Source organism: Apteryx rowi, unplaced genomic scaffold, assembly GCF_003343035.1.
Source record: "Apteryx rowi isolate R43461 unplaced genomic scaffold, aptRow1 scaffold_1243, whole genome shotgun sequence".
Taxonomy (NCBI): Eukaryota; Metazoa; Chordata; class Aves; order Apterygiformes; family Apterygidae; genus Apteryx; species Apteryx rowi.
Window position 1 is genome coordinate 22995 of NW_020447468.1, and position 70515 is coordinate 93509.

At 41.4% G+C, this 70515-nt stretch overlaps 4 protein-coding genes across 9 annotated transcripts; 1 reads left to right on the top strand and 3 right to left on the bottom strand.

The window, feature by feature from the left end:
- Positions 1 to 2826: 2826 nt before the first annotated feature.
- LOC112960931 (glycine N-acyltransferase-like protein 3) lies at positions 2827 to 11120 on the bottom strand. Of its 3 annotated transcripts, none has more exons than XM_026055628.1 (6): positions 8899 to 8967; positions 7622 to 7712; positions 7067 to 7174; positions 5661 to 5787; positions 4740 to 4866; positions 2827 to 3715 (listed from the first exon to the last, which is right to left on the bottom strand). In XM_026055628.1, the coding sequence occupies exons 2-6, from the start codon at positions 7697 to 7699 to the stop codon at positions 3289 to 3291; spliced, it is 867 nt and encodes a 288-aa protein (XP_025911413.1). In that variant the 5' UTR covers positions 7700 to 7712; positions 8899 to 8967; the 3' UTR covers positions 2827 to 3288. The 3 variants fall into 3 exon arrangements, with proteins under 3 accessions (XP_025911413.1, XP_025911412.1, XP_025911411.1); XM_026055627.1 differs by lacking the exon at positions 8899 to 8967 and adding an exon at positions 8247 to 8302; XM_026055626.1 differs by lacking the exon at positions 8899 to 8967 and adding an exon at positions 9732 to 11120 and having other exon boundaries at positions 2828 to 3715.
- A 1170-nt stretch (positions 11121 to 12290) lies between these two features.
- CENPQ (centromere protein Q) lies at positions 12291 to 17867 on the bottom strand. 3 transcript variants are annotated; one of them, XM_026055624.1, is made up of 9 exons: positions 17762 to 17867; positions 16448 to 16603; positions 15713 to 15770; positions 14883 to 14994; positions 14538 to 14606; positions 14205 to 14334; positions 13665 to 13784; positions 13323 to 13400; positions 12291 to 12858 (listed from the first exon to the last, which is right to left on the bottom strand). In XM_026055624.1, the coding sequence occupies exons 2-9, from the start codon at positions 16598 to 16600 to the stop codon at positions 12730 to 12732; spliced, it is 849 nt and encodes a 282-aa protein (XP_025911409.1). In that variant the 5' UTR covers positions 16601 to 16603; positions 17762 to 17867; the 3' UTR covers positions 12291 to 12729. The 3 variants fall into 3 exon arrangements, with proteins under 3 accessions (XP_025911409.1, XP_025911408.1, XP_025911407.1); XM_026055623.1 differs by lacking the exon at positions 17762 to 17867 and adding an exon at positions 17341 to 17581 and having other exon boundaries at positions 15713 to 15767; XM_026055622.1 differs by lacking the exon at positions 17762 to 17867 and adding an exon at positions 17341 to 17581.
- Positions 17868 to 17932: 65 nt separating this feature from the next.
- Positions 17933 to 37089, top strand: MUT (methylmalonyl-CoA mutase). 2 transcript variants are annotated; one of them, XM_026055619.1, is made up of 13 exons: positions 17933 to 17989; positions 18544 to 18956; positions 21058 to 21425; positions 22203 to 22360; positions 23777 to 23948; positions 25355 to 25603; positions 26972 to 27083; positions 28295 to 28410; positions 29110 to 29225; positions 32558 to 32689; positions 34934 to 35081; positions 35206 to 35373; positions 36661 to 37089. In XM_026055619.1, the coding sequence occupies exons 2-13, from the start codon at positions 18578 to 18580 to the stop codon at positions 36787 to 36789; spliced, it is 2247 nt and encodes a 748-aa protein (XP_025911404.1). In that variant the 5' UTR covers positions 17933 to 17989; positions 18544 to 18577; the 3' UTR covers positions 36790 to 37089. The 2 variants fall into 2 exon arrangements, with proteins under 2 accessions (XP_025911404.1, XP_025911405.1); XM_026055620.1 differs by lacking the exons at positions 17933 to 17989; positions 34934 to 35081; positions 36661 to 37089 and having other exon boundaries at positions 18262 to 18956; positions 35206 to 35363.
- Positions 37090 to 40924: 3835 nt separating this feature from the next.
- Positions 40925 to 45564, bottom strand: LOC112960932 (opsin-5-like). The gene is made up of 4 exons (XM_026055629.1): positions 45487 to 45564; positions 43826 to 44119; positions 42069 to 42400; positions 40925 to 41279 (listed from the first exon to the last, which is right to left on the bottom strand). The coding sequence occupies exons 1-4, from the start codon at positions 45557 to 45559 to the stop codon at positions 40932 to 40934; spliced, it is 1047 nt and encodes a 348-aa protein (XP_025911414.1). The 5' UTR covers positions 45560 to 45564; the 3' UTR covers positions 40925 to 40931.
- Between the last annotated feature and the right edge of the window lie 24951 nt (positions 45565 to 70515).

Sequence of the window (70515 nt, forward strand, 5' to 3'; positions counted from 1 at the left end):
CACCCGACAGATGTTTCACTGCTCTAGGGTCAGGTTCACCAGGATATGATGCATGCGGGCTGGTTTACACAGAGCTGTAGATCCAACTTAACCAATCAGCAAGCTTTACCTTCTCTTTTCTTCACAGAAAACTGGTGGGAACCACAAAGAAAATAATTTCAGACTTAGGAGGCCTTGTTAATTTATAATAAGTGAACTTCAGCACTACTGAGATAAGTGAGAATCTGCATTATACCCTAATACAGAAACCAGATGGAGGACAATTTTATTTTCCCAGAATTAGAGATTTTCAGTGGAGTCATCCCTAGATACATAAACATAAATGTCTGTCAGAGTGCTTTGTATGACAACAAACTTATTTCCTGGACACTCTAACGTGCAATGCTTGGTAGAAGCCAACATTGTGTAACCCCATTGTATTAGCTATTATCGCACCATGTAGAGAGAATGGAGTGGAACTGACTCATTACTTAATTCCCTGCTAAGGACAACATAGTATTTGGTGAGCTGGTTGTTTTTTTAAGTATTTATTTCATTATTACTTAACAAGTTCACAAAGCTAATGCATTGTTATGGTGTAACTGATCTGGAAATAAAAGCAGGACTTTGCTATTGAGCCTGTGGCTAAAGCACTAGCTTGGGTCTCAACTGACCCAGGCTCAATTTTTTACACTATGTCTGTCTTTCTGTGTGATCTTGGTTAAGCTGGTTTGGGCCAGACCTAGAGGATTCAGCATTAAGATTCAGCAAAAAAATGGTAGTACATACTCAGCTGAATCTCAGTGCAACTCATACACAGAGGGCCTTTCTTAGCTAAGGGACTACATGGAAGTAGAATTAGTGGAGGAGGACAGGGAGGCAACATAGCAGCAATGTGAAGAAAGGACAAGTAGGTTAAGGGCAAAACAAAGCTGCAACATGACATATCTGGGTGAAATAGCTCTTGCAGATGCAGGTCAGGAAACTAGTTAAAAAATTTGCTGCGTGGATACATCAGTGGCAGCTTCCCAGGTGGAAGCATATCAAACCAGGCCCCATCCCTTTTTACAGGGTTACCTGTAGCCCTTCACTGCATACTAATTTAAATCCTTGAGTCTGACACTCATGATGTTATCCACTATAATTTGCATTCTTTAGTTAAATTGTGCTTTACTTCCAGCATGTTTTCTCATCCTACATTTCTGCTAAGAAATCACAAGACTGGGATAATCACTTGATATACAAGGTCACACACCTGTCTTTCATCAAACATCTAAAACAATCACAGGTCAGCAATCAGAAGAAAAAAAATTACTTTCCCAGCAACAACTGGAGAAAATGGCCGAATGTTTCTAATGTACATTTCCCTTGATTAKCAAAAGACCGTGATCTCCAGCAAGAAAAACCTTCAGAGCTGCTCTTCCCATTATACTGACTGGTGCTGGTAGCACCTCGACAGATATATACTTAGCTAAAAAATACATGCAACTGGGCAAGATTCAGCTACAAATTTAGACAAATAAATTTTTGTGTCTGACTGTGTCTRCATGCACACTTAGGACTTCAGCTGTCTAGATCTCGAGCACTGCTTGAGATGGTTTAAGACAGCTAGTGCCCAGTGGTAACCCAGAAAAGTGTTGGTCTCCCATCTGTCCTTTGAACAACCTGAAGATGTCTCATATATACTAAGGCATTTGAAGTGGGGCTAGATGCCTATGTCTAAGCAAGTGAGTAGAGCCTAAAGTGTCTATGTTATCATTAGTCAATAGAGATCTGCTCAACAGAGTCAGTGGAAGCTTAGATAGTGGTTCAACTTACCCTAAGCAGACACTTATGTTTGTTCAGCAGTAGCTGCATCCTTCCCCAGGATCTTTTCAGACACTATGGCATATTAGAGAGATCTACATGGAGCTAGCAAATGTGACTGATGGGAGACTTGTCTTCTGGAGCAGCAGCTGCTGATCAGGAAGGATACACTTGGGCACTAGATGCCTTTGGCCAAACATATAAAGCACCTATTGTAGTTTATATGATAGGTAACCTGGCTTTTCTGGTTGTGCTCCTCAAGAAACAACCTCTCAGTCATATTTTTATTCTCCCAGTAGTCTCTTGTACAAAAGTCCTACCAGCTCTGGCAAATACAGGACTTCCGTGCATCCTCCCAGAGCCTTCTGTTATAGCATCCTTACTGTTGCTCCCAAGCACTCTCCAGACTCATGTAGTTCAGCCATAATGCAGATAGGAAATCCTCTAAGTATCAAATCAAAAAGGGTGAAAATTCAGCCCCAGGGKACCTATGTAAAACCCTCATTCATACAACTGAGACCAGGATTTCATCAACAGCATTCAGGATTTAGCAAAGGGTAGATGCCTGTGTCCCTAGAAAGTGTTGTCACTTCCCTTAAAGATACATCTCTACTTGGGCTCTCTTGACTGAGAGACAATGTAAACATCACACAGTTTTTGTCTGCCAAATTTTAGATGAGTTTTATATTGGTGTGTTTTATATTGGTCATTTACTCATAGAATTGATGGATGCCTGGATAACCTGGATGATGATTAACCCTCCTGGCTTATGATAAAACACCTATGTGTTGAAATTAAAATCTGCAAAAATTGTTTCCAGCCTTTGCTTGTTTAGCTTTTCTATGAGTAAAAGATAGATAGATAGAGAGGGAGGGAGAGAGAGACAGATAGATAGATATCCTTTTGTATAAAATGTGCTTGTATAAGACACAGATACATGACCTTGATCATAAAGGAGACACAGTGAAGAAAGGAGACAGACTTTTCCCTGTATTGGATATTGAAAGACTTCTTTACTAAAGCTTTTTTTTCTTTTAATTCAATTTTAATTTTTTAAATTATTTTTTAATTAATCTTACAGGTTTCTCTGCTTCTTAAATTCACAGATTAATCTCTTTTAAGTCATTCTCRGGAAAGGAGAGGCCTGAGGCCTGACATCAAGTGAGACAGATGGTGTTAGAGATGTCCAAGGATTCTGTTGTAGATATTCCAGAAAGTGGTTATACAAAGGTTATACAGAAGGAATAATTCTTCAGTCAGAGGCAGTACAAAGGAAATATCAAGTACAGCTGAATTACAACAAAACTATTAACCTTACATCCATTCCTAAGTCTTTTGGATTTGCCGTAAGCAGTTTGCCATAAGCAGAGAACTCGCAAGCAATTACCATGTTTGATTTTAGGCTTACRCAGGATCATCTTGTCTGATTTCTGATGTAACTCAAGTTGTTAAATGTCACCAAATAATTCCTATAGTGCACAAAGAATTGAATCGAGTGTAGAACTATAAGTGAGGTTTAGCTAAAAAATGAAAAGGTGTATGAATCATTCTGAAGAATGAGCAGGGAAGAAACTGAGCATTCATGCTTTTCAGCAAAGTTATAGATGGCAAATTCGTCTCCAAGACATTACCCTGTGCCGGAAAGCCCCGGCTATGTAATTTCTTAGCTAAAGTGGTAGTCACAAGCCTGCTATAACCCTTCCTCCGATGCTCTGGAAGAGTATAACCGTGAATCATGGTGGCAAACTGGTCTGTCAGGCTCCAGGAGATGGGAGACCCTTTGTCATCCAAGACACAGACACTGGGGAAGCAGCAAATGAGGTTAGCAAGGTACTGCTGGCACCTTGGATTGCCTCCCCGCGACCAGGTTTCATTGAGCAGGCTGGCATGGGAGATGTCCAGACAAGCCACTGTTAAATTAGGGTCCATCCTAAGAAACAGTACAGTAAATGTATTAGGCAGAAAGTTGTTCCTAATATTCTCCAAGCARCTGCACTAGATTTAAAGACACCTTCTCCAGCCAAATAGGTTTCCAGCTGCACAGCAGAAAGGGGAATCAAAGACAGCTGAGTTCATTAGGCTGGAGGTCTGGAAATCACTGAGTAGGGGAGGGTCTCTCCACATTTCCCGTGTAAGTCACTGACAAGTTATCCCAGTCCTAGCAACAACCTAATTTAAATAAGGTTTTAAACTCCTTCCTGGGATGTTTTTAAATCGCATTGTTTCTTCTGAATAAAATGTTTTCTGCACTATGCTACCCCTGACTATTTTAGGTCTTTGTAAATGTGAAATCCTAAGTACACACGGCACACTCCAGAGGGTTCTTAATCCTTGCAGGAAGAGTGGACAACATGTTAAGGAAGGCAAGTAGCCCAAGTGTCGTACTAGCTGCCACAGGAGAGTGGAAGGGATTTGATTTCTAATGTCTCAGCCTCCCAGACTGGTGGATTCTCTCTGGATTTCAAATTTACTGCTCAGAAATTCCAGGAAAAACTGAGTCTCTGGTTCACCTACTCTTCCTCTCGGATGGCAGGCCAATATCTGATAAGCAGAGGGACATTAGAAAACTTAGAAGGCCTTCAAACAGTTCAGTAAGGCCCTCTTCTGAAAAACAAACTTTGCAGGAATCCCAGATCCATCTAGGAAACCTAAGGAGCTTCAACACAGGAAACTCAAAGAAGATGGAAAGGGGACCTCTGGAAGCTGTTCATCTGCCAAGAGAGGAAGGGATGGGAACTATTCTGGAATATAAAACAGCAAAAACAATACACTGATTAAAGAAAAACCTTGAAAAATATTTAAGGTAGTAGTCCTCCTCTCCTAAGTCATTCCCCAGTCAATTTTTGGCTCAGTCACAGRGAAAGCCCGGCAGTCTTCCTATTATTTTGATGCAAAAGTACTTTATGTAAATATATTGTGATAGCAATAAGATTTATCAACATGATTACACATACCGACATCTGACATCTGGCAGTGTATCCGGGTCTGAATAGGTAACCATCCAGAAAGAAGATGTTTTCACATCTACCTGCTTAGATAAAGCCAGACTTCTAGATACTTCACATATTCCATCCTGGAGCCCTGTGTATATAAAAAATTAAACACTGAGACACTTTAAAAAGAAAACATATTTTGAAAATAAAAGCTCAAGATTACGCCTTTTATTTTCAAAATATGTTTTCTTTTTAAAGTATATGAATATATGAATATATGAGACCTCCAAAATTACTAACAAGATTCTCTCCACACTCTGGCCATAGCTTTATATAACTGAAGATCAGAAGCTGCCACACTATTCATCTAACCTGATCACCAGAACAACATGACACACACAGACCCTCTCCCAGTGACCTTCCCACCTAACTCTTACACTCAGTTAGAGCCTTAGGAAGTTACTCAGGCCTAATACAAAAATTTCAAGTCACRGAGAATTCACCTATTGCACAGGCAAGTTGTTTTACTAATTAGTAACCTTCACCATTAAAAATTTCARTCTTGTTTCCCATTTCGATCTTGTCTAGGTTTGGCTTCCAACCACTGACTTTCAAAAGACCTCTAGTTATCACATTCACAATCACTAGTGCTCAGTCTGTATGTCATCTACAGAATCCTATGACCAAAAGAATAAAAAYAATAAATATGTCTTCCAGCAAGGAAATAATTGAAAGTAGAACTTGAGATAGTAAGTAGAACTTGAGACGGTGACAGCGAATACAACATGGATGAAATTCAAAAGCAAGAGAAGCCATATCCTGGATCTCGTACTTTACATAAATACAAGAAGTAGAATGACAGGATCTACACTGCCTTAAGACTTTTCCAACCAGCTAGTTCAACTATTCTGCTTTTCTAAACAAAGCAGAGCTGTACTATACCTTGTATCTGAAAAATTTGTCCCCAGTTGATAGTGTTTGTGTTTTCCAGTAGCTCCTTGTAWGCCTGTAGCTCCTTGTAGAAAACTGCATGTGCGTTGGTGTAATGGTCAAGGTCATCCACGACATTCTGGGGAGAAAAAACATGGGGGAATTACAAATTCTCCCCCTCTCCCCTGCATCTTTCCCATTGGAATCAAAACTCACCAAAACCCAACCCCACAGATACAACAAATAGTTGGAGCTTCAGAGTGGCTTCTTTAGGATGCTTACTTTGGTATTTTCAGCAGTGACTCTCAAGCAAGAGAGCAGAAATATCTATTGCTCTCCACAGTGCCTTAAAAGCAGACAGCAGCAAAGGAAGTAGGCTCTCATGTACCCAGGGGAGTCACTAAATACAGGCATGGTAACTTAGGCCTGGCAGCAGTTTCTCGAAACTCTTGCCTAATCCTAATCAAAGCTCACCCCTTCTACTGGTCTCTCCCCAAACCAATGCTGTGTTATTTACCTCCCCAAGGTCAGGATACCTAGACTACATCTCTTCTGGTAAACAAAATAGTACCAAGGCCTGTTGTCTGTCCCCGAGCTGAAATAGCAGAGTCGGGCCATGTCAATACTATTAAAGTCTCAGTCTCCAAAACAGAGTGGCTATATCCAAACTGCCAATTGGGGATTGCCCTTGGCCTGTGCTGTCTCCTGTTTTGCTAACCTAGGAGTTGCTGGGGAGACAGCTGGTTGTCCCAGAAAGCGTGCTAAGGATTTAACAGCACAAGGAGCTGAGCTGCAGTACCTGATGTGAAACTACAGACCAACAAGAGCTTGTTTCCTTGCCTGACATGGGGAGGCATCCACCACTCCTAATACAAATCCATGCAACTTAGATTGCTTTTCAATGGTGAACAGAGAGGGCTGAAGCAATGCCCCTTCCCAGCTTCTCCTTACCATGGTCTGTCATGAAACAAAAGATCTGAAAAGACCCTTCATTCACCTTGAAGCTGTATCTGCCCTATCACAAGCTCTTCTTTCTGTCTGCCTACACAAAATCTAGAGAYACCAAAGAAACCTGGGAAAGTGCAGTCAATGGCATGAGTGCAGGTAAAACCTATCTCTGCAGAAGCTATGCAAGTTATTCTTCAGACAGTGCAATCAGRATGTTTACAATCACTTACAGCATGCACTTTATAGACAATTTTGATTAGCCTAAAATTGCTGGTCAGTATGTTTCAGTAAAAAGCAACACTCCCTAAAGTGGCCTTTGTGCTGGCATCCACCTGGGATGGTCTATTACATTTTATGGTTCCCACCCATTTCCAGCTAAAGTTAGCCCCATCCACAAAGCTCTCAAAGCTGAGAGGAAGCTTTGTCAGATCCACAGCTCAGGAACAAAGATAAAAAACACCTCAATCTACCTCCCTCTGTGGCCGGGTGATAACAGCTTTGAAGTCGGGCCATGAGTCCACCACCACTTCTTGCCTGAAGGGATTCCCTCGGTTGATATTCATCACAGCTCCATAAACCTGCAGGATAAAGAGTCAAGGGAAGAAAGACAGTTTTGAGACACACTAATGTGGCACCTGCCATCCCCCCTTATAAACCAGCGACTGAACCAGGAACACAGAGCTGAAAGCATACATTTAGATTTTCAAATACAGGCACGCATATGGCATAGATGCATACATACACACACACCAGTAAGGCATATTACCATGCAGGTAAACTGTTGCCCAATTATAGCAACTCTAGTTGCTTTGGAGAGGGGGTAGGCTGGTTTGCTTCTTTCTTTCTTAAGTATGTGAATTTGGTTTAGTAAGCCAAACCAAACAGATCTCTCCAGTGTAGTCATCTAAACAACATCAGCCAGTCCATAAGAGCCACAACCATCTTCCCACAACTTTGATTCCCTGACGAATGTCCTGATTTGTGGAGTAAAATAGCACAAAAAAGACAAGACAGCTCTGTGTTACCTTGAGGGACTCAGGGAAGCTCCACCTTAACATTTTCTCCAGTATCTGCAGTTTAATGGAACAGTTCAGCACCAGCATCTTCCCTGTAGATCTGCTTGGGAAACACAGACAAGGTGTGAAGAGTAATGTAGAAAAACAATAACGTGTGGGAACTGGGTGACATAACTGACAATTTCATAAAACACAATAACTTCTACAAGTCCTCCCTTTCAGCATTTTCCTACGGAAAGCTTTTTGGGAATAAAGATTTTTTTTTCAACAGATGGATGTGCAGAGACCAATGAGATGGGATTGTGTTTGGCAGACTAAGCTGGAGTAAGAAAGTCCTGGGCTTAATTTATTGTTCTACTACCCCAGATTTCTTGTGCAGCATTAGGCAGGTATCTTATATAGAGATTCACAAAGAGGTCTTTCTCATGTCTGCCCAAAAAATCATGTTAGCCTTTGCTGGTAAAAGCCATAAGAAGTAAATCATTACCACTAAATTCTTYAAGCCAAATATGGCTGAGCTCTCTTACTAGCTACTAATGAGCAGTTTATACTATGTTCATTCAGCCTGTAATTTATTAGGCTATGATTTGGTACAGTGCATCCTCCAGAGTAACCTCTTCAGCGGGGAAGTTACCATGAGAATGCCAGCTACAAATCCTATTGGTGAAAGAGCTGCTTCAGTAATATTTGTTTTCTTGCCACCTTTTCTGCAAATTCAAACCAAGCCCATCCAAAATAATTTAATTATGGTCTGCCAAAGAAAAGAGAAGCAATAAAAATGAATCTTTAATTAAAATGTCCAAGCAAAGAGTTCAAATCCTAAATTTCCTGGAAGTATCACATCCAATATTGTCTCTTTTACTCCTCTAATCTATATCAATCCATAAAAAAAAAAAATTCTTTTGCTACAGTTCATTATAAATCCTACCACATCTTACAGCATTTTATCTTTATAAGCTGAGTGTAACATTATCATAGCCATCAAGCACCTTCAGTCTTTGGCCTAATAAAGAGCTTGCAATCAACCACAACTCAAGACTGCAGATGGAACAACAAATCCTGTAACAAAGGGTTATGTGGTCATCCATCCTCCTATCCTATGTTTGTCTATTAGACACATCTGGCTGCTGCAAAGGGACTGATCCAACAGATAGATCACAACTAACTCGGACAAAAATCAGGGTAGGTGTTACTCAGCATGATTTTCCCATGATTTTGTAGGAAATAAGTACTAAATGTGATAAATATAGAAGGGTCTTGGCATGGATGATATAAATCAGCCATACCTATGAGCCTTACAGCAGATCTTCCACCACAAATTAATCAAGGAGTCTTTCTGAGATTGCTGGGTTGTGGCTGATCTGTAACCTATAGAAAAAGGCTTCTGTTTACTTATTTTAAATACAGATGGACTGATCTGTTTTTCTTCTAAGATTTATTACGTTCTACAGCTTATATTTTTTCCAAAGGCTTTCGCATTTCCTAGCTTGAAATTCACTTCCAGGCTGTATTTACATTTCAAACATTTAGTACAGTTTCTAAGTGACAGGGATTTGTGTAACAAGAAAAGATCCTAACAGTCAACACTAATTGGGTCACTTATTGATGTCCTCAAAAGACAAATTAAGGGCTGAATAAGCCACAGCATTAAGCAACACATTTGTACAGGCAATTTGCTCACCAGATCAGTGCTGAGGAATATTAACAGAACAATGTAGTGAAGCTGACATTGTCACACCAACACACTTGTGCCTTAGACAGGAAAAATCTTTCAGCATCAGTGTGATCTATCATCAGTATCAAACTGTCCCCTAGTTCCCTGTTTTGTTTCACCAAACACAAAAATAAATAAAAAAAATAATCCTATTCTACAATCACACGTACATATCCACCTTTCTTGAAACTTATACTCCATTTTCTCGCCATTTCCAAGGGGTAAATTGCTTCCATGTCACAAAAGTGCTATGTCAGTAGGCGTGTAACTAGATCTAAACACAATGTTGATGTGTGTTTGAGTGTACGGCTACTTTTATGGAAGGATGTTTCTTATAACTCTACGCCTAGAAATAGATTTAGATTGAAAATAAATATTGCACTGATAGACTAACTGATCGCTTACCTTATTACCTGATCAGTCTTGTAGCTCGTCCTTCCAAACTGTAATGGTGAGCTTGAAGTTAGGAGATAAGAAAATGCATCCACTTTGTGGCTTCTTCTGCATGAGGAATGACAGAGTAGTAGAAAAAAAACTGGCACTGAAAATATAGTTGTATTGATCCGAACTGGTATATCGTTCCTAAAAGCTTTATTGTTTCTTTCTTTTGGAGAAGCACGGAAATCAAAGCAAGAGCCAACCACACCTTCTGAGGAGGAGGGACTTTGTAAGCGTAGTTAATTCAGTGTTAAGCAGCTTGTTCAAAAGTACAGAGCTCCAGTAAGAACCTTTAATTTTTCATTGAGAAGTTTAATCTCTCTGGTATCAATTAATGATCTGCTTTGCACATACTTATAATTATCTTTTTTCTTCTCAGAGGTCAAATTCATGCTCAGTGCTAAGCTTCATGCCATGAGAAGTTAAGAACCTGAACTAAACTGAGACATATTCTGCCAAAGAGGAAATCAACCTACCTAAGCAGCCACAAGTACCAACTTGAGGCAGCAGAATTACAGCCCTGTTGGTCCCTTGCCTGACTTTTTGTTCATTCCTATCAGGCCAGTTTGATGATACTAAGATAAAAATCTAACCATGTAGGAATAACTGCAAAAGCGCTCCGATTACAGCCTTTTCAGTAGGAAGATAAGAAATGCTGCAAACAGCTAAACAAAAAATAATCCAGGCTCAGTATCCTGTCCTTCAGAGTATCATCACGTACAATTAAAAGTAAGTCAACAGTTCACTGACTTCCTGTATCAGTACTGCTTCCTAACCATTTAATAGTCACTGATGGATATACCCATCATAAGCTTGTCTRCTTCTTTTTCATACCCATTTGTCCTCTGCTACACATAGCAACTACAGAAAGCCTCTAATCTCTCAGACGGGAATAGAGATAATTACCTTATGCCTCATTAAGGGTACCAGCAACATGTAAACAAATGAACAAATGTTTTCTTGGTAAGTCAATATCAAAAGCACTGCTAAGTTTTCCAGATGATAATTTGGCTAGAGAAAGTGCTTTATAATAACTGGATCTTTTAATGGAGAAATTCTACCATTGGCAAATACAGAAGAGATGGAAGTCAATAGGGAAAGTGTACAGTTGACTTCATTTTCTAATGTTGAAGAATACCTGTCAATTACAGAATCACAGAAAGGTTGAGGTTGGAAGGGACCTCGGGAGATCACCCAGTCCAACCAACCTGCTCAAGCAGGGTMACCTAGAGCACAYTGTAAGGATCGCGTCCAGGCAGGTTTCGAATATCTCCAGACAAGAAGACTCTGTCACCCTCACAGTGAAGAAGTTTTTCCTCATGTTCAGATGGAAGCGTCTGTGTTTCAGTTTGTGCCCGTTGCCTYGCGTCCCATCGCTGGGCACCACTGAAAAGAGTCTRGTCCCATCCTCTTGACACCCTCCCTTCAGATAYTTGTACACRYTRATAAKATCYCCYCTSAGCCTTCTCTTCTCCARGCTAARCAGGCCAAGCTCTCTCAGCCTTTCCTCATAAGAGAGATGCTCCAGTCCCCTAATCATCTTTGTAGCCCTTCGCTGGACTCTCTCCAGTAGTGCCACATCCCTCTTGTACTGGGGAGCCCAGAACTGGATGCAGTACTCCAGATGTGGCCTCCCCAGGGCTGAGGAGAGGGGGAGSATCACCTCCCTCCACCTGCTGGCAACACTCTTCCTGATGCACACCACAGTACCATTGGCCTTCTTGGCCACAAGGGCACATGGCTGGTTGATGGTTAACTTGGTGTCCACCAGCACTCCCAGGTCCTTCTTGGCAGAGCTGCTTTCCAGCAGGTTAACCCCCAACCTGTACTGGTGCATGGGGTTATTCCTCCCTAGGTGCAGGACCCTGCACTTGCCTTTGTTGAACTTCAGGAGGTTCCTCTCCRCCCACCTCTCCAGCCTGTCCACGTCTCTCTGAATGGCAGCACAGCCCTCTGRGGTATCAGCCACTCCTCCCAGTTTTGTATCATCAGCAAACTTGCTGAGGGTGCACTCTGTGCCTTCAYCCAGGTCATTGATGAAGAAGYTGAACAAGMCTGGACCCAGTACTGACCCCTGGGGGACACCGCTAGCTACAGGCCTCCAACTAGACTCTGCGCCGCTGATCACAACTCTGAGCTCTGCCATTCAGCCAGTTCTCAATCCACCTCACTGTCCACTCATCTAACCCATGCTTCCTGAGCTTGTCTATGAGGATGTTATGGGAGACAGTGTGGAAAGCCTTGCTGAAGTCAAGGTAGACAACATCCACTGTTCTCCCCTCATCCACCCAGCCAGGCATTCCATCACAGAAGGCTACCAGATTGGTTAAACATGATTTCCCCTTGGTGAAATATGAAATACGAAGTGAGTACATAACTGAGATTAGAATTTTGCTGCATAATGTTCTCATCTGCTTTCTTCACCCATATGCATAAACCAGGTGTAAATGCCTTGTTTTAAACAGTAAATTGAAAATGTAAGAAAACCTCTACAGTTGATAAAGAAATCCTCTACAGTTGATAAAGTGACTCAATCTCCTGCAGTGTAAGTCTTTTTAATAAAAAAGATAATGAAGCTGGAAAGGGGATTTGCAACTCAGCATTAGATAGACTTATCTTTACACTAGGTGCTTCAGGTTTAAAGAGGATTTAACTCTTATATGAATGTTAGTTTCATAAGAGGCACTGCATTTACTGATTTACAGATTTGATATAAAAGTCCAAATACAATGGAAAACATTGCCCAAGTCTATAAAAATGTCCAAATAAACCCAAAAACACATTTTCCTCTCTTCCCCTAAGAAAATATACATTTTCATTAGAAGAGGTCCTCACTGGTCAAAAAAATTTCTTGACGGAGTACCTAAATCACTGTTTTCACGATCAACAACTGTTGTTCTGCATTAGTATAGAATATTGGCAGAGGTTATCTTGCTTCAAAGCAGACTCCAGGTATTCTGGTTTCTCAAATGAGGTCCACCTTCTCATAGATCTTTTCAACGAGGGTTAACAAGTTCTTCATTTCAGTTGACTGCTGAATAGTGTTCATATCCTTTAGAAGACCATTCTTATTTTTTATCTTCAAAATTTCTTCCTAAAGAAAGAAAAAAAATTAAGAATAGCAGACAATAACAGAAATAAACAGATTATTTTACTGACTCCAACAGGAATTTCACTCCATCAGGCTAATACAGCATAGCTGTTTTTAAGTTTAGAGACAGATCAAAGACACAGAATGCGACAGACTTCCTTCCGTCAGTTACATGGTGATTTATTTCAGAAATGATTACATGCTCCCTAGTACCATAGGGTCACTAGGAAGATACAGGTGATCCTTACATGGCATGCTTTCTAGACTGAAAAGAAGAAAAAACACACAGGCAAACAACCCACACAAGCATATAGTTCTGAATGAAAAACAAAGCAAAACAAAAACAAACAAAAAAACCCTTTCAGATATATTGCCCCTTCTGGCTAAAGAGGTTAAGTGATAAAAGCACTTTCTGTTGCCCTCCTTCTCACTCCCAAGGTGTCTCTGAAAATACACTCCCTGCTCACCTGCAGAGTGGGTAACTCTAAACTGTGCTTGGGGAGTTCTGGAAGGTTGAGTGCTCCACTGCAGTCTTCCTGGAATACCTAGGGGGAGAAGAAGAAATAAAAAAATAAAATAAGAGAGATGCAAGTAGGAAAAAAAAAAAAAAATGGCTGCCATTATCCAACTTCTAAAAAAAACCCTAAATTGCTTAGCTTTGCAATTGAAGTTGGAAAGATTGAAAAGGTACATTCCCAAAGGTAGATGAGGCCTCCCTTATATTAGGCTCTCTGTAGAAACAGCTTGGATGGGCTAGCACTGGAAACTCCTTCTCCTTAGCTGAATGCAGCACCATTTGTTGTAAATACCTTCCTAGCCTTTTTTTCATCTTCCTCCAACTGGTTCCTGAGCACCTGGATTTTGTACTGTAGTTGCTGTATAGTTTCATCTATGTGTTCTGCTGATCGCTCAGCTTCATTTACTTCTTCCTAAAGTAAAATAGACAGAAAAACAAAACAACAATAAAAACTGCTCTAGAGATGGTGAGCCATTGGTGTATAAAATACTGTGCAAGAGTCCCCGCACAAATTGTCCTAAAGACTGGAGGGGAGAAAAAAACAAAACAAAAAACTARAACAAGAAATTAACAGGATTAAAGAAATATCACTTTTTTCCATCTCTTGATAGTACTTTATAGAATAGTTAGGACTTCTCAACTCTTCTAAGCCCCTTCTCCAAAGCACCAGCTGAATCACTGAGAAAACAGCCAAAAAGACACACTGCTTAATAGTGAAGGTGGGTGACAATGATGAATAAGGGAGCAGCCCCCTCTGCTAAAAGGTTACAACACACTGACRAGCAGAAGACAGACAAGACACATATTTTGTTCCCATTCTTGCCTTTCATACCTGCAATTGTACCAAAGACTCTTCATTTGTCTCAAGCATTTGTTTCTCTGCCACTTGAAGACTCAGGAAACTCTTCAGGTTGCCCAGCTTCCGTGGAGGTACCTTTAAGGTCTTGAAAAATCTCAGCATCCTGTATTATGAAAATAGGAATGTATGACTTGTACTGTCAAGATGTTTCCCTCCTTGATTTTGCATCAACTCTCCCTTCCAAGACTTCTTAAAGGTGATTGCTCCCAGGAGCAATTCTACCAGCACAGTACAAAATAATGGGGTAAACCAGATTCCCTTCCCTCATCCCTGCCCCCCCCTTTTTTTTAAATTTTATTTTTTTACCTTTCTTTTAATAAATTGAGGTGTTTCTGAACATCTTCTTTCCTCTCTCTTTGCTGGCACAAAACAGATCTGGAAAGAAAATAAAGGCAGAATTTTCACCAGAGAGCCAGCAAACACAAAGATCTCAGCAAGCAAAGTAAACACAGATGAGAAATTTAAAAATTAGATGAGAATTTCCAACTTCAGATTAAAAAAAGCATTATATTATACTGGATAAAACATACACAGCCAGTACCATTGTCCAAAAAAGCTTCAACGCTTTTCCAGCTTAAGCAATATTAAGTGTTTTACTTTATTGCTTAGGGAAACAGACAAAAAAGAATCACCAGGGTACCTGACACTTACAGTATTACTGAATCCATCACAGTTTCCAGAAACTTCTTGCTGCTCTCTGACAGACTCTGCCAAGATGCTATTTCAGCACTGGTTAGCTTCATCTCTTTTGAAGAACCATTTTCTTTTGTTCGTATTAGTAGAAGGAAAAAAAAAAAAAAAGGAAAATTTTAGGACTTATCAAATGTGGACGAACAGCTTTGTAGTAAATAATTCAGTTATCTGGTGGTCGAAAATGCATCAGCTAAGATTTTTCCTTCTCACAAAAATATCAGCTCATTATCTGGCCACATTAAGTGGTACTTATTTGTACTTCACAGTTATAAATACAGTGTTATGTAGCAAGCACAAAATAGAAAAGGTTCTTTCCTATAAAAGCTTTCATTCTAAACAGGTATTTTCCCCAAATCATTGGTGATATAAGCAAAAAAACCCAGAATGAAATAAAAGTGGGAAACAATGCAGCAGGGGCCTTGTCTTTTTTTTTTTTTTTTTATGTTCAATACCACATATGCCAGTCTTAAGACAGAAGACAAAGACCTACGAAGAGAGAGTTAAATGTAAAATAATCTATCACAGGCACCCAGAACAAGAGAACACCATTTGCAAACGAAGTATACAATATCTGCATATGCAGCACATATTATATGAATGCACAGTGACTAAAACTGTAGTGCAAATAATCATTGTTACTGTTTAGAAAAAAAATCATGAAACTTATTTTAATGGCATATTTCATACATCTATCGTTTCAACATACCAGTTATTACTTCTTAATTTTAGTGTTTTTCCAAAACACTAAATTGCTGTGAGACAAACATAAGGAAAGAACATATTCCTACCTGCAGGAGAATAGTCCCTATGTTCCTTAGCTTTCCATTTGACTGTCTGAGTGGTCTGCTGAAGAGAAAAATTTACAGCAAATGTGGTAACTGGGAAACATCATCTGCTGCAGAACCACTTATTTGCTACTTCTGCTACAGAAAAGGCTGTGAAGGTATTTTAACGCTTGTCAGCAGCGTGCTACTACTGACCAGGGAAAGGCTTTCTGGACCAGRAAACAGTATTCCTCTCAAGCAGGTTAAGGAAAGCAATTCACTCTTCTTATTTCCTCCCATTGCAAAAGTAAGGTCATAAAATAACAAATGCACAAGGCAAGAAAGTGCTTAAGTTCACCTATCCAGCCACATCTTGAGATAATGTTGCTCATGACGTAAGCTGTTAAGCAAGCTTTTTCCAATAGACAGGTCTCCAGGCCAACCTTGAGATGTGCAAAGAATATTCTCCAGAACTAAATCAGCTTCACTTGAGCTGAAGGAACACAGATTTTATCCCTCTACTCAAATGCAAAGCCAGCTTGCCCTTTTGTTAATTATCAGACAGTACTTCCCTCTATTGGTCAAACACTTAACAGCACACATTGCTTCCTGGTTTCCTGATTTTGTAGCTACAGCAGCGCATCTCTAAGGAAACGTCCATACTGGTATTCTCTATGCACTCCACTAGAAAAAAGTGGGCAAAATCTCTCTTTTCTCCTGGGTTGCTTTCTAACCTGTTTGACCCAAAGCAGTGATTACCTCTCCTTTTTTACTTTGTTTTCTTCTTTCTCCATCTGTTCCCTTTTCTTTGCTGGAAGACCCTTGTTGATGTATTGATTTGCGGGATTTTTTTACTGTTCCCCCAACAGCTGTCTCCCCTGTTTTACTGGAAGAAGTGTAGCGGCGTTTCATTATCTGTAAACCAAAAGGAAGAGGAAGAAACACCCCCCCAAACACACACACAAAAAGTCAGCAATTATAATCCAGTACAAACCACACATCATCAAGGAAAAGGAAGGAAATATGCAAACATTTAGGCTTTATACAGCACAGGGTATTTGTTTAAGTGCAGGACCACTAAAAGAATGTCTCCATTTGCCTTTTAGAGAAGTCTTTGGGTGTTCTGCACCACTTTAACAGCTAGCATGTCTGCATGACAAACAAAAGTAATGACAACTTAATTGTAGTTGTGTTCAGAACCATCTAATCTGCTGATTAAAGTAAGATGAAAGTAAGCATTACATCCCACTAGTCTTCTCTTTCCTAAGCAGAATGACTCAAATGTAGTCTTTCTTCCCCAAGTTTGCTAGAGCTCTGATTATTTCCACTGTTCTTCCTGGGACTCCTACATCATTCTTGAAGTGCCGCATCCAAAATCGGGCGCCAGGATCCAGGCAAGACCTCCCCAACCGCCCCAAGGTAGCAACCCCAAGCAGAAGCTCCTCTTGTGTCACCCTGCTACTCTCAGCGTCCAGGGAGAGGCCTGACAACTCCCCCCATGACGGGTGCTGCTCGCCCTCAGCTCTTGGGGTGCTCCTGCCAAGCCCACTTCGTCCCACTGAAGCAGGAAAACCCGCACTTATTCCTACTGAACTTCAACCGTTCCCTCAAGCCGCTTCTTGCCCGCTCGGAAACAGTGGGCTCCCACTCACCGGCATACAGCAGCCCCCTGTCGCGACACGACAGGCMCTCACGCTGGCAGTAGCGACAGCCACGGCTGACACCAAGAAAACACTAAAAAACTCCGTGACAAGGAGGCCGCGGTCCTGCTTCCCAGCGCGAACCTCAACTCGCAGCACGACGCCTCACGACTCTGCGCCATATCGCCGTGGCGGCGGCTGTCGTGCCAGCAGAACCCATCACCGAGCACGGGAGAGGACTACAACTCCCAGCATGCAACGCTGCCCACCAGCCCCCGCGCTCCCCCACCCGCAGGGCGAGACGCATGCCGGGAGTTGTAGTCTCCGCCACACAGCCACCCTCTGTCCCTGCAAACCTCCGGCTCCCTGTTGCTGCCGGTAACACAGAGGAGACCTCCACAAGCCCACCGGAACCACCCGCTACGGAACTCACCACTTTCGGCGTCTCCTCCACCGCCCCGGCGTCTCCTCAACGCTCCCGCCGAGACCGACTCCGCATTAAACCGCCGAGCCGTTCGGAAACCGTTTTCCCCGCGCAGCCAGGCGCATGCGCACTGCAGCGCCCGGCCCCCTGCGCGGGGCGGGGCGGGGCGGGGCGGGCGCCTGCGCACTGCGCACTGCCGCCGGCGGCCGTTGGGGCCCGGCGGAGGGGTGGCGGCAGGTAGGGGGCAGCGGGGGGAGGCCGCCCCGGCGCCGCGTGCTGGGGCCTCGGGACGCCCCGACCTCCCTTCGCTCGGGCGGGCAGGGGCAGCGAGCCCCGGGGCCGCCCCCCTTGCCCCTATAGGCCGCCGAGGGGGCGGGCTGGGGAAGGGGGGGCTGTGGCAGCCGGGGTGCTCGGCGCTGTACGTGGGCGAGCCCGGCCCGGAGGCTGAGAGCGGCCCGGGGGCGGTGCGGAGCTGCCGTGAGGGGGTGCCGGGGGGGTGGTGGTGCCTCTCTGCTGCTCCTCTGCCCGCACTGTCTCGTATATGTATTTTAGGTAGCATATATGGTATTGAAGGGCTCGTGTGGAGCTTCTCGCCGTGGTGCCACAGCACCCTGGAAGAAAGCTCAGGGATGGGGAGCAGCAGGGGAGCTTTCAGCTTTCCCGAGTTACTGAGCTTCTCCCCTGTCTCTGTCAGGAGCCTGGTGGGACAAGTAACCTCTCACACTGGCTCTTCCCATCTTAGATTTATATAACAGTGCAAAACATGGAGTTCTGCATTTTATTTCCTTCAGCTTATCCCTTATTGGCAACCTGCTTGGGGCAAACATGCTGAGAGCCAAGGATGCCCTCTCGCGCCTCTGGCCCCACCGCCGCACGTGCCTGGCACAACTTCCAGCCTCTCGCCTGGCATGGCGTTCGCTGCACAGGCAGCCTCTGCACCCCGAGTGGGCTGCCCTTGCTGAGAAGCAGCTGAAAGGCAAGAATCCGAAGGAGTTAATTTGGCACACCCCAGAAGGCATCGACATCAAGCCCTTGTATTCCAAGAGGGACACAGAAAACCTTCCTGAGGAGCTGCCGGGGGTGCAACCTTTCACTAGAGGACCCTACCCAACCATGTACACATACAGGCCATGGACCATCCGCCAGTATGCTGGCTTCAGCACTGTGGAGGAGAGCAACAAGTTCTACAAGGACAACATTAAAGGTAAGACAGCTGGTTTGGTAGAGGACATCGCCTGGCAAAGCAATCACATGGAGAATTACATCGCAAATGTGATTATGCAGCCTTGTGAGTTCTGATTTCTGCTAGGTTCTTCTCTGTTGCACTTTTTAGATCATTTCTGTAACTGTCCTTGTTTCATTTTGCCATTGAGATGGAAAAATGAATGTGTAATTTGCTATTTTTAGATCTTCTACTTTGACGCTGACAGATACAAAATTTGGCTGCATCCCAGGGTCCAACCAGTGGAGACTGTGGAGCACTTTAGTTTTGTGATCGTGAGAGAGGTTTGCAGTGGAAAAATCTGCTGAACTTTGTCACTTAGTTAAAATTCTGGCATTAGTGCATTCTGACGTTTTGGGTTTCCCTCTCATATTGTTAAGTTTTAAATGTACTCATATAAATGTATATGAGTAGGATACTAGTAAAGCCAGCTTCCTTAAGTTTGATATTTTCCTTATTTGAGAGCAGTTTTCCTAGTATTTCTGCACAGCATTGTGCTTTGTAGCAGTTCTTTTAGATAATAGCCAGCGTATCATCATAATTTACTATTCAGATATGAATCCCAAAACCACTACTAAAAAGTGGTCTGATCTTGATAGAATGCAGCATTTGTTTTACAACAGCGCTGTTTTACAACTAGCAGCTTTTTGAAGAGTGGCTAATTATAACCTTACCAGTCAAAACAGCAGACCACTGAAATTTGCATTCTGAATAATACTTCTGGAAGCTTTTATGTCCCACTTTACTGCCCTTCCTACTCAAAATGTCAATATTTGGGGGGTGGGAGGGGTTGGTTTCCTTACCAGTGTTAGCTAGGATGAAGCAGGTTAGTATTGGCTGCTGTCGTATTCTTGCAAGTATGTCTTTTTCATTCTATCTGTTTATTAAAATCTCGGTAAATTAAGAAATCACAAATGTAGAATATTAAAGATCTGCAAACAAACATTTCAACAAAAAGACTTGTGAATATACTCTGTGTTACTGCTCAAACTTTCTGCTCAAGCAAAAGAGCTAACGTTGGAATATGTTGGCAGCACTGCTCAGTTATTCAAGAATGATTGTTGCTAGGAATTTTTCATGTTTATTCAAATGTTGACACTGTGATGTTGTCATTTGACCTATTTTTGTGTTAATGGTTGAATTGATAGTGAATTATTTAGCATAGATTGTGAATCTGGCCTAGTTGTTTGTAAAGCATTTTAAATAATTTAATTACAAATAGCTCTGTAATTAGAGGAATGCTGGAAGAGAATTCGTTATCCAGCCTCAGAATTACTGAAGTTCCTATCGATGGGCTGAGCAATGAACTGGATACAAATTTAAACTGCTGTCACTGTGCTTCAAAGCTAACACCTAGCTTTTTAGACCAAAAAGAGTATCTGGGATCCGACAAGAGTTCTGCTGATGTTGAGTAGCTGATTTGCAAAAGGAGCAGATAGAGGTTCTTCAGGAACAGCAACACTGGTGAACGTCTGTGTTTAGTGAAGTTTCAGGTACTGCTTTTAGGTCACTGCAACAAGTCTGCCAGAGCTCTAACTGCCCAGTTCCCTGCTTTGTATGAATAACTTTCTCTTACTGCGGATTTTAGTAATGTAGCACTTCACGTTAGGAAGAAACAACATTTGTGAGCAGAGCCAGGGTATCAGTCTGTGTGCATGTGTTTAATCTGTGATAAAGAGGAGGTAATGTGACCTACACTTGTTACCAGCTAAGCTAAGTACAATTAGCATATGTGAGCCGCAATACTGACCATGTATGCACATTTTTAACTTGTGGCTGAACTACTCTTCAATAATTTGTTAAGCCACATTTTGATTCTGTGGCTGAGGTTGAAGGACTACAATATTTTTTCTCAGTTAAAAGCTTTTTCATTTAAAGCTTAAATTCTGCATAGATTAGAAAACCTTGGATAAGTTTGGGGAGAGAACAGTCTGAGAGAACGTCAAAAATTGATTTATCATCCAAGCCTAGGTGATGTAAAATAAAATTAGGCCCATTTCTTAAAGCAAGCCTGTTTAGCACTTCGGAATCAATCTCTCTCTCTCTTTTTCTCTCTTCCCGTCCCCCTTTTTTTTTCATCTAGCTGGCCAGCAGGGATTGTCAGTTGCTTTTGATCTAGCCACCCATCGTGGTTACGATTCAGACAATCCACGAGTTCGAGGGGATGTTGGAATGGCTGGAGTTGCCATTGATACAGTGGAAGACACCAAAATCCTTTTTGATGGAATTCCTTTGGAGAAAATGTCGGTTTCTATGACAATGAATGGGGCAGTCATTCCAGTGTTGGCAACATTCATCGTAACTGGAGAAGAGCAGGGAGTGCCCCAAGCCAAACTGACGGGGACGATCCAAAATGACATATTGAAGGAGTTCATGGTCCGAAATACATACATTTTTCCCCCAGAACCATCCATGCGGATTATTGCTGACATCTTTCAGTACACCTCAAAGGTATTCATTGTTTAAATGTATTTAGTTCTATTATTATATCTTGTTAACTATGAGTTTGCAGAACTCTTTGCAGAACTCTTTGCAGAATAAGGCAGAAGACAGGAAGACTTCTTGTAGTGAAGAATGAAATGGTTGTGGGAAGAGGAGGGCGGAGAAGTTAAGATCCCAAATCACTTACTGTGTGCATTTTAGGATTATTAAGTTAGGCTGCCAAATGTAAGGCAGCCTTGACTCTGAGGCTGAGCCTGAAAGGAAGGAAGGAAGCTTGGAGACAAGGATTAGGGATGCTATTTTTTGCACAAAAAGTAATAAAAGAAACCACATGGTTAAGAAGTATGGTGCAGCTGTAAGTGGGAACAAAGAGATAAGAAATCTTGAAAGACTTCTGCTATGAAATGGAGCATGAGAAGGAGATAATGAAAGGAGTGAAGTCCTGATATTGTGACTGGAAGTTCGATAGTGCCAAATGTTTTCTTATTTGCAATTCCATTGGAGAGGTGGAACACAGCCTGTAATCAAGTCCAAAGAGGCTTATCATGGTGAATGATAATATAAGCACAATGAATAACGCAAAAAGGTAAAAGCATTTTTACTGTATTGGGAGAGAAGAACAATGAGACTTCATTCAGCTGAAATACACACCTGCAAACGCAACTTAATGGAGATATGTTGTATTGTCAGCCTACAAAGAATGGAATATTTGCGAACATTGATAGTACAATTGTCTGATGTTTTTCCCCTTCTGCTGTCATACACTGTTGTCTTTTATTTTTGTAGTATATGCCAAAATTTAATTCAATTTCAATTAGTGGATACCATATGCAAGAGGCAGGAGCTGATGCCATTCTGGAATTAGCTTATACTATAGCTGATGGCTTGGAGTACTGCAGAACTGGACTTAAAGCTGGCCTTACCATTGATGAATTTGCACCAAGGTGAGCAAAACAAATCTGCAAGTACAAAATTCACTTTGGAAGAGTGAATAAAACCTCTGGAATTGAATCTCAAATGTACTTCATTATTCCTGTACAAGCAACATTAGCAATGCTCATTTTGCAGGTTAATTTTTGTTGTTGTTGTTGTTATGCAATTTCAGCAGTGCAAAAATATATCTGGTTCAACAGACACTTAGATTACATCTATGCTAATAAACTGAATAAAGCTCATTCACAAGCCCAAGCATTGCCAAGGTCTGTTGGGACAGTTGGTCTCTGGTCCAGAAAGGTCCCCAAGCCTTTACATTACATCTAGTATAGATTGCAGAATCCATCAAGAGCTCTTGCAGTTGTTTTATGCTATAGTATGATTGATCTTCTGTTCACTGACACTATTTTGAAATATTTGGAAAAAATCTCCTTAGCAAAGGAAAGCTCAGGCAGTTGAAACAGAATTTACGATTACAAATTTCCTGAAAAGTCAGTTCATTCTGGCCAGCATATTCTCTCTCTGTACAGTGACTGCCAAATTGAGTGGAATCACAGTTTCAGTGGTCTGGTTGTTCTGATTTACAAATTCCCTAACTATACAGTGAGTCCAAAAAAAAGTGTGGATCATACAGCTTGACTGTGCAACAGGCTATTCAAAGCAGCTGAATTAAACTCTCTTTCCAACATTTGTGACAAGACTGAAATGAGACTTATAGAAAAAGATAAAGCTTTATTTTTAGACCTTCTGGTGAGAGAGAATCTGTAAGAGCCTTTAGCAGACTGTTTTGGTAACTAATTGACTGTTAAAAAGTGTGCAGATTTTTTTATAAGGAGTTGTACTTGCTTTAACTGTGCATATTTACATTTATAGATCAAAGAAATTATAAATGGGGAAAAAGTAGATCAATCAGTCTGTTCCTTGGTACGTTGTCCAGTTTGGAACTGATGTTTGATTTGGATTTTGATTAAAATCCTCAGGAGAAGAATGCATGCATGTTTGTAAAATGTAACATCTTCTTGTTCCAAGTAGTTCATGAGCCATACCTACTGTAGTAAATTGTGTCTAGGAGCATTCCCCATTATTGTCTATATGATTGTCTATATTAGTGACCTGCTGGAGCACTGCTTGACCTAGGGCTCCCCCAAAAAACAGTCCCTGAAGACACTTTAACAATTATTGGGGCCATTGCCACTGCTGTTTGCCTGCAGTCATCCTGTTTGGAGACTGAGACAGTTTATTAGCGCAAATATGTGCCATTCCATTACAACTGGCATCAGTGTCTGAGAACATTCCCATCATCTTATGTTAGAGTTATATATTTAAAATAAATTTACCAGGGAACTTGCCACATGACTTTTCCATTACTGAAACAGAATTATTAGAATGGTTCAATATTTTATCCTGTTTGTGTATTCTCATTGCAGACTTTCTTTCTTCTGGGGAATTGGCATGAACTTCTATATGGAAATAGCTAAGCTAAGAGCTGGGAGGCGGCTGTGGGCTCATCTAATAGAGAAAATGTTTAAGCCCAAGGATCCCAAATCTCTTCTTCTGAGAGCTCATTGTCAGACTTCAGGCTGGTCACTCACTGAGCAGGTTAGAAATTGAACTTCAACTGCTTTCTGATTTATAATGTACATGATTTAAATATGTCCTCAAGTTGCATGTATCTAAAAGGGGTTGCTGTTTTTACTAGCAAAGATGCAGCTTTCTGAATGAGACAACGCGTCTTACTCTGGCAAATGCACACACTAGTATTGGGTCCATCTTTTTGATCACGTAAGAGGAAAGCTGTTGTCAAATGCCAGCAGCGTTGCTTCCCAAATTGCTGGTTAGGAAACACTTCAATATTTTGGGCTACCCTATATTGCTCAAGTGAAAGCATTGAAGTTAAGGGCTTTAGATCGTATTCACAAAACAATTTAGGTATGGTGATATCCAGAGTCTCAGTGCCTAACTTTTCATGGTCTGGTTTCATTTCCATACTGAACTTATTGTCTTAAGCATCTGTGCTCCCACTCTAGTGGATACTGAATTGAAAATAGGATCCAAACCTGTTAAGTGGAGAGATGAATGCAGAGAGATGCTTGTGTTAATTCAGGAACGACAGATGAAGCTCTCTCCTGGATTGATTAAATAAGTTATCCCTTTGAGAACGTGGCTGAATGGAGCAGTAGGGGCACCCTTGTCTCAAGCTCACTAGATTGAAAATTCATTCTGGTAGTCAAGGAAGTCATTCACGCTGATATTTCTAACTGCTGAAGAGACCAGTGCTGGTTACAGTTCAGCTGCTTTTCTGAAACTGGGGGCACTTTCTGCTATTTCTTTTGCGTCACATCACAACAAGAAAATAACGCGTTGGACCGCATATGTAGTTACTCAAGTGACATCAGAACTGGATTTCAGTTCTTATTCTGAGGACTGCTTCTCAAACAAAGTCAAGCGATAAGAGTTATTTTTAGATTCTCTTCTCTTTGCAGCAATTGTTATTTAACTTCTGTGTCTTGGTTTTATTTATTTATTTATTTATTTGTTAAACAAATGCAATATTTATATCACAGGAATGCAGTGAAACTAACTGACTTCTGGAACAGTGGCGTTTGTGGGTCCTCAGATTAAAAGTGTTCAATTCTGTTAAATTGACTCTCATTCTCTACTTGGTACTCCAGATTATACATTTATTTTGGTTAATATCCCAGTTCTCCCATTGGTATCTTTCAATTTTACAGCACCGTCAAGTTTCAGCAGTAACTCCTACCTTTGTAATGCTGTCATTAATGAAAATATTAAACACATTTCGTTCCAAAACACATCTTGAGGATCTTGACTAGTAACCTGACCGCCAGATGTGCTATTCATGACTCCAGGACTTTTGGAATTACAGGATGGAAGTTATCCAGACTAACCATTCCATCCTCTCCAATTTGAGTTTATTAAGTTCTTAACATGCCTCAGGCACTTGGCAGAACCTTTATGCTTCAGTGTTTTCCTTTTCCTTCCAGGATCCCTTTAACAACGTCATTCGTACTGCAATTGAAGCAATGGCTGCAGTGTTTGGAGGTACACAGTCTTTGCATACAAATTCATTTGATGAAGCCTTGGGTTTGCCTACAGTAAAGAGTGCTCGCATTGCTCGGAATACGCAGATCATAATACAAGAGGAATCGGGTATTCCTAAAGTGGCGGATCCTTGGGGGGGATCTTACCTCATGGAGTCCCTCACCAATGATGTCTATGAAGCTGCTTTAAAGGTCAGCTTGCATATTTTTTGTTTTTTTATGATCTGGTGTAGGAGCATCAGGTTTTGTTTTTGTGTTTTGTTTTGTTTTCAGAAGTGTCTTTTTAGAGACTATTTGATATATTGGTGAGTTATTATGAAGGAATTCTTTTACACTCCTGCTTCTGTTATTTTTTTGTAAATGAACCTGATAAAAATACAGTGTGTGTGTGTGTGTGTGTGTGTGTGTGTGGACTTCAACCTTTTGGCAGATTACATTCAGAAGGGAAATATCTCCATGTGGAACAAATAATCAAGATCTGTTAAGTTCCCATGTGCTCTGGAGATTCCTGATTTTCTTGCATCTCTGTGTTTTGTCCATAAAAGCAAAGATTCTACAGAAGAAGTCAAGCCAATCTACTAGGTGCATGACATCTGTGATATTCTACTTAAGACCTTAAAACTAGTTCTTAAATGCAAGTTTTTATAGCTGCATGAGCATGAGCATGTAGGCAGACAATTGTCTGACCATACATATAGTTATGTAGAACTTATATTTTTTTCTGTTGGATCAAAAATCTTTTTTTTAAAATGTTTTTCAGCTACTATAGCTTACTTGTGTGCAAGCACTACTGTACAGGAGTAGTCTGGGGCAATCCCGAATAAATAATTATTATCTGCCTACGCGCAAGATTGGGCTGTGGAACTAAAACGCTGCAATTCTCCCTTTGAGCAAATTACTGCTTTTGTGCAAAGTCCCAAAGTCTGTAAATTAACTAAAATAGGCTTAAACACTAACCTGGGACTGCACACACTGCTGTGTTAGCACCCTATCGTTTTGGTCCATGTCAACTAAGATGCTTCTAGACAGTGCCTAGGCATGGTCTGACAGCCATTTTCAGTAGGAAATTTGAATACAGTCACCCTGTTTCGGAGAGGAAAGGACTGTAGTTGTGTGAGAGTTGAACCATGCCATTCCTCTTGTCTTCAGGGTCTGAGAATTTGCCCTGACTTTGTTCAGTTTACTAGTATACACGTAACTACAAAGGCTGGTTGGCAGGCAAGGGTCCATATCTATTCATCTGTTTGCAGAATCAATGCCTTGGATTTTAAGTCTTCATAGAGGGAAGACTGTGGTTGTTACTGGTTAAGTAATATGCCGTGCACTGTTAATGAATCCATGGCATTTTGTTAATAAGAATATTCTTTTGTTTGAGATCTTGCTTAATTTATACCCAAAACCTTTAGTCTGAGATGCAGGTGTATAGGAAATATTTTTCTAGAGCACAAGACTGTATATTTAGGTATAAGTACTACTGTCTGAATTCTTATTAGCAAAAGTGAAAAGCCAGATTTGTGAATCTTGTTACTATATATTTTTTCCATCCTTTTCATTTCTCAGCTCATTGAGGAGATTGAAGAAATGGGTGGAATGGCCAAAGCTGTAGCTGAGGGAATCCCCAAACTTCGGATTGAAGAGTGTGCAGCTCGGAGACAAGCCAGGATTGACTCTGGTACGAAGCAGGAAGGTGTAAGAAAGGAAAAATTCAAGTAGAATATCTTTATATAAAGGCTTTTTTACACACACATTTTCATTTGTTTTCACTTCTTAGGTTAGGAGTAACAGATTGTGAGTAATAAAACAGAAAGATTTTAGTCGAATATAGGTGAAAGATTCTGGAAGAGGTGCCAGTGCATGGGAGTCTGCCAAGAGAAATGAATGAAAACAGTCTTGCTTGGCATATTTAAAACTAGACTAGACAAAGCTATAGAAAAAATGTCTTTAAATTGTGTCTCCTGAATTTAAAAATGTGACCACCAGCAGATGGCGATATTGAATATATATGGCCGAATTTCTAGTTTTGCTTGAGAAGTATTCATTTTTACTGAAGACCAGAAAACTGCAGTCATCTCAAATTAGAGGATGATGCAGCTCTTTATATGTATACATAATGTACAGTATCTATATATGTGCAGGGATATACATATATATGTGTGTGTGTTTATATTCCACTTTTTGTAGTCTGTGTTCCAGTAACAGAAACTAGGGATTACTAAATGCCTACTTCAAACTTATGCTCCAAATGAAAAAGCTCATATATCTCCTTTCATTTTTGAGTTAAGACCATTAGAGAATAATAAATAAAGTTCTGTATTTTCTCTCCCAAGATTAACTACTTCACATTGGTTGGAAGAGTGTAATAATGATACCAGGCACTGCAGGTGAAAATGTTTTTTAAATCCATATTGGCTGAAAACTACAATATGACTTTCCAACATGATAAATTTATTTTTATTCATGTGGAGTAGTTCTAGATAGGAACTTCACTTTCTTATTTTTCTGGTAAATCAGAAGGGTAAATCCAGAGCTGTGCCAGAGAGCAGTGCTTCTGCTTGTTTCTGTAAGATTCAGCTATGCAAATTTAAAAAGAGAAAAGTAGCTAATGTGTTCTTACTAAATTAGTTTGTAAGATAAATAGCATTCTTTTTCAAATTTGTTTTCTGGGTCAGTATTCACTGAACTGAATGTTCTTACATCTAACCATCTTTCATCATAGTGAAAAATACAGACTTGAAATTTGTTTTATCGGGAAGGACTTAAGTATTTGGAATGTCAAAATATCTTTAAAGCAAAGCTCAAAATTTTCTTGTCAAAAARATATTGTGTCCTTTCACAGTAGCTTGCAACTGTATTCTTAGTTTCTGGTGTTTCTGTTGGAATTAGGTTCTGAAGTAATTGTTGGAGTAAACAAGCACCAGCTAGAAAAAGAGGAGACAGTTGAAGTTCTGGCTATTGATAATACTTCAGTCCGTAGCAAGCAGATTGAGAAGATTAATAAGGTGGGAATTACCTTCTCAAAAATAAAAGTTCTTGTACTTTCAGATAGCACTTGAGTAAATATTAAGGAAAGGTGGCTTGCCAAAAAATTGACCCTCAAATTTGGGAGGATCCAGTCTAAAACGTAGTGGATAAGCTGGATTTCCGTTTAACAACTTCAGTGGAGACTGATGGAGACCCCAAAGAAACAAAGTGTTAAAATCCAAACAAAAAAGTTTTCATTATGTTCATTTGGTTTTAATCATCAGAGCATTTAAATAGTCTCATAAATATATGTCTGATCTTTCAAATCAAGAGCTTTGTATTTTCTGAAAATAAGATAGAAAATAACTATGCAATGTTTTGCTCTAAAAGTGTGTAACATTACTTCAACACTCAGACTATTTGGTGCAGCCTGTCAGATGCTATTAAGGAATGTTCTTTACAATCAGCAGTCAAGATTCAKTTTTACAATTAGTAAAAAAAAAAAAAGGAGAAAATTGTTTTAGAGTTGCTTAATGGACTTGTACACATGCTTTAAGGCTTGAGATGCCTTTCTGATTTTAGCCTTTTTGAAAGACAAGGTGTATGGTGATAATAATTGCATTATTCCATACCTCTGACATAAATATCTGAAGCCAGAAAGTCTTAGCGGAACACACTGGACTTCCCAATTCACCTTGTTGTTTGTTTTAATTKAATATTTTTACTCTCCACTTAAGGTGAAGGCTAATAGAGATCAAGCAGCAGCCCAGCAATGTCTTGCTGCTCTAACACAGTGCGCTGCTACTGGGGAAGGCAACTTATTGGCGCTTGCAGTGGAAGCGGCACGTGCAAGGTATTGCAGGGGGGATAGAAATATCCAACTGCTATTAAAAATTGATTGTTCATTTTCATCTTTCAACTGTTTGGGGAATGCTGTCAGCAAGTTTGATATCTCGAGATGTTTTGGGTTTTTATTCAGAGGTGGAGGTAAAACGTGGCTGTAGTTTGAGATTGTAGGATAGACTACTGTAGTTTGCCATCTCTTAAAGCTGTGTTTTAATATCTCTTCAAGAACAATATTGATACTAAGTATGTCATCTAACATGATGATATTCACACACATTCTGTTGTTTACAGCTCAAGCTCTTATCGGTTTCAGAACATAACTAGATTTCTCTGATTTTCCACCCTGCTGTTTTGTAGGTTAGAGAGCTTAAAAAGATGTGAAAAGGGATGTACACAGTCTCATCATGGTCTGTTGTTTCATCCTTCCTTGCACCACAAATTGGTGTGAAAACATTTTTTGGTTGAAGGAGAAATAAGCTTGCTTAGTCAGGCAAAGATGTAAAAGATGTAAAAGGATAGTGAGGCATCCTTTAGAGTGCTGTGGAACATTTACTCTTTTCATCTAAGTTGTTTTTTAAAACTGTTTTCAATCCCATTGCAAACTAACAGTTGATCTCTGGAATGTCTCACATCTGTCTGTTCTTTAATTCAGTGGCCCAGAAATGAGCAAACCAAACCTACTCCTTATTGAGGTGCTGTCTTATTTTTTTACTGTGATTTCTCAAAATCCTTCATTCCATTTTGTTCAACACATGAACAAACTAACAGCCACATGTTCAATACATTTGCTTCCAAGAGAGCTTGTAAGGACTCTCAGCAGCATGTCAACACTTGTCTTTGAACTGTAGAGGTCATTAGAGGGTAATGCTGGACTTAGCAGGGATTCATGTCTCCTGGTTTCTCTACTTAATGACCTTGTTTTTATTATTTGTAAAAGTATTAATGGACTGCAACTCCTTTTTGTAAGTAAGGTGCAAATACAAAACAAAAATCCTGCATCTGCCCCCAGAACTGTGTAGCCTGTGTCCCCTATGGTATGACCACAGCAGGAAATCATCATTACATCTGATAAAGAGCATTTGAAGGAGTTTTGTGAGCTCTGTGAATGTCTACAGGGAGCTCTTCTGTAAAGGGTAACATGGAAAAAGATTTTCAAGTGAAAGTGCTTTCATCCTTAACAAGTGGTGGATGGAGGCCAGTGCTACTACCATGTTAGAGACCAGTGGCTGTCTCCAACTGAATGGAAAAGGATGGGTTTTCAGAATGAAGGTAAATAATTTAATACAATTGAAATAAAAGGAGTAGCACAGAATTTCAGTCTTGATCTATGGAAAAGGTCTCCATGGACTAATGCGGAGATTTCAGTGCTGACCAACACAAGTAGAAAAGTCCTGCTACTGTTGCAACCCAAGTAGGGAGGCAGGCCAAAGCTATTAGGGAATGGGAGCAGTACTGCTTCTCTTATGTGCCTTATTTTTAATGAGAAGCCACATTATAAGAAGGTGGGTGGAATTAGGTAGTGCTATGAGATGGATGCTCTCATCTCCCTCATCTGCAGTACTGCATTTTTCCTTCCCCCTCCAAACTTGCCCTTTCTGCTGTGCCAGCTATCAGTAATGGAAAAGAAAGGCCTGAAGTGTAATGTATTCAGTGCTGCTTCTTTCTCTGCCCAGCCAATGTCCTCACAGTACAGGCTCTATCACATGATTACACAGTGCTGCCTCTTTTAATGGTGAATGATTAAGTTTGCTGAGTATGCAACAGATGAGCTGAGAAAGAAAAAGCAAAATAGCAAGGGAGTCACAGGAAGTTAAGTATCTCTCTGAAATTTATTGAAGGATTCAGTTAATACAGCAGAAGTCCATCTTCAGTTATATAGTATGCTTGGTGGATTATGTACGGTTAGAATCAGACAATAACTACTGGAACTGGAAACAGCAGAAGAGGAGCTGAGTACAATTCATTTGGCCACCTCCTTCCAAAAGCATGTGGACAAGAAGTTGTAACTTGTGCAAATATGACATAAAGCGATAATATCCTGTGTCCTCTGAGCATTTCATATTAAAAGCTTAGAGGATAGTTAATTTAATTTTTGGCTAAGAGTAGCTTATAGCTAAATGTAATATGGCAAGAAAAAGTGCAAATTCCATGGCATGAAATGTATCTAGCAGTGGCCAGATGGATGGAGTTTTATCTCTGTATTTGTAAGCATACTTTCAAACTGTGTTATAAGGGTAGTATTTTTCTTCATTTAACTTTGACAGTTTGTAACAAGTTGTATTCATTTCTTTGTATGTATGTATTTATGTGTGAATTCCTTAGTCTCTTCCCATTCACATATAATTTTTACTGAATATATTGAAGAAAAATATCATCAGGAGCTTAGCAGCGTACCTTCACAGTCATTACGCAGTACTGACTCTCAATTAATTTCATATCAGAAGTAAGAAGCTTGCTGTAATGGAGTTACTAGCTAAACTGCTCTTTCTCCACAGATGAGTTGCTTTTTCTTTCTAATCAGATTGTTCTTCCTCAGTCTTCGGGTTGTGGGCTGAACTGTAGTTTGAGCATAACATCATCTTTTTGGTACAGGTCTGCATAATAGATTTTTCACAGGAAGATAGAATCCATTAAGCTCAAGATTTTTAAATGCTTTGGGGCAGACACTGTTATTTCTTGCATTTGTACAAAGCTGAGGACAGCCCAACCCAGTGTGCTTCTGGCAATTGTACTACATCAGTAAAAGGTGTATTATTTCTTGCATGCAGTGTCTCCAGCAGCAAACAAAGCTTGAAAGTGGCGTATAACTGAATTTCCCATCTTTACTAAATACTAAAATATAAACAGCAAAGGAAAGGCAAACAAATTACAGTAAACAGTTTAGGCTCCACACTACTTTTTTGTATATTCTTTCTTTTTTTTTTCCTCCTGACTTTTATATTTTGAATTTTAGTCTGATGGTACTATCAGTCCAAGTACAAGATCTTGCAAGCTGAGCATTAAAAAATTCCCAATTAAGAGAACTTGATTCAGCTTGCTGAAATATTTTGCTGTGCAACAGTCTCAGTTGCCTTATCTTTTGTAAAATCACTTCTCACATCAGAAAAATGTGTGAGTTTTTTATTTTCTTATTTTCTTTTTGTTAATACTCTTACATGTTCTATTAGTGGATGACACTAGAGTGAGTCAGATGCTCAGAGTTGTAGGACCAAGGAGAACCATGTGTAATTGAATTTGCTCCTGGAGCAAGGCAAATAATTGGGCCACTTCCAGTGATTTCTGTATTCTGTCTTTATGTAACCCTCCTAACAGCATTAATGTTTTGCTTCTGTATCTTAGGTGCACTGTTGGAGAAATAACAGATGCAATGAAGAAGGTGTTTGGGGAGCATAAAGCCAGTGACCGAATGGTGAGCGGAGCTTATCGCCAGGAGTTTGGAGAGAGTGATGAAATTCTTTATGCCATCAACAGGTGAGAATAACTTCTAAAGAAGCTGAACACAGCATTACATTCAATCCATTCGACATTTGTGATACTCACTACTCGCTAGAAAAGCATTCCCCAAGACATGGGTACAAAATAGCATAAATTAATCCCAAAAATGATTGAAGAACAAAACAAACACCGGCACACGCATTCTTATGCCTGTAAGCAGGTAAGCAGAATGAGAAGAATTAAGTGCAATAAGAGGACAGTCAGTACTTACTCAAACCTTTATTTGCTTGTAAACAAAATCCACTGAGGTGGTTTTATGGTTTGAGGCTTTTGTTCAAATAGACCAGTCAGCCTTAAGATTAAGAATTTGCGAAACATTGCCTGAAATCCCCATAAACAGCATTGCTTCTTTTGAAGACTATGTAATAATAATCTCTACAAATATTTCCAGCAATTCATATTTGCAAAATCTGGTTTTGGTCAGTCCATAAGTTGTCCCTGTAGCTTCACTCTTAATGTTCCTAACATTCTAAGGCTAAAATCTGTCTGGATATCCACATACAACTTCCAGTTTATGGGTGTTATTTAGTCGTATCACTAGAGAGAAAACATCAGAGGATGGGAGTATGTGCGAAAACAGTATCTCTTTGTGTCTTTTGTCAGCTTCTGCCTTTGCTGCTGTCCTCATGGGTGAGGAGGCAAATTGCTCTAGTAGGTGATAATGTAATATGAATTGATCCCCCACTACGCTGGGACTTGCACATTAAAGAGTTACAGGATCTCTGAAAAGGAATGTCCTGATGGCTTCACAATGGTGATGTTTAGCCTGACTTGAAAGCAGTTGTTCATGGGGATTTTTTATTTTAAATGCCAAGATAAGTATTTATAATCATGCCTTTACATGAAACCGAGCCATTCCTTGAGAAACAAGATGTACCTCCCTTTTTCACACACGTGCGTTATGTCTAGGGTCATATGTACCATTTAGTAAATATGGTAATAAAACTGGCTTTGCTACATACTATCTTTGCACAGCCCTTGAAAAGTGGAATTTCAGAGTTGCCCCACTCTTAACTCAAGGCCTGAATTGCAGTCACTCAGGTAGTCTTAGCCTGGCAGGCTTGGAGCACCTAGAGCTCTTCTCTTTGGGAGAGAACCTAAGTGCAGAGGAATAAGAAAATAAGAATATGGGAATACAAAGCAATACAGAGAAAAGGATTTTAAGAAATCACATATCAAGTCAGATACCTACTTCATTTATATCCTTAACAGCCCTTCTGTTCTGCAGGCCCAGCTTCTTTAGATCTTCAAGCAGAAGCTTTGTCAGTCTGGTTTCCCCACCTCTTTTGACATATTCCTTTTCAAACTGGCCAAGTCTTCCCCCCCGACACTTGCATGAAGCTTTTTCCTGTCCTGGCATCACCTTCTGGGGTTGTTCAAACCTTTGCTGATAAATGCTTTATCTCGAGTCACTCTTTTCCCGAACACTGGATTCATACAGTGACTACCCCAGCCGTGTCAGCAGATGGTTTCAAGCTGCTCCAAATCCATACAATCTGTCATTAATAGAATGCGCAGAACAGTATAATATTAAAAACCCACTTTTAGTAGTATTTCTGAGAGTAATCTTAGTGTCCCACTCCAAGATAGAGACTGGCAGTACTTGGATAATGAGAYGTAAGATGAAAGATTGATCTCTGAGGCTGTGGTTATAAGGTTGCTTTAATCCAGCATAAATCTGGACTGCCACTAACCTAGAAAAAAGRGAGGCACTGGAATGAGTGCATGGAATGGGGGATATAGGTCATCCTTTTCTGCACAGACTTGTGCCTAGTTGAATGATRATGTGTAAATGCACAGCATGAGGCCTAGGACCCGTCTCTGTATTCCATGTGCCATGTAAGTACTTTTGAAATCCTGGGTCCTAATTATTCTTAAAATCTGAGAATTGTGCTTTAGTTACTTGGAATTCAGCTCATTAAAGCCTCAAAGAATGCAATGTTTTGGCTGTTGCAAAGCAGAAAAGTAGTGGAGGGTTTTTCTTATTTAAAAAAAAAGTTATTGTTCATGATAGTAAATAGAAGAAATCTGTTAGTAACCATTTAACATGAATGTTAAAATAGTATGCAGACTACACAGACCAACCATGACCTGGAAGACCCTTTGATTTAATGTAGAAAAATTATGCTATGGTTGCAGACAGTGCTTTTTTTTTATTTGTGGAAATGCTTTTAATGAATCACAGTGACTTACAGTGTTACAACATATGTTTCCAATCAGAGTTAACAAGTTCATGGATCATGAAGGGCGCAGGCCTCGTGTACTTGTCGCAAAGATGGGCCAAGATGGCCATGACAGAGGAGCTAAAGTTATTGCTACAGGTTTTGCAGACATTGGCTTTGACGTGGACATAGGTCCCCTCTTCCAGGTATGACTGAATTAGCAGTGTCTGTTCCAGTGTATTCTGAATGCAGTGATTTTCCCTGTGATGCTTGATCAGCAGCCCGATTGAGACTAACTGTGATCTGTAATGTAATCCTTTTTCCRTATAGACACCTCGAGAAGTGGCCCAGCAGGCAGTTGATGCAGACGTGCACTGTGTGGGTGTGAGCACACTCGCAGCAGGTCATAAAACGCTTGTGCCTGAACTCATCAAAGAACTCAATGCCCTTGGCCGCCCAGACATTCTTGTCATATGCGGAGGTGTCATTCCACCTCAGGTACGGGTCAATATCCATTTCCGTCAAGACCAGGAGACTGTTTTATTTCAGTCTCTGCTGTTTTTAGCTATTTCCTATATGTCAGAGTTGAGTTACACTGCTGTATGCTGCTGCGTATGATCACCAGGGTCAGTACAGATCTGCAGGATGGTCACAGAGTGCTGTCAGGTCTCATTGATGTGGTTTTTCGTACACCCTKTCCTGGTTTAACTTACAGTGTTTGTTGGATGGAATATTAAGTTGTGTGTAAAGACTAGCCTCAGGGAGATGTTCTTTATGTTCTGTTGTTTCTGATTACCAGTACTTTGCATATTACTGATAAAGGCCAGCTCCTGTCTTGAGAGACTTCATGACTACCAGTAATAGTTCCGAAGAGGCRTGGCTATGAACTAAGACACATGGCAGGTCCCAACACCTATAGGCTACACATCTCATTCTCTGTTTAGTCCCTCCTCATGTTCCCTAATGGGCTTAGGGTTGCCTCTCACTCCCTCTCCTTAACTATTTTTTATAAACTGTTYAACAGTTTGCCAATTTGCCTTTCAGTCTCATTTGTCCTGAAATTTTCCTTAGCTCATCCACAAAGTGCGTGGCTGCTTCACCTTTAGGGTTTTCTTCTGTCTAGAGAGATTCAATTTGATTTTTTTATATAAATCTCCTGTTATTCCCTTTTCCCAGACTTCTTCCTTCTCCAACCAATCAGATAAGTGTTCAGGAAAGACAGACTTTTAAAATGAACAAGCAGAGCTCTACTAGTGTTTTTTGGAGAACCAAACCATGCTCTGTCCAGTGTCTCTCCATGAGATGCTAACAGCCCATGGTTGAAACAGGTATAATATATCCTATATATAAGTGAGACTACATAGCTGCTTCCCAAGTCTTTTTTGAAATTTCAGAACAATCATAAAATCGGAGTAATTTAGGTTTGAAAGGGACCACTGACAGTCATCTGGTCCAAGCACTCACTCAAAGCAGCATTTTTGAAAGGTAGATCAAAGTTAGTTTGGTTAATTCAGGGTCACATCCAGTTGTTTTTTTGAATATCTTCAAGGATCTGACATTAATCTGATGTTAAACAGGTAAAACCTTTTCTGTGGGTGTGTTTTAGTATTTCTTTTTTCCTCCTAATTGTTGTTCTTGCCATTTCCCTTGATGCTGTCTTGCCCTTTCTGGGAGTTGATGCATATGCTTTCTCAGGCCCAGCATGTAGTATAGAGCACGCACCTACTGTAATAGTCAATTTTCTGTTGCAGTATTAACTATAGATCTTAAATTTCTTCTGAACAGGATTATGACTTCCTCTATGAAGCTGGCGTTACCAGTGTATTTGGTCCAGGGACTCGTATTCCGAAAGCGGCTGTCCAAGTGCTGGATGATATTGAGAAGTGCCTGGATAAGAGGCAGCAATCTATGTAATGCTGAAATTTCACACAACGCAATCAGTCTTATAATAATTACTTATAATCATCAGCAAGGGTTGGCCAGCCACATACCTTTGGTTCCACTGCCCTGTGGCCTGGTGTTTTGTGCTTTCTAAGAAAGTTATAAATTCTCTGGCTTGTTCTATGCGAAGGTTATTTATGTATGTATCCACATGAAAATTTTATCTCTAGAACTRTGAAGGCAATTCAGTAAGTGGGTTTGGTGTTTTTTTTTTTTTTTTCACATATACTGCTAAATAAAACATCTGTTCCAGCTGTTTGGTTATTCCATTGATCCCTTTTACATATGGATTACTTCTTTTGAAATTTTGGAATCAGGTATTTGGCAGGTATTTTAGACGTAGAAGTCTTCAGGCAAAATCACTAAAGTTCAGCAGAGATTGAATCCTACAACACTTTGATGTTAATCTGACTCAACTCGCTTTAGAAAGGTCCAAGTAGATATGCCATAATTTTTCAAAGTTCATGATTTGTTTAATAAGATACCAATCCTGTATCCTGTCCAGTTCTGGCCTGTCTGCATTGCTGCCCTTCCCCAATGCGTCACTCTTCCTTAAATGGTATTCGTTTCCTTCCGTCTCCCTTACTTAGTTCTGTATTTATGTCCAGTATTGCTCTTGCTACTCCTGTCTATTTAGCAGTTGGACTCTTGGAGTCAGTGATTTCTCACCATTTTTGTCTCCTTTCCAGAAGGAATTGGATTTATACATGTTAAATGGTAAGAGTAGGACATCCTCTGTGGGATCCTTACAGTGCAAGCAAGGGTGTGAGGGTCTGCTGGGGGCCAGTCCCTGCCATTCTGGCCCTATCCAACTTCACTTCATTTTGCCTTATTGCTCACTGCATCAGCTCATAAAATGACACTAAAGCCTCCGTGTGGTAGCGCTTATATAGCTACTGTGAAAGAGGCTGTAGCGCACTTCTAAGAGATTCAACACCATTGTACTTTATGTAAAGTGAGATTTTCTGCAATTGGCTGGAATTTGCAGATCCAATCAATAGCATCTTGCCCTTACTCCAAGGATTGCAACTTATGAGATCTTTGCTTAAAATAATCTTCTTTAGTGGAGCATATGTGCTCATGCTCTCACATTGCTCAGAAATAAACAGGTTAATTGACTTGCTTCTCGCTGTCTTTCTAATTAAGGTTAACAGTATTGATCCCTGACCAAATCTTTGCCTTTAAAATGCCATGGGGTTTTGTCTTGATTATTTATAAGCATCTGATTCCCTTCAGGAAATACTGCTATGGTTCAAACCAGGATATACAGAAAGCATCAGCAATAAAAATACTACCTTCTGTCTTTGCACAAAACCAAGCCCTCTTGCCAGCCAACTGGAAAAARATGTAGTCAAGGTGCTGGTGACCTCTGAACTTTATTATGACATTAGTTTCATCTGTTTCTTCCTGTTTATGGCTTCTGTGCTTTTTGGTGATGTATATGATCTACATGGGCTTGCTTCCCCTTTCCCCCCCCCCCCAACTCTAATGATCTTTAAAATCTGCATCTTGTTTCCTTTGAGTTCAATAAAAAGTTCCCACCAACTTCAATTGGAATCGCTCCAGGCCTTTAATGTTTAAAGGAGGGCCCTTTAAGGAACTAGATTAGGACTGACTAAAGTACCTTGATTCTGTATTGTCATATCAATGTTGGAAAAAAAAACGGTGGGTCAAGTTAAAAAAAAAAAAAAAAAAGATAGTTTTCTCACTGGGGCTTTCACATGCAGTGTTTGTATTAGGTCCTTTAAGGGAAAAAAAAGTATTTAAGTGAACAGACATTCCTTTAAGCTAGCCATCAGTTCACTGCCTAAGCAGTGATTCCTTATGCTATGGCAAGCTAAGATAGATTGTGCTTTTCCATATATTCTTTGCTGCTGGAGAAGCATAACTATGAATGTAGTGCTGCTGACAAGTTAATGTCAGGTTGTGAGTCCTCATGCATAACAGTTACATGGTTACCAAATAAAATCTCAGGCACCGCACACAATCTTCATTAACCTGGCAGYTTTAAGTCTGCGCTCTTGTTTGTTGTAATGAGAATTTGCAAAAGCACGTATGTAATCTGCAACTATACTGAAATATTTTCATTAAATATGAATGTTTTGATATATGACAGGATATGTGACTAGGCACTCAGATCTTTTCACTAAGAATGGGCAGGGTGGCAGCAGGTTACTATTTGATGGACAGTCATTTGCCGTATTAAGTTCCAAAGCAGTAGATCTTTCTGWATGTGTAAGGCAATTCATATGTTGAAAACATGCAAAGAATGCAGACAGGACAAAGGCCTGGAGAAAGGCGTCTAATTTACAGATGGGAATTGCCTTGCTGCAATGCATTATCTTTCATGAAAGAAGCTGTGATAAAGCAAGAATTTTGAGTGCAGTATCAAATCCCAGGCCAGTGCCCTAATTGCAAAACAAACTTTCCTCTTGACTTTCAGTTGTAGGGTAACCTCCAGAACATAGTAATTTGATCTTACAGAGAGCAAAACCCTGTAAGGGAATTGTAGTTCATTTCTTTGCAGTGATGAGCAGCAAGGCCCTCTTGAACATCACTTAGTCGACAACACAGTCCAGGGCTGGGTAGGAAATACCATGAATTCTGAATGATAATTTGACCATAAATCAACTTGATGAGACTTAACAAAAACTGACTAATCCCCTGACCTAGTTCTCTGGTCCAAGGGGAGCCTTGCTTTCTGAATTGTTTTTCTCTATGTATTATAAAAACATGTGAAATGTGCAGTCTCTGCTGGGGAAATTCTAATTTGATCCGCATTGAGTCTAAACAAGGAAAAAGAGATTTGAGACCTATTTCTTACACAAACATCTGGACTTAGATTTTTAAAAATGAAGTACATAGGTAATAAATCAGGCCATTAAAACATTATCTTAAACATTAGCAATATACAGATCTTTTGATTTTACACAGATTTTGTATGTATTATGGAGTGACATATTTTTCATGTTTTGTATACCCCCTTTAAAAGCATTTGCAGGTGCATGTGTAGCTGTTTTGCTCTCTATTTTTTCACAGAGGAATCTCATGTTACATTTTTAACATGCATGTCATTGTCCCCTTCACAAATCTGCAATTACCAGGTAGGAATATATATATTGCTGTTTATTTTAAACATCAAGCAACTGAGAAAGTCAAAACAAAAACTCTGAGGTGGGAGAGATGATTATTAAAAAACAGCTTCATTTTCATATCAGATTATTTTTTAAAATTCAAAAAAATATTAATAATTGACATTTACCATAACAACTCCCTTCCCAGCGTGTTGCATTCCATAGCAGTGCTTAACTCTATCTTAATCCTGTTCTTGGCCTCAGCTGTAGTTTATGGCAGTAAAAGTAATTATTAAGGTTTGAGTGTGGTAGAAGCTTTTAAGAACTCTAAGTCCATTCTCCATTGTTTTAGATTCTTGTCAAAAATCTGTGCCAAATCTGTCTTTGATTTAACTCTTCCATCTTCACTGCACCTTTAGCAAAGATAGATGTGTTCAGCTGAGCAAACAGTGAAATCAAGAACTGCTACAATTATTTTCTTTCTCTTTAAGACATTTTGATACTAGCTACTTCATCATGTTTTCCTGGCAGTGAATATTATTGCTACCCATATGGTTTTCTGCCCAAATTGTTGGGAAAGCTACATTCTCAGCCATATTTATTTGGTAGCACTTTGTGTTCAACTTACTGTTTTCTCTGACAGGTGTTTTACTGACAGAGCCAAGAGTTTGCAGATAGATTACATCATAAAAAGCATAAGAARGAAAATACAAAAATAATACATCTTCTTTTAGTTGTAGTTGTTTCCCTGAAAATAAATGGGACCARAGCTAATAATGGTTTTATTTAGGATGTAAATCTATCTACTTTTTCTAAAGTGGAAATTCTTGGRAAAAAAAAWTTTTTTTTCTGTTGTATAGCTTAAAAACAATAATCAGGCATTATTTAAAAATATATACTGAAAATATACTTAAATATATACTTAAATTTGAGTATTTGACATAAAATATGCGGTGACAACCCAAYATGCTGCATTCCTACTCATTCAGACTCACGAGCGAGTCCAGAATTTGACCTGTGTTCTGAAACCTTGACTGCATTTCAGTGAGTTGAAGCTCCCTGGTTTTCCACCTTATCAGCTGCAGAGAGACGTACATTGTCTCTCCCACTCCACATCATTGACACAGGGTTTTCAGCAGAGTTGTCAGCGCCAAAGAAATGAACTTGCCAGCCACAGCAACACTGCAATTGTTTAATTTCACGACGGAAAGTTTTGCTGAAGATGTAGTAAATGAAAGGATTATATGCTGTTGAAGATTTGGCAAACAGACAGGGCAGCAGTGTAACGATGGGCTGTAGGGAATTGCTGGAGTTAAATATGGACCAGAAGCTGGTTGCTGCATAYGGTGTCCAGGAGCTTAGGAACCCAACTGAGATGAGCACAGCCATCTGAAAGGGAGACATGATACTTAGGCACATGGTATGTGGATGAAACCACACCTGAAATARATGAAATACCCGAAACAGTATGTTTGCTATGTTGTGACATAAGCATAGGTAACACCAGACAGTGCTTATATTCTCTTATTCCCCTCTAGCAAATCTACACAGAAGGATTCCTATGAGGGAACTATCATTTTCATCTTCTTCCCTGGCTCTAGCTGCAATATGTCATGGGAGACACGGTCCTACCAGAAAGTACAGCTTATCAATAGTTTGGCCTCTAGAAAGCTTGGGACAATTTTGGTTTTACACAGGAAATGAGCAACTGAAGTGTTTATTTTAAAAAAATAATTTTATATAAAAAGGCCTGTTTCTATAGAGAACTTCTGTCTAGTTCTCACTCAGAATAGCTACTTAGTCAATTAAAAATACTTAGGATGACAGGACAAAGCCTGTACTCCAACTACATTGCGAATGGATTCAGCAGCTATTCCAGCATAACTGGAAATCCATATATGCAAATCATGGGTGCAACTGTCTAAAGAATGTTTAGTAGTCTGCATGGTATCTAGGATATATTATCTATTGTAATCAAGCTACTGAAGTAACAAGGTTACCAGGAACCCTTTGCTACTCTGAGGGGCGCAGAGTCTGGATGAGACTGGAGCCATGTCCCCACCTTTGGTCGATTCTAGACAAAAGCAATGAAGGTCGCCATGGGCTGTGCATGAGCAGAGCCAGTTCTCTGTGAGCTCTTGATTACTGCAGACTCTTCTGGTCACTGGGATAACTCACCAAAGTCAGCTTCTTCTCCAGTTTAGCTGCATTAGGGATCCTGTCGATATTCTGGATCTCTTGATACGCTTTATGAACCTTCCAGGCGATTCCCAAATAGCAGGCRACAATGGTCAGTGCGGGCAGGACTGTGCACAGGAGGAACATGCTCAGGATGAATGAAAAGCCATTGGAGGAGTTGTGGAATTTGCTCCAGGCTATTGTACAAGAGATCCCAAATGGCTCAGGGCCATAGTAGCCCCAGCCTATCAAGGGCAGAATGGCCCAGAGCAAGGAGTAGAGCCAGATGAAAGTAATYAAGATGCAAACAGTGGTCTTGGTGATTTTGTTACCTGCAAGAAAGAGGAAGAGCAAGTCTATATGAATCTCACCTCAACCACACAATCTGAGGCATAACCTCTTYTCCAACAGGAGGATGGTGGCAGCAAATATGGCTGGACTTCTGCTGCAATTCCCTAACCCTTGGATCAATAGCTGCCAGTCAAGGACCAAGGATCAGTTTATAGACATTGCATTTGCACCATCCCTGATGCCCTCTTCCAGCAGCTCAACACCCACCAAAATGTAGCAGTACGCTGAATACTGCCAAGGTTTCAGGTGTTGCATGGTCTTAAAGGGCTGGATATGCCTCATTAATGAGCACTGTCTTCATAACTATGTCATATTATTCCTTCTACTGCTGCAGCACCATTGTGCTAATGTTTGTACACACACTGAGGACTGGATGGACCCATGCTCTAGATGGACAAGTACCAGCTCAAATGACTGGAAACTTTCCTGCTTCATCAGTCAGTACTGGTGTGTAAAGGATGGGGTGTGGACTCACTTCTCCCCATCCTTAAGAAACTTGTGCATCCATATGCCAATGAGAGACGTTCACATCTCTAATACTACTGTCAGTTAATAAAAGGCAGAAAAGAGGTATATAATACCATAGCACAGAGGTGTATAATACCATGGCACTGTTTGTAATACCTGACTGGGAAGCAATCAACATTTCTTGAGTGTCGGTGGACATTTCAGCTATAACCCAGCTCCATATTGGAGTACAACTTGGACGTGCATCAACTTTCAGCCCTTATCAGGCCTTAATTTCCATGGAAATTCCAGGTATATAGAGCTGTATCATGCTCCTAATTGGTCTCCACTATGGATAATCAGGGGGAAGGACTCTGGATGCTTCTTGGTACATCCCAGCAGGCCAGTATAAATGCCTATGAGGCAGAGAGACCTGAACTGACAGTTTCTGAGGTCCAGAACAGTGCCTTTACCCACCCTAAGTCCCACAGGGTATGCAGGCATAAGTCTTCTTGAGAACTCAGCAGAAAGTGTCCATGGATCAGGTGAGACCTGAGTGCAGCCCTAAGTGCCTATCTAAAGTTTGCACAGTGAAGCAGCTTTGCAAGATCAAGCTGACACAAAAATGCTTAACACTCCCAGTCCAGGAACACCAGGAGAGCATTCTCCTTCCTCTTAAGTTTCAGTACGTCTGCTTGCAGATGAATAGGAAGATCCAGCAAAACACCAGGCTCTCCAACTTCAGGCAGTTTTGCTTGATATTAGCAGAGAGTGAGGAGCCAGAGTGTTTTGCTGAATAAGGAATTTAATCAGCTCCTTCTAGGAACATTAGAGGTTTAATATTGATTCCTAAAGCTATTGAACTGGTACTGTGTGCCATACTCAGCAAAGTGCCTCTCTGAGCATAACAGCCCAAATGCACCTTTACTAGGGTACCAGAGACGTAATTCATTACTTACTGTTAGATTTGGATGAACTGGTAATAAGGAATCGAATCACGGCCATCGCACACAGTGTCATCATGCTGCAGACACCGAAAAGGAAACCCATCAGGGCATAATATATGCAGGATGCATYTCCTCCCAGCCAAGCGTGGTTCCAGGCAGATGCAATGGCCAGTGGGTACATGCTGATTGCCATTCCAATATCTGCTACTGCCAGGTTTACTGTGAGCAGCTCTGGTGACTTCAGGAGGGAAGAGCGTCTCACAGCTGTAGCAAGAACCACTGAATTTCCAAGGATAGTCAGGATGGCTAAAAGAGAAGAATCAGGACAGACAATAATATCATGTGGCTAGCACACCTGTGAAGTGCTTGACTATACAAAGGATATAAAACCCCCTTCCCACATACCATATAGCAAGCCTGGCTGACTAACAGAGAGCTCTTGATTGACTACTGGAAGCTAAGCCTAAAGCTTAGGTGCCTAGAAGTCCTTTAGGAGAGGTGTGAGGCAGTAGCACGATGGCACGGGAACTTCAGCAGCAATACCAGCAAAAGGTGCAGCAGCTTCCGGCCCCTTGTTGCTGCCCCATCCCTTTACCTGAGCTGCTCCTGCATATCTACTTGTAGGTGAGAAAGCAGATGGCATCCTGACTTGGATTAAAAGGAAACCCCTGCATTGCTTTGCACATTCTGAGTTTCCTCACCCTGAGTTACGCTCTCTGCTGCCAGCACAACTGAGGGGACAGCGTATTGCAGGGCAGAGAGCGCAGGGGAAAGTGTTCAGGAACAGTGGTGAGACGTGAAATCCTAAAGCCAGCATTGCTGCCCAAAACCCCGCAGTGACCAAAATGTCTCCTGATTCACCATTGCTTTGTCTTTCTCACAGATCCTCTCCCAGGAAATGTATTTCCCTCTCTAAGAAAGCACAAAATATATATATGCTTTTCTTCCTTAAATACACTTCAGCCAGGGTTTTCAAATGAGCTGAAGGGAGGGAGGTATTCACATCTTATTAAAATTCAGTTGGACTGCATGCCTAAACCATTTCAGCTCCTCTCCAAATCTACAGCTATGATAAACAGATTACCTGGGCACATGCAACAAACAGACACGGAAGAAAATGTTAGCTAAAAGCCATGCTGGAGCAGACTGTGTGGTACCCATCCCCACTTGCATTTCATCTACCTTTGGCAGGGCAAACAGGCCATTAGATAAAAAGAAATGTGATTTGGAAACCCTTTGCTACCTTATACCAGGTTATCCTCCCAAAGCACAGCTGCTCTTCATAAAAAACCTTCCCTCCCACGCCAGACAACACAACAGTCAGACCAAAGTTGCTGTCCCCGATCAGTCTCATGAGACAGGCTGCCTCGTCTCATGCACATGGCTGAGATGCTGGGAGAAGAGGTAGGCAACTTATTCTGAATACTCATGATGCCACAGAGATGAACTTGTGCTGCTGGCAARTCTTTGGCACCAAAGTGAAGGATTGCAAATCTGAGAGCGGAGATTAATCCTGGCTCCCAACCAGCTAGGAGGCACTAAGCAGGCGACCTGTGCAGGAGCAGATTTTCTCTCATCTCCCTCGAGCTTCCTCTGGACAGCAGCACGGACAGGGCTGCTCCGGTGTGTCCGTTCCTAGGCTTCCTAAACAAGCAGACGGATTGTGAACTCACCTATGATCAGAAGAAAGACCCCGGCTCCGTAATCCACTACTGGGTGGAGTTTGGAAATATACTGCTCCTCCATTGTCCCTCGTGGAAGTGGGTGAAGCTCTTAAGTCAAAGGTGAAGTGACTGTTGGGGCACAGAGACCCTTCCTCTTGGTTTGCCTGCTGCAGATGTGAGCCAGGCGCTCGGGTGCTGGCGGTGCAGAGGGACCCTTCTGCTTTCTCCTCTCTCCCTCCTTCTCATGTGGCATGGGGGAAGCCTGGAGGGAGAGACAGGCTCCGTCCCTGGGGAGGCACAGAGTGAAAGCTCGGCACAGCCACTGCCAGGGCGATCCCGCCTGCCTGCCTGCCCGCCTGGCAGAACAGCTCTCCACCCACCCCCTCCTCTCGCTCCGCTCTGCTCCGCGCCGYGGCTTCTCAAGCAGCTTCACAACGCAAATCCCCTCGGAGTGCCATTGCCGAGCAAAAACGATTGCCATTCAGCTACCGGCAGCCTTGGGAAACACATCCAGGCTGCAGGATYGGGCAGGGGAAGGAGGGTTAGGAGTTTTATTTATGTTTTCCAGCTTTTTTTCCCAGAGGAATAAGAGGTGGGGGGGGGGAGGAGGGTCTCTATGCTGAATTATTAGAGGAAAGCTGTTCGCCACAGGGGTTCAGAAGGGTCACAGCCGCACTGCTGACAGCAGGACTTTCACAGCTGCACATAGGACAAGTGGGCAGAACCGGAGGATGCTCTCAGTCCAGTGGGCACAGCTGCAGAGCTGCAGATCAGAACCAAGTTCTCAGCTGCTCTAGGTCTTTGTGTTATTATTTGGTGAGGAACCAGAGAGAGCAAAACCTCACATCCAAATCCATCTTCTTTTTATAATGGCYGAGTCTAAAATTATCATAATGCTCCCTCAGTCATTACGAACAATGCCAACTTTTGCTCCAGGCTCCAAACAGGTGGTATAGGCTCATCTATCAATTTACACATGCAGATCTCAATTTTAGCGCCTGCAGTTTACAGACCTGTAGTTGAAATGCCATTAACTTGACTTTTAGCCTGGGTGGCATCCAGCCAGCACACTGATGAGCTGAGCTATTCTAAATCATTTAACTCCAGTACCTGGATATGCTAAGTTGCATTAGCATCATGCTCTGCTTGGCCTAGTTTACTCTTTTCAGACATAGGGAATTTTAAATAGGATCCCCAAAAGCATGTAGGCATCTCATGTGCAATCTAGGTGGAATTTAGGTGCTTAAGTATAGTGGCTTAATGGCTACAGTAACAGCCTAAACTCTGAAATCCTTAGGAATCTGAGAGTCTCTAAAGGCCTTGAGTTTCACCAGCAAGCATAACTGCCCGTGCCCAGAAATGCTGCCACCTCAGCTAAGTTTCATGCTTGCGTGCTTGTTCCCTGCTGAAGCCATCTGGGATTCACACGAGGGATCCTTGCRCTGTGGGCTTTGAGGAGTCCAATCCAACAGCCAAGTACAGGCAACACAACAGGCACAGCGCAGGGCTCAGTAGCGGTCACAGCCTTCTGGGGGCACCTTSGCTCTAAAAGCTCAGCCATTCTCCCCTCAGTGGAGGACTCAGGTCCCTCCTCTGGTTTCAGAGGCTCAAATACCTGCTTTTTTTCTGAAGATTATAGGCGCCTTGGGGTAAGGAAAATGGGGCAAAGGAGAGATGCTTTCTTCTCAGGTTGAACCTGGATCACTCTACGCATAAGTCACAAGGTGGAGGGAGGAAAACAAATGGTACCTGACCCTCTAGGATGGTGAAAAAGGAAGTCCTTGCTCCAAAAGCTGTTTGTACATTTTACAACTAACAGTCATGGCATAAAGAAATGGATAAAATCCAGCAGAACCAGGGCTAGAGTCTTGTTCTGCATTGGCCCTCCCGAGTATTTGAAATGATCCCATCACATGTTTCTGCTCTTGACTTCCTGTGAGGGGCAAGGTGTTTATCTGAGAAATACATATGATGGATTTGAATCCTCCTGAGTCCTAAGGCTGTACCTGAAGCCTTGTTTTCTCATTTCTGAGGAGGTGCTCTATTAGGCTTTTCTGCAAGAGTAATGGTGGTTCAGTACTGGCCACTAGCTACAGCTTCCAAGTGAACCAATCTCACAGAGGTTGCTCAGGGTGTAGTTATCATTTGAGAGCAACAAAATCAGGGGTATCTGGGATCATACCCCTGCACCAGACTTTCCCTTTGGCATCATGCTGGGTGTTGTGAGTCTTACTAAGTCTGCCTCATTCACTGAACAGAGAATTTAGATACCAAATTTAACTCTAATTCTGCTCCCAGAGACATAAACCTTATTTTTAAGTAGGGCTGAGCACTACAAGGTCTAATTCCCTTTGGATCTCTGATCCCTAGGCAACCAATCCCTCTCAGAAGGAACTTTTGCTGAAAAATAAGAAATGAATCACGGAAGAGATTTCCTATCTGGTTGTATTTAGAGGATGCAGCCAGGGTGCTGTATGAACATGTTAGGAAGCAGCCCTCAACCTGAAAATCTTGCCCTGTTAAAAAGCAAGGCAGGCAAAAGGTAAGAAGGGAACTGTGACACAAGAAAGCTGAATAACTCATTCATTCTCTTTTCTAGCAAGAAATTCTCTTTGCAAGCATTGAAGTTCTCTTTGCAAGCATGAAGCAAGCATTCTCTTTGCTTGCTAATGACCCGAGTCCTGTGATCAATTGCTTGATTAGTGCTATTATCAAAAAAGGAGAAGCTGAAAACTATAACAGCCTTTTGCATTGGTTACAGTCAGCTTGAATCAAACCAGTAACATCCACGATCTCATTTTAAGTGAAGCACTTGGTATTACTTGTAGTACTAGACTACTAGTACTGCAGTGCAGGCACACAAGATACARCCTCCAGCTGTCTCTAGTCCAGCTAGTTTAGGTAACTCCTGGGGCTAGTCTTCACCAGGAAATGAAGTTCAGTCCAGATATCTTCACATTCATGAAAACGTAAGCCAGTAAATCCACCCAGAGCAGTGCAGCACTATGCAGACTCCCTAGCTGGAATCTAGAAGTTAGGTGGCTTCATAACCACAGCAATGTTCTAGCTCACAAGTCTTGCTGCCAGGAGCTAGATAAAGGCAAGATATAAGGGAGGAGGAGGAAGAAGGAACGTCTGGTTTCTCCTTCAGGCGACACAACATGCATATTGTTCCTACTACTGCTAGTACCATGATTCCCATCCTCAGAAACCACTTTCCTGTGCTAAGCTACTTCTGAACTAAGGCTGGTTTATATGTAGTCAGCTCAAGTGTTTCTGCAAAATTCCCCAATCCCATCCTGTCTTGCTCCAAAGTCAGTGGAAGCACAATGGGGTCTGAACATACTCACGGTGTAGACAGATCCTAGGAGACAGAAGAGGCTGTCTGTTCCTCTCCAGAACTAATAAAAATCAAGTTCAATGACAGATAACACTAGCCTGAAAAATCTGAGCAGATAAGGCAAAAAAAGGTGAGAGCTTCCCATTGAAACTGGACCATAGTGCAGCCATGACGTGCAGCATGTGTTGAGTAGAAGGGAAATAAAAATGGGCAAGAAGGACCTTGGTTCTTACCTGGGTGAAGAGAGAGCTGAGATTTCAAACCTTGATAAAGGGCACACACAGAATCACAGAATCACTGGGATCAGAAGGGACCTCTGGATGTCATCTAGTCCAACCCCCCTGCTCAAAGCAAGGTCACTTAGAGCAGGTTGCTCACTGGACTTATGTCCAGTCAAGTTTTGAGTATCTCCAAGGATGGAGATTCCATAACCTCTCTGGACAAGCTGTTCCARTGTTTTTTCTTATGTTTAAATGTAATTTTCCTGTATTTCATTTTAATTGCCTCCTGTTCTTTCACTAGATACTACTGAGAAGAGTCTGGCTCTATCTTCTTTACTACCTCCTATCAAGTATTAATACACATTGATAARATCCCCCTGATCCTTCCCTTCTCCAGGCAAAACAGTCTCAGCTCTCTCTGCCTCTCTTCGTATGTTGGATTCTCCAGTCTCTTAATCATCTTCATGGCTCTTCATTGGACTCGCTCCAGTATGTCCATGTCTTTCTTGTACAGTGGAGCCCAGAGCTGGACCCAACACTCCAGAGAGATCTCACCATGGCTGAGCAGAGGGGAAGAATCACCTCCCTTGACTTGCAGGCAGAGGTCTGCGTAATGCAGCCCAGGTTCCACCATTACTGGATTAAACAATGAAGCAAAGTCCTAGATGGTGAATAACAGCCTCATTTCACCTTAGCAGAGTTTCCAGCTATGAGGATACCTAGGTATCTGTYGTGTTCCTTCTCCTCTGTTTTCCTTCTCAGCACAAAACTCCTGTGCTCCTAATTGCACATGGARTGCTTAAAGCAGAGGGCTGAAAGTACCTTTGCTTTGAGTATTGCAGTGCCTGGAGGTCATGGCAGTGGGATCTCTTCAGGCTGAGATAGGCCTTGAATCCAGGTCCCCCACTTCCTGGGGAGGGCTTTAACCTGTAGATCACTGACAAAAACCTCCTGTTGTTCTCACCACAAAGGTGGCAATTTAATTTAATTGTAACCAGGGCCCTGTTTAGCTTTCAGAGCTCCTTGAGGGACTGAGGTGGTGGGTGGCTGGCTCTCCACTTCCTGGGTCATAGAGGGGAGCTGTTCGAGGGAGCAATGGCTGTCTTCTCAGGAAAGGCATTTCAGAGCATGCCTGGTTGCCTTATGGTAGAGAACTTCTACCAAARGAAGGAGATACCTACTGCACTTGGAGGCCAAAAGAGCTGGGCAATCTAGGAGGAAAAGATGAGTTGTACTTAAGGAAAATTCAGGTTTTGACATCAAGTCCTACAGCCAGACTGATGTCAGCTGAGTGACAAATAATAGAAGATAATCATTAGTCAACATGATTTCACGGAAAATTGATCTTATATAACAACCTTGCTGCAGTTTTGGAAGCAATCATAAGTATTCCAGCTCTCAGGCATATCTAAACATATTAAAACAATTCTCTTGTACTTAGTCCCACGTGACATTCAGACTTCTTGAAGTTAGCTCTACCAAAAATCAATTTAGTCCAAAACAAATGGATTAAAAAAACGCTATTGAATGAAGAGAAATTTGCATATGTACATCATCACAGGTGGAGTTTCTGAGTTGGGGGCTTTACACTTGTTTAGGAGCTGGTATGCACTGATAGAAAGCAGCTTCATAGACTAAAAGGTCAGTGGATACAACAAAAAGCCCCATTAGCTGAGTCACCTGGTATGATTAACTCAACAGAACAATACACCTTTAAGTACAGGTGGATGGAAGGGGATTCATTCAGTGCCTGAGAGTGTTGTTTCACACTGATAAGCACAGCCTAGAAACCAGCACAGCTCTGAAAGGTACTATGAGCAATGAGCTGGATCTAGTTAAGGGGTGGATTTAGACTAACCCGAGGCTTGTACCTCAAAAATGAAAGTCTGACAAGCCTCGCTCAGCTGTAGCTTATCCTGGATGACCTCACTGCAGTAAGTGTTTGGTTTCAAAGCTCCCCAGTTGTTTGGTTTGTCCTGAGGAYGGTTTGCTTCGTTCTGCTGGATCAGCCCCTCGCTGGTCTCATTCAAAGTCTCATACAGGTTTTTGGAAAGCAATAACACCTAATCAACTCCAGAGATCAAGCAACTACTCACTAGATGTTCAGTGTAGATGTTCTTCATTGAACGTCTCTTGACAGCAGGTAGCCAGCTGAAAGTGGTTGTTTGCTGCAATGCTTCTTGAGCCTCAGATACAYAAGCAAGAGGATACCAATTTAGACTAGGGAGGTGTGATATACATATAGTCTTCATCATAAAARGAAGTTCTCAAATCAGAAAAGGTTCAGAAAAGAGACGGATGTGATATCTCAAAAACATGCCTAGTAATGAGAGCCTTAAATAGCTTACTCAGATCTTTGTAGTCTCTTCAAGAGAGATGACAGGTTACCATTTGATCATGATTTGGGGAAGAAATGTCTGCTAAAGTCAGTAAGAGACATATCAAATCCTGTGACAGAAAGCAGAAGATAGCTACATTCTGACTGTTCATTCAGTACAGCACACAAAAAATCATAATAGCTACATCTAAACTGGTAAATTAAACAGGGCCAGACACTGGAACGTGACTGCTCACATTATTAAATTCACAGAGCATTTTCTGGCACAGCTTTGGGCTGGGCCAGCTAGYGCTGTCCCAACTCATTTCCAGCCATAGGTCAGCTAAAATGGGCYCAGGACCATTCCCAAAACGCAGTAAGGTCACCAATTTTGAAGACACAGATAATTTGACAGTGGGGATGTGTCCAGACTGTGCCAGTTGCTGCCAGTGCCAGAGAAAAGACCCTGGCATTTTCAATTTTCCTAGCTCAAGTAACCTGTGGGCTTTGCTCTTATCCTGGTGCAAACATTTAGCTGAAAAAGTGATAGATTCTCTCTCAGAAAGTGAMTTCTTTAGGACAAGAAATGACTGTCTATTTTAATGGATTGTTAGTGCTCAAATAGAGCTTATAATTTTGGTAAAGAAAATTATTGGGAAGGTTTCCTGGCTTGTGTTATACAGTCAGCTCACATAACRTTTGTGGGGATTCTGCCTTTCTTGGTGGAAACAAGACCAAGGGCTCTGCTCAGGGAGATGGAGTGACTGCCTGATGTCACCCAAACCAAGCCAGATATCTTGCTTCCCCACCCATTGCATGATTCATCCTCTCACTACTGAAATAAGATATTAAATTTCTTTGGGAAAGCAAAGAGAAACCAGAGGCAGAATGAAACGTTTTGTTGAGAACTGAATTACTTCCAGGAGACCCCACTGGCTACATTGGGATCCTAGTGCTCTTCCAGCTTCTGCGGGCACCTTAGATTAGACTGTGTGGATAGGTCACACTGGTTTAGATGACATTTCATTTATTGTGAAACCCTGAAGTTAGCATTCACATGGGACAGGATAGCATCAACAGTTTGGTTACAAAATGGAAAAGAAAAAGAAATGATTAAAAACAGAAGAGCTGACTGATCCTAAACCCAGTGAATTATTCTTGTGTCATTTAACAATAGCAAGTCATACACAGCGTAATACCTTTCTGCACTTCAGACCAATCTAGATCGTCTGTTTACAGCTAAAGCACAGTCAAAGATTGCACTTGACAGACCCAATATCTTGGGACACATTTGAGAATTACTTTSTAAAACTCTCCTTTAATTTAAGAAAGTACTCTTTAAATTAGACARATGGAAGAATAATGTTGCGACTCACTCATTTCTGAAACGTTGTGTGACACTTTGAACAAGAAATGAACCCACTATGAAACCATATATCTATATTTGATACAAACATTTATATATATAACAAATTCTTATTGTTGAGGTAAAATAGGATATGGGTTGACTAATTACTTGGCAATACTGAGTTAGGATGTCCTATAGCTTTATTCTCCCTTTCCACAGAAAATAAATTTTATGAGTATTCTGAAGATCTGAAAATCTGAACTTGTAGAAGCAAGGCAGTTGTTTTAAATTGTCAGTTTATTAGGATGYGGCAGTTCATTGTGCAGAAAAAAAAATGTCTCAAGGTTTGGATTGGTTTGGGCCAAGAATATTGGTTTTGGTTTGGTACCATATTTCAATATGGTTGATATCTCCCCATGTCTGGAGAGGTGATATATCTATGTTCATATTTGCACAGAATTCGTGTCTATCAAACTTCATGTGTCATTTAGAAGAGAAACATGGCTTTGCCATCCTTGTTGATCTCTGACTGCTCTGTCCAGACCTTCTCTCCTGTGAAGACTCCTAGATTTCAAGTTGAGCAGAGCACTGCAGAACAATCCACTAGGACAGTCCCCTTTGTGTGCCTTCTCCTTGATCCAAAACAAGTGTGCTTCCAGCTTTCACCTCTATTTATGAAAACCAGAAACAGCATTTAAGTTGAAGTCTCAGAGTCTGCTCATGAAGTTGTATGTTTTCAACAACCAAATCTTGTTTAAGCTGGGAGTTGCAACCTCAAGCAAAGTAATTTCTAAATTGTTTTCTTCTGGATGGCTGCACTGACTTGCATGTCACTGCCTGAGGGCACATTTACAAAGTCTAAACTTGGTCTAGGGATGCTAGCCTCCCTAACTTCCCTCTGCAGTAACTGAAGGTAGCTGCCCCCCCCGGAAGAATCCAATTTGAATCACCTAAATTCAGATTCTTCACTAAATCCATTTTTACATACAGTACTTGACTGTTGGTTAAGCCAGTCAAAGTGAGCACACAGCAGTTAGAGACTCACCAGGGCACCTGGGTTCCAGYTGGTTTTCCAGCATGTTTGACCCCATTGCACATTAAGTATTGGAGCAGAAACTGGACCCCAAGACCAAGACAATCTTGTACACACAGTTCTGAAAGATGATTGTAAGACTTTTTTTTTTTACATTTGTTTTATTCATTTTTAAGATTTTCAATCTTAAGCCGAAGGTTTTTTCARTGGTTCTGGCAGTCTGAGGTGACAATAAACAGCAGTTTGAGATTAAATAAGCGCCCAGTGACTGCAACATGAGAGGAAACAAGAACTTGTACAACTTCTACACTAGCACCAGTAAGTATATGATGGAAATAAAGCCAGAAGTTCAAAGTTATTAAACAATAACATCGACATTTCCTTGTAGCTGATGACCATTGATACTCACTTTGCACTGATGAAAATGAGAGGACAAGATGTGCAGCTGTGAGGAAAGTCGCATGTGGGGTAAAGCTGTGTCATGTGACTGACAAGGATCAAGTCAGCTCTTTTCAGCTGAGAAATAGACTGGGATAATCTCAGGGACTATATGTGTGTGTATGTATATATATATATATATATATTTTTTTTTTTTGCACAGTTCCTAAATACAAAATGAAAGGCACTAATTTCAATAGAAATGTGCAAACAAGCCAAGGCAGAAGCACAGCATGAGGTGGGAAGGGAAAGATGGCAATGAGACACAAAAAGCTTAATTCAACATGCAAATACAAAGCATATTATAGCTCTTTCTTTCAAAGGTATGAGAAGACTGACACTAATGCACTATGAGTGGGAAGGAAATGGCACCAAAGGTGCTAACATAAAATGAAAACTACTAGTATGTCAGGAAAAGAAAAGAATAAAATGTTTTACCCATGGTGTGGAATTTGACAAKGCAAACCCATTTGTATTTAATATGGTGACAGTTCCAAGACCTCAGTTTAATAGTAATATGAGCAGTACTAATCCCCTTATTTTCACGGTATCAAAGAGGAATTCATATCCAGTTATGTTGAGTATTGCACATATTATCATGAGAAGATATTTGCTTGAGGTTTAAGTAATCTTCCAACCATTCATTGGTGATATTTTTTGGTAATTAGCTTCTCTGAGATGGTGGCATAAACTGTCCTTTGCATTTTGGTCCTGCACTCCATTTTTTCACAGTTCTTTTGCACCATTCCAGCCACAGGAAGAAGTTACAGAGTTTGCAGAACTGGCCACCCAGAACTGCACCCCCGCAAGAATTTTCTTGTGCAGAGGCTCTGTGTCACCACCCTCTGCACACCTACAGGCAGGGTGCATGTTGGAGCATGGCTGGAGAAGTATGGACAGGGGAGCAATGCACTGTAGCTACGCAGCACACCAAAAAGTCAGGGAAAATATTGGAACTTTTAAGAGACTCCACAGTTCTGTGCAACTGCAGTGTGGTGGTAACAAAGATGTGGCATAGCTGTCTGTGATCCTAAGCTCAGAAGTGTCCTGGAATCRGCGAAATAGCCATCACACCACTGAGCCCTGAAAGGGATCACAGCACATAGGGTAGGAACCATGCCTGCCCAGGTCCTCTCTGCCCTCCCAGCAGCACAAGGAGCAGAAAGGACAGCTCTTCAGCACTCTCCCCCAGCTGTTAGCCCCAGTTCTGCTCCTTTTTCTTTGCCTCTTTTTCATATGACCTAGCCCTGATTTAGACTCATTCCCTCCTCCTTTGAATGGCAAAACTCAATTCTGTCCACTCTGTTGGAAAGTCCTGAACCCTGCTGAGAGGTGGCTTCACTCCAACAGCACAGGTGAAACTGGTCTTTCTTTTCCCTGGTGCTTAGCTTTGATAGCAGGACCAGCAGAACTGAGACAGCACAGGACAGGCTCTGGTGCTGATGGCCACAAATGGAGCTGTTTGGCACAAAGAGTCACACGGAAGGGTGAACATCAGAGAACCCTTTTGAACATAGGTATGAGGACAAAAGCACCCACCCAATGCTGCCTCTGAGACMATTGGTTGTATTCTTGCTTATGATAGTATTGCCTCCTTCACTGGAGGAGGGAAAGGGGGTTTGTTTTGAGRGAAGCTTGTTATATTTCTTTAAAAGCAATCAAGGGAAAGGTTACCTGACTGGGAGACAAGAGACCAAGGTATTTTACTACCTCTGGGGCGGTGCTGAAGTGCTCTGATGTTCTCTCCCCAAATTGTGTAAGCTAGCTGCGTTGAGCTCCAGGACACCATTTGCATCTACACTGTCTGCAGGACTGAAACTCAAAGGTGTGCCAGCCTCTATTCCACCTTCTAGGTTTTCCAGAGAGGAAGGCATGCAGCAGAGCTGTACCCAGGGCAGTCAGACAGTKGACTAGGGTCCAAGTGAGCAGTCAGGAACTCAACCACATGGCACTACAGACGAACCCGAAGGTCCTGCTCTGGCTCTGCCATTGCCTACTGTCTGATGCTCRTCTAGTCACTTCCTTGGTCTCTCTGTCTCTGATTTATCCATTCGGATTGTACRTTTTTCAAGGTCTGGCTCACCTCCTACTATGCTTGTTCAGTATCCTGTAACAATGCAGCTCCATTATTGGCTTGTGCCTCTCAGTACTATTGTAATACAACAACAATAGTTTTAAGAAAAAGGCCTAWTTTCTTTCAAATTAGGATTTGGCTAATTCTACTCTTATTAATTTCTAAATGGACCTACATTGGGAATTCAGAAATGCCAGGTTTACAAATTATTATTTAGAGAGACTTGGCAGAGAACAAGAGAGACTGAATCCAATAAAAATTGCAGTGGAAAAGATGAGTGGCCATTCATGGAGATGCTTCTCTTGGATGAAAAAAAGAACAGGTTTCCTTGTTCAACCTGGAACACGTTGTTGTTTAACGGAGAAAGAAGACAAAAGAATTGTGAAACAAAGGCGCAGCAGAGATTTGATGATGGCAAATCTCTTATTAGGTGGGACGGGGTAGACAAAACTTCTGTTCGCAATAGGCTGTGATGGCATGAAGAGTACTTCTTAAAATGACCCTGTTAAGGTCAGTGTTCATTAGAGCTGCCTGCAAGGCAACTGCTAAGGCAATAGCCCACTGCTAGGGCAACAACTTCCCTGGCTCTTAACTTCATTTGTAAAAAGTTGCCAGGCTTAATGAGTCCAAGGGTCCTCAGCAGTAGGGATGGCACCAGGCACCCCAAGTYAAGACTCTCTGTTGCCTTGGGCTCTTTTCTTTACCAAATTTGAAAAATCATGCTCAGGTCTCTTTTTCAGCCTTCAAGTTATACTTATGAGAGTAAGAGAAGTCACAGACTGGTCTTAAGGCTATTCTCTCYGCCTTCCTCTCCTGTGGACTTTTCCCTCTTTAAGCCCAGTGGTGTTTCACCCTCACTACACAGAACTGCCAAGCTTCAAGCTGGCATTACATGGCAAACAGTAGGATTGAGATGACTGTGAGGCAAAGATAGGCTTCTGTTTGGCTTTTCTGATATTATTATATATTAGGCACTAGCATTTTAATAGTCTGAGTTTTCCAACTGAATTAAGCTGCAGCTACCATGTTCCTTTCAGAGAGCACGTCCCACACTTCTGTGTYGGAAGATGCTTTAGGGTTTACTTCCTGGCACTCCACTGCCTCTACGCAGTAGTGTGGCATGCCCTTTGCAGGAATGTTAGTGATCACATAATTCACGAAAAGTAGGTCCCTCAAGTGATATTAACTTGCAGTCAAGGGCTCTGTTCATTGCTCTTGATGCTTGACTGGGAATATAMGTGGGTTCAGGGAGTAATTTAAATATTTAGTGGATAGTACCTGTTCCTGCACAGAGAAACTTTCAACTTTTTTTCTCCATACTCAAACAATGCTCAGCTATGCTTTGCTAATATTGAGTTATCCCCCCACTTACATCTCATCCCTACACTGAAAAACTAATGAGAAGACAAAAGTGGCCTCAGAAAAGCTAGGCATAACTGCAGGCTTCTGCATCTCTAGGTAGATAGCACACATGATCCTCTGCTGCTTAAATAATCTCCTATGCATTGGAAAAAATATTGTCTGGCTTTTTAGGCACTGGTTCAGATTAGTCTGTAGGAGACTATGCTTAAAAAACAGCAACAACAACAACTGTGAATACTTTCTGCACTCAGTTATGCTGAAAAAACAGAGATGAACTTAGCCTCAGAAAAAGAATAGTCTTGTGGTGAGAGCCCTGGGGAGAACTGGCTTCAGTTTCTTGCCCTGCCACAGTCTTCCTGTCTGCTTTTCGGCAAGCGATTGAGTCTTTCTGTGCCTTAATGCCCCAAAATTAAAATGTGGATGCCAGTAAAGCTTCATTCTTCTTTGTATCATTTAAATTGCTTGCACGCTCCATGGCAGAGTTCTGGCTTGTGCAAATCAGCATTGTCTCAGGCAATGTCTGGATGGGATGCAAAGGATACCATGTGCCAGGGACCATTCCTGGTAGGCAGTTTCCCTCCTGCATTGGGAGGGAAGAAGGTTCAGGCGTGTGAACATGAGTTGTGCCACCTGCCTTTCTGCTCAGAGAACAGTTGCTGGCTTGCTTTATTTACTAGCAAAAGCACAGAGTGGYGAGGACCCCACAGAGCCCTTCGGATTAACTGGAAGCCGAGATCCTTGTCACTTGGAGAATCCTTCCCCCGGAGCATTTTCTATTCAGTCTGTGTTGCAAGCATGTTTGCTTGTTTGTAAATACCATTTCCTCATTAGAAGAGAATCTCTGTATTCATTCAGAAGAAGGGAAAAATCYGGGCAATCTTTATCCATTATGGTTACTAAGAAAAACCATGACRGCATGAATGTAACAGGCAAAAAAACCCCCAAACAATCATGAGATAAATAAAGAACTATAATTATGATACTTTTTGTCTTTCTTCATTTCTGTGATCCTGACTAGTGACCACTTTAATGCATGGAGTTGACAGGATAATATTTTCTTTTCTGGCCTGTAACTGAACAAATTAAAATCTTTGTCTGTCACATGTACTTAGATGGATTGTATAACCCTAATATTAGAAGCAGAATTCATTTCAGCTAAATCCCACCGTTTARAAGTTTTAGATCTTGTCTAAACTGGTCATGCAGACTACCGCTAGAGTCAGTGGTGAGAGATAGGCACTCTTGTGGAGAAATATACATTTTATCTGAAGGAGATCAGAATAGTCTTGTGGTGAGAGCCCTGGGGAGAACTCCCTATCCATCTCCATTGACTTTATAGGGAGCCCAAGGAGCTGTCYTAAACAAGCCACCTATTTTTGAGGTGACTAAATTTAGGTGAGCTGGATCCTGTCCCGAGAGACTTGTTTKAGGCAACACAGGAAACCTGTAGCAAAGGAAGAACTGAAGCCTAGGTTTCCCAGATCTGATGTTAAGGCTTCAACCTTTGTGTTTATTCTTCTTGTTTCCATTAAGACCAAAATCTGAAATTCCTCATTCCTAAGACCATGCAGCAGCCATGAATCCCTCTTGCTATTCAAAATGAAAAGTGTTTTAGCTGTGCAACTTTAACACTATTTTTCCAAAGGTTTAAAATGACCAATTTCTTCCAGTTAGAACTGTGAACAGGTGTAATGATGCTATTAGTGCTGGAATGATCCCAGTTAGACTGTGAAAGTCATATCACACTGACCTGAACAACAGGGAGAACATGAGTTTGCCGCTGTGTTGTTGCAGAGAATTGTTGATACCTGTAAGGCTCTGCTAGTAGGGCAGCAGCGTGTCCTCTCAGTCACTCTGYAAGCACAATAAAGTAGTCTTTCCCAGAAACTGAAAAGGAGGATTGGAKGAGTGGGGTGAGTAAAAGTATAAGTATTGCAAAAGCACCCACAATGCCACAGAAATGAAAGAAATCCTTAAGCCCTCATATTTTCTCTCCAGAGTTTCCACTTGCCCCCAAAGTTGCAATGTCTTTGCATGTTACTTACTGTTGATTAAAAAAGTTTCAGGCTTCAATAATATAGTTCAGTAATATATTTCCTCTCTCAAGTTAAACCTCAGTAAAGCAACACACAAGCAAGCGAGGAAGAATATGCAGTTTGATCCCAAAAGCCATGTCTACCTCAGACAATTCTTGTCAAAGGTACTTAAAATCCCCTCGTCACCAGAGGCAGTTGAGTTAAACCACYAAACTTCCTACAATCATGTAGCATCAAGATACTCACACACTTCCTTTCATGGGGAAAAAAAGGGTTAAGGACAGCCCAGCCCCACACAGCCGAGCGATGAAAGGATAAAGATTGTATGCAAAGGAATCGGTTAATGTTGAATTCACATTMTGGTTACAGCTCTGTAAACACTAGTCACCCACAGGCACCCCTTACAACACGGTCACAAAGACAAGCACCCTCCACATGATACATCATCCCATCTCCCTTCAGCTGGAGGTGACCTGCCCTTTACAGCTCATAAAAGGAACCAAGCTAATTAGTTTAGATTAGACTCCCTAATTTACTCCATCTCTGGTGAGCCAACTGACCAGACTGCTGGGTGAAAGCAGTGGGGGCAGCCCTACAAGCTCTTTGAGGAGGGGGATAACACCCAGATTGGGATAACACTCAGCTGCTCTTTGTGAACCTCAGGCCAGCGGTAGCCTTGGATTAGATGGGCAAAGGGATGAAATATTAATTGTCTTGATAATGAAGACTGCAGACTAGATCCACCAAATCTGCAGAGATGAAGGCTCTGAGGGAAGGGAGTGTTGTGGTAACATATATTAACAACATATAYGTACCTTTATGACTGAGTGAGCCCCCATACTGGCCTATGACTCACTTTGTTCTGCCAGTTCTGCTGTAAGAGAAGTGACCTTTGGCAAAGCATTAGTAATAAAAAACAGAAGAGTAATGTTATTTTAAACTGTGGCACCCAGCCGCTAAGTTAATGTATGCCTAAACCCCAGCTTTTGCAAAGCCAGTGGAAACATTCACATTGACCTCAGAAGGCTGTGAATCATGCCCAAGTGGAGATGGCACTCCATTCCCAGTGGCTGTTCTCATCTCCATGTGGATTAGTCTTGGACCAGATCCTGTATTAGCCATGGTGTTCGCTGGGTGGTAAAATTCTTTGCTGCTGCTAAGGTGAAGCATACCTTCATCAGACTCTGAAGCAGGGAGGAGAAGAGTCCATCTGATCCCGTTAGACATCTACATCTAAGCTAATCACCCTCTGTTCCTCCAGTACTCAATGGAGACAACTCAGCATTTCATCTGCAACTCATCACTCCAAAATAGGTCAGATGACTCACACTCTAAATGCCTGTTTCTTCCCATTGACAATAAAGGGAGCCTGCAGTAATTATCTCAGATTCAGACATTGACATGTGGTTGGAAGAATTTCACTCCAAGCATCTTCATTAGACAAGCTTCAAAAATGTGTTTTTATATCTGATTGCTAAATTAAACAGCTAATGTAACACACAATCCTAGTGAAGACAGACTCAGGTAGTTTTCAGTCTTGGTTAACTAATCCCAGGCGGCTTTGGGTTGCCTTGCAGGAGCTACAAAGGTAAGCAGAAACTACAGAGCTTTGCTCTCAGTAGGATTTTATATTAAGAGTTTTAAAATATGCCAAGTTGCTTCAGTGACAAGATAGTCTTTGATGAATCTTGCTCAGTGTTACATGCTCTGGATGATCGCTCCAAAATGGTCTCAGGTATGTTCCACAGATAATCGTATTGAATGGACAAGAGGCTTCAAATTCTTGCTATTATTTTTTATTGGAAGGCTCTCACMCCACTGATGAACTGTATAGGTTACAATTCATCACCAGATTCAAACCTAAATATACATGTCTACAATACAATCTAGGATCCCATTATAGTCAATGCAGGCAATGGAGACTGGAAAGCAATTCTATTGTAGGTATCTATTGTCCTCAAAATGTTCATGATTGTCAACAGCTATTAAAMACATGAATAACAATGGCTATTTTCATAATAGCTGTATTTAGAAATCTCAGAGCACTTTGTGAACTTAGCAGACTTATATGTAGATGTATGGACTGATATCATCTAAAAGGGAAATACAGTTGTCTCTGGGGTGAGAACCAGACACTTGGGCTCAACAACTCTATAAAGAAATACAGATAAGACATGATAACAAATTTCTGAAATTTGAGCCCAATTTGGATTTTCAGGTAGGCTGAACATGAGTTTTGCTTTGGGAATGTTGCCTGGAAACTACATTTAACTTTTGAAAGAGTAGAGTGATATAGATATATGCACACACACATATACACATATCCATATATATATATATATGTGTGTGTGTGTGTGTGTGCGTGCGTGTGTGTGTATATTTATAAGTGGCAATAAATACAATTTCTCCCTTTTGTGCTACAGAGATGGTATTATGTTCTGAAGCAGTGTCCCAACACCAAGCAAGGGGATTGGTGCAAGGAGGTAGCATCGGCTGCAGAATTGTCAGGGTAATAAACAGCACTGACTGGGACTTGGGACACCAGGACTGTACTCCAGTCTTTCTGTTTAGGCAGGTGAGTTTTCTTTGCTCCCATTTCTCCATCTCTAAAATGAGATCTCTCCTTTGTAATGCTGTTGATGAGAAGCCCTGTCTAATAAAAAGATGGTTTTGTTTGTTTCCAAGTGAACCACAGCTATTCCAGGTAACTTTGGCGAGGGAGAAATCTGTCAGTGTGAACTTTGCAGCTTCTGGAATATGTGCTAAAATGCAGGCACAGCAAATGACCCTCTGGAAAATCCCCAAGCACTGTGTTTGCCTGCCAGAGGAAGAATGAAGTGTCTCTGTAGCACATCACAGGCTACTCTCTTGGGAAGCGCCACAAGGTAGTGGCTTGGGATAGTTCAGAGAAATTGCATGGGCCAGATAAGTTTCCTCCTAGCTCCTGTCCTTGGCAAGCCCTTCAGTTCAACATTATGGAAAATGTGTTTTTCAGAGCAATGCTTGCTTGTGGGGTTGATTTCTACTTAATTAYAACACAGCCATTGCGAACATAATGACTTCTGACTGGTAAGTCACCCAAGGAATCATTGTACTCTAATGAGAAGTCCATAACACTTGGTGAAAGCCTCAGTCACTTCTAACATGCTGTGTAACTGTCATTTACACAAGGGGAAATGATGGAAAAAAGAWTATTTTGCACTAACATTAATGAAATCTGCTTGAAGCCAGGCTGGGTACTCTGCAACATGCAGGGGAAAACCAAATCTCGAGAGAATTTTCACATCATATTAAATGTCCCTCATGCATTTTCCATTTTCAAAAGTATAACCTAAACTATTTTAGGATGGAATAATCTAAGCTGGAAGGGAAATACAGAAATAGGCTAGGAGGGACCTGACGTGTTTAGCTGGGCAAAAGGTTACAAACTTGAAAACTTTGGCATCTCCTTTTCCATCATTTTCACTCCTGTCAGCATGAATAATATAGCTGACTTTTCCTATGATTATGAAGCAGCTGCAGACAGTACATAACAAAGCTGAAAAACAGCTTGCCCATTTTGTTTTCAATCAAGGCACTCCTCCCAACTGCAGAAAAAGTAACCATGTCTGCTGAAATTTCATAAGCCACATCTCATCAGCACATAGTTTCRGTTTTGGTGGGAATTTTAAAGAAAGATTTTGAAGCAAAAAAAAAAAAAAAAGTTACGTATAAATTATAGTCAGAAAAAATAACCTTTTATGTAGTCAAACAAAATATCCTTTTTGCAGCCCCAAACCCAAAAGTCCTAACTCTCTGAAGTTTCTTGTTCAGCATGTGCCTGCTTGGTTTCCTTCTTAAGGATTTTAGTAATTACTGGACTAAGTTTGGAGAATAGGAGCTTCTCAGGAAATTACAGAGGTACATTTGAGTGGAAGTCATCTAAGCTAGCCTAGACTCTCTTTATATTCTACAACAGACATTTCCAGGCGAAAGATTCCTCTTCTTTTAATATAGACATCTAAAGGACAGCCGGGTCACATACTAAAGGTGCTGATTTCTCTTTTATCCATAAGGACTGCCTGAGGTGTCCAGTTTAAACGAAGCCTTATACAAGGGTAGGCAGGTGAGTTAGTACATTATTCTGAGAACAGGCAGAAGAGGAGAAAAGAAGGTAGATTCAGTTCTGATTGGCCCGCTTTATTTTATTTTGCAGCAATCCTAGTCCATGTCACTGGTGATAGAGGATTTTGCCTGGTTTACTAAGGAAATGAAGCATCTTCGATCATTCTCTCTGATTCTCTTTCTTTGTCTCTGTCCTGGGAAATTGTCCCTGGCCCAGGCTAACTCCCAAACTGTGCCTGGGAATTTTTAGGAGAGCTTTCATTTGCCTGGATGAAAGCCAGGCCAGTACTGTGCTGACAACTTACAGTACAGATGGACTGAGGTCTAGCGCCTGTGCAGGTGTCTGATACTGTTTAATTTGTTAGAGAAGCCTGCCAGAGACAGACAGATGGATGGACAATTTCCAAACAGCAGCTGGGATATGGCCACCCAGGTTTTGGAGAGTAAGAGAATTTCATAGTACGGACACAACCAGTTCATGCCAAAAGGCTTCCAGGCAGTGTACAAGCCCTGCACTGTTTAGTTTACCAATASAGATATAACTGTGGAATAAGAACAATTGTCATTCATCATATGATAGATTAGCATCTGGAAGAGCCTAGGTTCAATCAGAGAGGATAAACTTATGGGAAGGCTATGTTGATACTATCAATGAAACAGGCCTAAGAACCTCCTTTAACCATGTAGTCAAGTGACATGGCATGGATATAGTCTACATTATTTAAACTCACTTCTCCCATCCTAAAAAAAAGGGGTGACTTGGTCCAAAGTGCCCACTGGAAACATTTCCAGGTCTGGGCCATCCCCTGAACTGTGACCCAGCGCTGTTTGGAAGAGCTCTAGCTGGCACAGGCCAAAATGACATCAGGAACCAGATGAGCATTGAAATCATATCTAGTCAAAAGCAAAGAGGAAACTTTCTCTTTTGAGTGAGGAGCCTTAGCTGTCAAGTTCTACCTATTGTTTTCAGGTTGGTTTTTCAATCCTTAAGTCTGTGAAGAATCTCTTTCATAAATAAACCATGTGCGGTTTATTTTTTCTGGCATGGATGTTTTATTTCAAGTTATTGGCCATTAGAAACAGGCCAAAGCTGAATATATGAACTTTTTATTGCTACTTGTGTTCAGGCAATTGAATTGAGCCTGCAGTCAATGCTATCAGTGGAGTTTAGAGAGTCAGCTGGCCAAATGTAGCAGCTTGGCTGAGTTGCCTGAATAAAAGTGTCTGGAGCCATCCGAGATGCCCAGGTTTATCTTGCTTGGTCTACAGCTGCTGTTCCAGAAAGGCTCAGTCTCCCTTCATATCTGTCAGATCTGTCAGCCCATGCAGATATCTCACATATGGCATCTCAGATGGTAGTACACACCCATGTTTAGGCAACTGAACCCTGTCTGTAGTAGCCGATCGGCTGAATTACTCCCTAGGGACTGCTGACTGTATTGATACCTCTCCATTGACAGTAATGGGGGCGTAGACATCTAGTGCGCCTGTRGACACCTACATGTGGTGCAGGCATCTGTAGCTCAATCTCATTTTAAGGACCTGATTCAGTTCACACACGGGCTTCTGGCACCCTTTAAAATGTCCTAGGATATGTGAGACATCTCCATAGGGCTGGCCAATATGACACAGGATCTGTAGGAAACCTAGACCAGCAGCAGAAGAACTAGTGGGACGCCACAGGGCTTCTAACACAGCTCAAGGCACCTATGTATGACCTTACATGTCTTAAACATGACCTGAACTCCATCCACAAGGCTGGTTGCTTCTTCTCTATCCAACACGTATTTTAGTCTTACACACCACACTGAAGAAAACTCCACAGGAATGGTAAATCATTAAATTCTTTTCCACTAAACGAATATACTTTCCTTTAGCTGTAGGTTACCCAACAACTGACAATCTGGCAGCCATACAACTATTTTTATTATTAACTTTRTCAATCCACTGGCACTTGCTTCCCCAAACAACTGCAGCTGACCTTTTCCTACAACATTATTTTTGACAAGTGATGGCTCATTTACTCACTATTAAAGTGTATTTTAATTTTCAGAGTTTTTAGATTACTATCGAAGGCAGAGGCACCAATTTCTTATATTGAGATTTTTCYGACACTTTCCACAATAAGATCTTGCTAAACCTGAACCTTTCAAGCTGAAATTTCCTTTGCCACAGATCTGCTTCACATTGACATTTTCTGAGAAAGGTTCAGTTAAAACAATTCGATGATTTTCAAGACCAACGTTAAGAAATATTGTGGAGGGTCATGACAGGGTTAAACTGGTGGAAAGTTGCAAGCAGCAAGCAACAGGAGCCTCAGACAAACATACCCAAGGACACCGGTGCAGGTGGGAATGATACATCCTGAGAAAGTACAGATAAACTAGCAGAAGCCAATGGGAACCAAGGTTAAGGGCAAGACAGCCTTTCCAAACAAGTAGCAGAGTACAAGGCRTGACCGCTGCGTGCGTGATCGGTGCAATGATTGGCTACCTRTGACATAATCTGTATGATGATTGGCTTAGCAAAGTGTGTCTGTGAAACCACTGAAGCAGCTAACTTTTTAAATATGCTCAGAAATAAATAACAAATGTCTCAGGACGCAAACCCCCCTGAGTCCATGCCATTCATCYGCCACAAAATATCTTATTTTATATATGTTGAAAAAAAATCCAGTCAGTCCTATAACTGCTGTTGAAAAGCTCTAAAAGCTCTGTGCTTTGAAGCAGGAACTTGAAACCTAGCCACATTGTGACCTTGGGGACAATGTTGTGTCTTTTGCTGTTTCCGTGATGTTCTTCCAAACGTGACATAGTTCTCAGCCTGTGGAAAAAAATCACCTATTGCACATGTTCAGTGGAGACTTAGTTTGACAGCTAAATGGTCTAGGGTGTCAGCACTAGCTCCTTGTAGYACAGCTCTTTTCCCCACCATTTCCTTGGACCATTAGGCACATTCGCACTGGGGTCACCGGGACTGAGCAGGGTCTTCCTCGTAATGATCGCTCCAAAATGCTGCAGGTCGTGGCAGTGAGACTGAGAGCAGGAGGAATTGCTGGTGTCCCTGCCATGCAGAAGAAAGGAAAAGACTGGGTCAAATGAAGAGCTATGAAGAACAGGAAGGAGGTTGGGAGTAAAAAGATTTAGGAGAGAGACAACAGGGAAGAAGAGCAGTAGGAAAGATGGGAACCTGGGAAATGTAAAGAGGGAAGAGGCAGGAAGGAAAAAGGGGCAGAAAGTTGAAAAGAATAGAAATAAGGGCAGAGGAAGAGCATATGCTGTGATGTATGAGAGGACATGGGCAAGAGATGAAGAGAAGTAGATGGCTTGGTCATTTAACATGGGACTTTATGCATGAAGACACAGGACCTCCAGGACACTCTCCTTGCGAGGGCAGCAGCTGGAGCCAGGACTGTATGACAGAATATTTTATATCATCTCTTGTTCTGCCCTCAAACTGTAACAAACCCCAGAACTTAAAATTTCTGGTTAATTTTTCAGATCAAAAGAGGAAACAACATTCACTTTTTACTAAGTTACCAGTTCTTTCTGCATACCTTCAAGAATGGCAACTTTGGTGTCAGACTAAGTGTGGCTTTATAAAAGCAGTCCTGATCTTGAAAATCCTCCTTTTGATACAGGAGTCCTCAGATCTGTTTCCTTGCTGAAAGAAATTCTCTGTGCCTCTCACATTAGAAAGGCAAAGTAGCACATGAAGTGGGCTCAAAAGAGCTGCAGGGAGAGCGAAAGAACAAATTCGGAAGAATGGATCATGCTCACGTAACCAGTGAAATGGCCCTGTATTCCCAGGTTTTCTCRTAAGATGTATTTGACTCCTGATTTATATGAACACTATTTATAGCAATAAAGCAAACTCTGTTCCCAATTACCAGGAGCTGCAAACACCTACATAATAGCACCATGCTACTCTCTTTAAGCAAGAAGAGGAAATTGTAACACATCACAGACGTTTTGGAAACAGTGAAGTGATCCATAAAAACTGCATAAGAATCAGGAGTGGAAATCAAACTTCCTGGCTCCTACACCCGAACCATAAGACTGATTTCCTTCCTCATTCACACAGTTTCAGCAAGTTCAAGGTGAACTTTATGACAAGGAGATCAGCTTGGGGCAGAGAATAATGAACAGAGGAGTACACTGGGGACCTCGTGTGACTCTCCACATCCTCAGCTGCATCCCTCTGTGGGCGTTCGGTGTTAGAAGGCTTTATCCCTAAGTTGCTCAGTTCTTTGCCAACCACTAGCTCCTCGCAGGTGTGTTTTCTTCTCTTCTCTCTGGAAGAGACTTTTGTGAGGATGGTTGCAAGAAAAAGGAAGAGTCAGTGGCAGTGTGAAAAAGAAAAAACAATAACCCAGCAGGCTTTGCAATAAAAGAAGCTATTTAGTTACTAGGTCTTGGTTTGTGTTGCAATAGCCTAGCTCTTAAAAAGCTCTCAGTCCTTGCAGCTCACAGCACTAATACAGCTGGTACTGCACCGATTAACTCTTTTGTGAAGAGATTTTCCCTCTTTATTTTACCTTAGTTGAGAGATTAATTATTTCATTCCCAACTCATCCAGATTCTTTTTATGCTCTTCCAGCTGTATCTGTACTCAGCTCCCCCTTTTTCCTGCTCTAATTGTCAGATTGTAACTGCTGTTATTTTGCTAGGAACAACAATTCTCTGACTCTCCCTGGCCTAAAAGTGACTTTTTTGGGGGGAGGGGGAGGGGTCAGAATTTTCATTCAGGYGAGATATTTCCAGCTTGATTTTTCATTATATGCTGGACCCCCGAAGGTTTAGCTGAAATTACTAGGAAYGGTAGGTGTCTGTGGCCAGCTGAAAATCCTATAGCTATACCTATAGCTGACTATCTTGGTCTTGAGGTTTTAAATAGTACATGGTAATGCCTTAGAAAGGACTTGTAGCTGCCACCTGACAGCATTTACAAATGACAGATTTTCCAGGTATCTGTGTGAGTGGTAATGACACACAGCCACTTACAGATATGGAATCAGGAGCATGAAATAGGAAGTGGCATGTGCAACTGCTGCAAAAATAATATTTATATAGCAGCAGCACTTACAGGCTGTAACCARGCTATGCTCCACTAAGCAAAGTATTATGCAAACAGATAGGAATCTAGGTGGCCACATGTATCCTACCTCATTTTATTCTTCTAGCCAAAGCTCATACACTGGGACTGTAATTTCCTTAGGTTTTTCAGTACCCAATAGAAGCACTCTGATGTTGTGGTCCGCGGGAGTAGCGGGAAAGAATCAKACGCAGTCACAGAATGCAGATTCAATTCCAACTTTATTCAGCAATKTGCCCATCTTATATATGTTTGTGCAGTCGTGGCATGCAGGCACGCGGCGCCTTGGCCGCTATGATTGGTTAGCTGCTATGAAGCACGCGGCGTTTGCCTTAATATGATTGGTTTACAGTCTCTGTTCACGCGCCTAAAGCGAATACACGATCGGTGCAAAGTTGCTGTTCACGTGGAGGGGCTTATCAGCCCCCTCCTTTACTATTTACCACTACTTATCTTCCCCTTCTGTAATGGTCTAGGAATGCTCAAGGACAATTCACATAGCCGCAGGGATCCTCACAGATGATTGTTGTGAAGCACTGCAAGGGCCCCAACACTCTGAAAAGATGACTCAGTCAGCCTAATCTCCAGCAAGGTATCTGACATCTGCTTTCACTGTACAGCAGTGGTTTTCAACTTCCTTCAACTTGCAGAAATCTATAAGTTCCCTCTTGGAGATGCAGAGCCCTGGCTGGCAAATTCTAGCATACTGATATAAGAACTTGATRAATTGCTGTTACAGGCCCTTGCAATGCACAGCACTAGACCCACGAAGATAAAAAACACTGTTCTAGAAGTAGCCCAGGGTGACTACGCTCTCAAGTTATGCATTTTGGATCAATACCTGACGTTGAGTAAGACAAATCTGGGCAATCATTCAAGCCCCACAGACACTATAAATCCACCCTTTGAAGAAATACATTTCATTAGTGATACTTTGATTTCTCTTAGTGTCTAACCTTTCTGTATTGTTTTTCAGAATGTATTATCTTCCACAAATACAAGATACATGTATGTCTGTTAATCAGCGCAGACAATGCTTCAGTACAAATCARTGTTTGATTTCTATCTTGCAGACAGAAAGTTGTGGGTTGCTGGGATTTTTTTTGTCAAAGTACATTTTTCAAAAATGTAATGCCTCATATGCATTTTCCTGTTTGTGTCACTGCTGCCTAGGAAATCAAAGGAACATTCATTGGCCAAGACATACACATGCATGGATAATCATAACTGAAGCTCATAAATAAAGGCGTTTGGCTATCACTAATAAGKGGTGACTCCTCCTCTAGTCAATAATTGATCTGAAGATGCCCTCTTTTTCTCAGATTTGATTGTTCGTCACACAGTTAGAAGGCAGACCTGCAGGAATCTCGRACATTCCTTCTAAGATACCTTCCACAACTTCTCTATTTTTTTTCATGCTGGAGTGTGGGCATGAGCATCGTTCCAATCAGATCTCTGTCACTCAGCTGCAAGTTTAATTCRCAGAACATCATCTTGTGCAATGAGCTTGTAAAGGCAGCTCCGCCATTCCCCAGGCTCACTAGCCATAGGCCAAATTTATTCCTGAACCATTGCATTATCACTTTATTTGTTGGATTATAGCAGCAAGGAGGAAAGCAGCTGGGCTGAAAGTTATAGTCTATTGCTTTAAGAAAAATAGTGGAAATGTCC

What these genes read in the sequence shown, in the direction of transcription:
- MUT (XM_026055619.1), top strand. Translation starts at nt 18,578, where the DNA reads ATGCTGAGAGCCAAGGATGCCCTCTCGCGCCTCTGGCCCCACCGCCGC. An exon ending in ATTGATGAATTTGCACCAAG is followed by an intron (nt 22,361 to 23,776) that starts GTGAGCAAAACA and finishes TTCTCATTGCAG; the next exon opens with ACTTTCTTTCTTCTGGGGAA. An exon ending in TCTATGAAGCTGCTTTAAAG is followed by an intron (nt 25,604 to 26,971) that starts GTCAGCTTGCAT and finishes TTCATTTCTCAG; the next exon opens with CTCATTGAGGAGATTGAAGA.
- CENPQ (XM_026055622.1), bottom strand. An exon ending in ATGAAAAAAAGGCTAGGAAG is followed by an intron (nt 13,401 to 13,664) that starts GTATTTACAACA and finishes TTCTCCCCCTAG; the next exon opens with GTATTCCAGGAAGACTGCAG. An exon ending in TAGAGTTACCCACTCTGCAG is followed by an intron (nt 12,859 to 13,322) that starts GTGAGCAGGGAG and finishes TTCTTTCTTTAG; the next exon opens with GAAGAAATTTTGAAGATAAA.